General features: G+C 48.4%; 2 protein-coding genes across 2 annotated transcripts; both read right to left on the bottom strand.

Moving 5' to 3' along the window:
- Positions 1–1,397: 1,397 nt before the first annotated feature.
- LOC144179939 (uncharacterized) lies at positions 1,398–2,147 on the bottom strand. Its single transcript, XM_077708355.1, has one exon. The coding sequence runs from the start codon at positions 2,145–2,147 to the stop codon at positions 1,398–1,400; it is 750 nt and encodes a 249-aa protein (XP_077564481.1).
- Positions 2,148–23,828: 21,681 nt separating this feature from the next.
- On the bottom strand, positions 23,829–53,387 carry LOC144180500 (acetylcholinesterase-like). The gene is made up of 8 exons (XM_077708832.1): positions 53,262–53,387; positions 52,578–52,669; positions 40,257–40,416; positions 35,889–36,255; positions 34,252–34,544; positions 33,729–34,010; positions 25,669–25,955; positions 23,829–24,386 (listed from the first exon to the last, which is right to left on the bottom strand). Exons 3-8 carry the CDS (start codon positions 40,380–40,382, stop codon positions 24,269–24,271), a joined length of 1,473 nt encoding a protein of 490 aa, XP_077564958.1. The 5' UTR covers positions 40,383–40,416; positions 52,578–52,669; positions 53,262–53,387; the 3' UTR covers positions 23,829–24,268.
- Positions 53,388–71,683: the final 18,296 nt, after the last annotated feature.

Genomic DNA, 71,683 nt, shown 5'->3' with positions numbered 1-71,683 from the left:
ATCATCAACAATGATGCGATGTTTTGTAAGCGGAGTTTGACGCACGCCAGATGTCGAAGAGAAACAGTCCTTGAAGGTCGTCAGCAGCGCGAGGAGGGCTTGTTGTTCACTGAGAGGCAAGCCGGAGTTGACATCGATGATGGCATCGGAGCTGGTTTCACCACGTGCGGCGCCTTGTAACGCAAAGCAGTCTTCGCCATCAGCTATGTCTTCGAAATAGGCAACTGCCGTGCCTTTGGCGACATGTTGGCGTTCATTGCTGAAGTTAGTAAGCAGCAATGCGGCATGGCCATCGGTTACATGCAACACGCCTCGAGCAACTGCGATGCCATGACGGAACAAAAGTTCATCGATTCGCTCTGCTATGCCGTCAACATTGCTAAACATGTCGCAGTGAACTGAAACTAGCATGCATGACCGCGGTGGTATGTTCACGTCCTCGTCGATAACCCGCAACGGCGCTCGGCATGCTGCGAGTTCTGGTGGGCGGTGGCTCGACGAGAATGTAATTAGGCGTTCACCAACGTCGATCACAGCGTTGTATTCTCTTAAAAAGTCCATCCCCAAAATAAGGTCCTTGCAGCACTCCGCGAGGATCACGAAACTGCCGACAAAATCAGCGTTACCAATGGCGATTCTGGCGGTGCACTTCCCTATTGGACTCATTAAATGGCCTCCAGCAGATCGAATCTGAAGTCCACACCACGGCATCTTCACTTTTTTTAACCGATCGGCGAGGGTCTGACTAATTATAGAGTAGTCTGCACCGGTGTCAATAAGAGAAACCACTTCATGTCCATCTATACAAATTACGAGGTCGGCGCTTCCAGCTTCGGCGAAAGACATTCTTGTGGTATCCTTTTCCGTCGGAGACGTCGAGGGGTTTTGAAGGTCTTGCGTAGTTAGGCTACGAGCAACCCTGCCTCCAGAGGTTGCTGCTTTTAGTTTCCCTGCCTAGGGCTTGGGGATCTGCCTCGCAGTATCCCGCCGAAGTTTCGACGGTTAGGGGAGACGTCGTTCGCTGGGGACGGTGAACGTGGTCGACGGTTCGGCGAAAGGTCTCGTCTCGCAGCAAGGTATTCCTCGATAGCAGGGGGTCTTTGTCCAAAGCAAGGGCGTGGAGCCGTGGGAGCGAATCCGGAAAGCCTAATTTCGCGGTACGGACAGCGGCGGTAGATATGGCCTGCTTCGCCACAGTGAAAACACAGCGGCCGGTTGTCATTTGTGCGCCAGACGTCGGACTTCCGTACCTGTCGTCCAGCTGAAGTTTCCATTCGAGGCCTGGGATGCGGGTTGGTGTGCACTCCCTGATGCCAGAAATCGGTCTGGGGAGCCCGTTGAGGTGCTGGAATAGGCGGTACAGGTGGGTGACGACGGACAACCGACACATAGCTTGGTTAGAGCTGCTGCGGCTGGCTCTCCGGAATGGCGAAGGCTTCCCGGATCTCCTGACGCACGATGTCGGCGACAGAAGCATGCGAAGGCTGTGAAGAGCCTATCCCGTGCAGCTGTAGTTCCTCTCTAACTATCGATCGCACGAGCTCACGCAGGGACCTGTCACTGGAGGCCGTCGCTGCAGCAGTAGCGCTTGGAGAACCGCCGGTAACCCGGTCATATTGCCGGTATCTGTCCCGCAGGGCATGCTCGATGGCTGTGGCCTCCTTAATGAAATCCTTCACTGTGCGGGGTGGATTTCGTACGAGGCCGGCGAACAGTTGTTCCTTCACGCCATGCATTAGATGCCGTAGTTTCTTCGGCTCTGACATTTCAGGGTCGGCTCTACGGAAGAGGCGTGCCATGTCCTCTGCAAACATCGCCACCGTCTCGTTCGGTTTTTGGATGCGAGACTCCAAAAGGCGCTGAGCGTGGTCACGGCGATCGCTGCTGGCGAATGACTCCAGCAGCTCCTGGCGAAATTCCTCCCAAGTAGATAACCTCGCTTCGCGGTTCTCGAACCATGTCCTCGCACCATGTTCTAGCGAGTAATACACCTCACGCAGCTTTTGACGAGCGTCCCACTGGTTGAACGATGCGACCCGCTCAAACTGCTCCAGCCAATCCTCGACGTCCTCAAACACCTCACCGTGAAAAATGGCCGGCGTACGTGGCTGTTGGAGAGTTACCTGGCAGGGAAGTGGTTGCGTCATTACTTGGGGTGCTGGCGCTTGACGTCTAGGTGCAGTGAGGTCAAGGTAACCGCACACTGGAGACAGTCCGCGTTGGCGACGACTAGCCCGATGGACAGGTGTGTGGACAGGGTGAGGCCATTCCGGGCTGGCCGAAGGGGTCCTCTGCATGGGGTAGTCGTACCCCGCACCTCCACCAGTGTCGGTACAGCAAATACGCGTTGGGGGTGTTGGTGAGCTTTACTAAAACGCTAATAGAAGAAGCAGCGGAGAAGAACGCTCTTGACCGCGAAGCACTCGAGCTGCCAGAGCAAAACACTGAAGATGATGCGTTCCCGGTAGCGCTCGTTCGTCGTCGTCGTCGCCTCGGCTGGGATGTCACAAATTAAAAGTTCATTCAGATGCTTGTGGGTACGTGACAATACTATCCGGCGCCCGGTTTCGATCCCCCGACCCTGCGGGCGGAACGCAATGTACATGGTGCTCTACCCACTGCGCCACAAAGCCGACACAGAATGGGACGCTACGAACGCGCCTTATATCGTTGACTCATTCAAATTACTGCTGACGAGCGCTCTCTCGTCAGCAGTTGCCACAAGTGCAACAACATTAACGTAACGCAAACTACTTAACGTCGTGCGCCACCGGAAATGCTCTGCATTTGATCGTGCCCCTCTCGAGGGGGATGTTTCACTGCGTCTTCTCTCGGTCGCAGGACCCGTGGCGCCGTCTGGCGGAGGCGCGGCACAACTCGTAGCACTTTGAAAAGATGCGGCGCCAGCCAGTTGTGTGTGTGCGTGCCGCACTTGTACAAATGGCGAGTGCATTGGCTGTCAGGAGAAAAGCATTCGTGCAAGTAAGCCGTTGCAGTCAGTCAGTCATTTCATATTTTTCCAGTAGTGATCTGCGCATGCGCGGGCTGCCGGTCCGCCATTCTTGGCAGGCGCCTCGGACAAAATAAACAAAAGCGCGCCCCTCGATTTTCTGCTTAGGGAGCGGCTATAATTTGCACGTTTTTTTTTCGTATTTTTTGAGCTCTTCACATGGCGCGAGATCACGCGCAATCCCAGCTGACGCCGGGCTCTCCTCAAGAGGCGGACGCTGACGTGTTCTGGGTATTTTTTCTAGGAATATTTTTCTGGTAACGCTGGACGGCGAAACGAATAGATTAAAAAGCTGTGCTGTTTAAAAATTTCCTCGCGGAGCTTCAGCCAGCTCACGTGCTTCGACTGCGGAAGAATTCTGGCTCCGAATGGTGATACTTTACTTCTGCACGAATTGTGCGTCATGATGACTCAATAAAGGAGCTAAAGGAGGCGGGCTCGAATCCGGGCCGCGGTGGCTGCTTCTCTGATGGTGGCGCAAAGCGAAAACGTCCCTCTGTCGGGATTTCGGCGCACCTTCAAGATCCCCAGGTGGTGGAAATTAATCCGGAGCCCACCACTATGGCGCACCTCATAGCCCTGGTGTAGCTTAGCTTCGGTGCGTTAAGCCGCATAATATAATCTAACTCTATTCAGCTACCATCAGAAAAATTTGTTGCTTCTTTGTAAGGGGTTTCAATTGGTCTGCGCCATAGTAAGCAATGACGAGGAAGAAAGAAAACCAAGGAAGGAAGAGACGCAATCATGGTGCAGAAATAAGAAACGATTCAACAAGTATGGCTAGGGGAAAACCACAATGCTTTCTTATTGAAATCACGCAAGCAGATTTATACGCCCCAGGAATATTCGAATTGACACGATGACTGACAATTAGTTAGGATACACGCCGAGAAAAAAAAATCTTTCAACCGCTAAGTATTCGTTAGAGCAGTTCTCCATAGGATAATGTCTTTTGTAATAGTTGGAATAAAACACGAGTTTCAACCGTTCTCCAGAGTTATGCTTATCCGGTTGAATGACTGAAATCACAGCAGACGGTAATTCTGAAACGTCTGCAGCTCCATGTTAAACTATCGCTCCATAAGAAGGAAATAAAACTCTGCGTAATAAGAGAGTCATCTTATCGGGTAATCAATGAGTCATTTTTTAAAGCGTATCTACGTTCGATTTAGAGGAACAGACCAATCGCGAGAAAGTTGGCTTTGGCGGAAAGCGTTTTGGTGCGTGCACGCCGGACCTTATTGAGCGATTTAAAGTAATCATATATGGTGTTTTAGGAAAACAAACACGTACGCTTTGTTGTGACGGCTGCTTGGAGGATCGCCTTGGCCACGAAGCAGAGTAAACAAGAGCGCCGACTTAGTCACTCGGCAAACTATGGTGGCGGTGGTAACATCTAAGAACGCCCTCATCACCACCGCTTCAATTCGGACAGCTTCCTCCCTGGACGCTGAAGAATTAGCTATTGCGCTCGCCCTTACCCAAACCACCTCCAAGATTATATTGACGGATTCGCAAGCCGCCTGCCGCAGGCTCTTGTCGGGACGGGTGGCCCCTGCCGCACGCCGACTTTTGAATGAACATCCGCCTGCCCATCGGGTGGACATTTTGTGGACTCCCGCCCACTCTACACTGACGGGCAACAATTTTGCTCATCAACAGGCTCGAGACCTCACTCACCGAGCCGCTGAGACAGGGGCTGTTTCCGCACCTCTCCTAACCTACCAAGAAATCATGCAATACTACAGAACCACGAGGCAGACATTCCCCAGTCCTCACACATCTTTGAACAAAAGCCAAGAAACCACACTCAGACCAATTCAAGGAGGTACTTTTCCCCACCCCATCCGTATGCATTTGCTCTTTCCTACACAGTACTCTGATAAGTGTAAATTCTGCCATGAACCAGGAACTCTGACACACATATTATTCGACTGCACAAAAAACTCGGACCTTCTGCCCCTGAACCCGTCCCCTTCCCCTCAGCAGTGGGAGATACTGCTGTCCAGCTGTCGACCTGAGGACCTGCTCTTGCTTGCGACCCGGGTTACGGCAGCCTGGACAGCACATGGGCTCCTGGACTGAGGAACCACTCTCGCATTATTGCGTAATAAAGTTGTCTCTCTCTCTCTCTCTCTCTCTTCGCCCTTATTGCCATGTTGACTTCCCACGCGTGCCGTGTGAGCATCTTCAGCTGCTCTCTCTCTCTCTCTCTCTCTCTCTCTCTCTCTCTCTCTCTCTCTCTCTCTCTCTCTCTCTCTCTCTCTCTCTCTCTCTCTCTCTCTCTCTCTCTCTCTCATCTGCTTTTTCTCCCCATGACACGCCCTTGCTTGTGCTTTCCCCTATCCAGGTACTCCGGGCCGCCAGAGCTAGGGAGCCTACACGTGCGCGCCTCCTCCCTAGCCAGAGCGCCTGCGACGCGCCACCATGGGAATGAAATTAAAAACGGGGAAACCAAAAGTCTGCTCTTAGAATGAGCGTGTGATACACGAACGCATCCGAATTCGAGCTAAAGTACGCGCTAAGAATGTCGGCTACTGCGTCAATCAATGTATACAGCCACGATCAAAAGTTTTCGGTCCAGGAAAATGGCGATTTTAGGTTATTGCTCTTCCGGTAGCAGCCCGACAAACTGCCGTGTGTATATGAGATGTCGAAAAGTTACTGAAGTAATGAAAAATACGGCTACCCCGGGCTTCCGCGCGGCAGAGAAATAACCCAAAATTGCTGCTTTCGTGGTCGTTAAACTTTTGACTGTAGGTGTACAGTTCATTTGATCCCTATTAATGATCCCGGCGTAGAAATGTCGAGTGATAATGCAAGAGGTAGTAGATGATATATGCTGTAAAACGCCCTTAGAATTCTATAGGAACGATTGTAAGTCGACTAGAATGTAGGTCGACCCCCCAAAATTGCATCCACCCCCAATAAAAAAAAACACATATGCGAGCGCCGCCTAGAAAATCGTATCAGAAAGAGAAGCTCTTCCGTCAACTACCAATACCCCCCACACGGCGGCTCTTCCATCAATGATCGATGCTCCCACAAGAGCCGTGCGCTCGCGGTATGCGCGGTAGATGTTAAAAAAGAAAACCTTTTGTATAAGCACCCGGAATAACCATGCGGTGTGGGTTGAGCGGGAAGAACACATTCGCTGCGAGATGACAACCATCGAAGTAACCGGCAGCGGCCACTGTCGCGCAATACCAAAACAAACAACATGGCGGCTGACGGCAGCGGCCGCGCGCGCTTTACTTTTGAGCGACTAACCTCCCAACATCATGTTCGGAAGTGTGCTGAACAATGTGATATGATTGTGGCTACGTTAGCGCTGCGCATTGAATCAAGGGATTCGCTAATACTCACTTTGTTTATTAGAGAAGCTTCTTGACGCGTTTTAGCACGCGATTCGTGCGCGTCAACGTTGCGCGGGCGATTTTTAACGCCCGCGGTGACGATTCCGCGTGGGCGGGCTGCGGCAACTTCTACTGTATCTCGCGCACATGGACGACCTCGGTATGACGCGTGACGAGAGCGGCGGTGGGAGGAGCCTGACGACTTGCCCCAATGGGGAGGCGCGCTCTTCATGGCAGCAGTTTGAAAGCGCTCGGGACAGCCGGCTGGCGCCGCCGGAGATGTTTACGCTTATCACGGTAGCGGATATTTGATTGGCGCGGATGATGCTTTATATAAAGTGTCCTTTTAGGCCACATTATCAGCACCTTTCCTGCACAAACGTCTTCGTTTGTGCCTTCATTGATATCTTAAAAGAGCGGTTAGAAGCGGTCGCTGCAGCAACGCGCACCTCTGCGCGGCTGGTGACGCCGCTATGTTGCCGCCCCCGATCGCGTAGCGCGCAGCATGCAGGTGGTAGTCGCGGCAGCGTCAGCGCGGCTGGGTCATGCGCGGCGCGTTTTCGCGAGCAGAAAACACCCCATGCGGTTCACACTTTAGACCATAACCATGGGAACGAGGGTGCAAAGCTGTCCCCACCTCGTAGCACCCCCGATTTCTCGTTCGCAGTGTCTAGAGTGCCGTCCGACGGCACTCTAGCTGATCGTTGCAGGCATGGCTAGAGTGCCGTCCGACGGCATTAGAATATTTAACACTAGGTTAGCACCAGCCAAAGAGTCTGTCGTTGTAGTGTAGAGTCTCTGGCTGGTGCTAACCTGCCAAAGACTCTACACTACAAGTCTGTCGTTGTAGTGTAGAGCTAAAGCGATTTTGCGAGTTGTCTGCCAGTGCAGTTAACTGGAACAAGTGCATAGGATTTTGGCACGGTGACTGGTAAAGTAGGCCAGCGTTTTTCGAGAACATGCCTTGGACGACTGGGCATCCCGCTTAAAAACTATCAGGACGCTAGCGAGTACTGGGACAGAGAAACTGATAGAGTTAGAGAGAAATTAACATAATGGGGGGGGGGGATCTGTCAATGCTTGCCCGTGCATCAGTATGTAATGTGTTTGCCGTAGCCAAGGTATGGTACGTCCTTCAGGTGATTTGTATGTCAAGAAGGAACATACAAAAGCTGCACAGAGTGTCCGCGGTGTTTTTGTGGGGCTCAAGTTGGGAGCGCATGAGTCGAACTAATTTGTTTCGCTCGGTTAAAAGTGGTGGATTGGGAATGGCACATTTGTTTATCCGACAAATAGTTTCCCGGTTTATGTTTCTGAGAGAGCAGAGAGATTGCTTTCTACGTACTGTGGTGCAAGTCCGACTACGTGATGCTATTCCAGACTATGTAGTTTCAACTTCTGAAATCCGATGTGTACGCGGGCGTGGGTTCTTGCGCGAAGTCGTGGATGCTTTTAAGATTTTGAGGGTTAGGTTTTCCTCGGAGTATTTGAGTAGTGTACCACGGAAGAGTTTATACAAAGATATGATTGATGTGTGTCTACCTGTACCGGTTTATCGTCAATTGTATGCAGTAGGTTCAGGAAAAGATGTTCTAAAAAGAGTGAAACGAATGCCAGTATACGTTCATCCGTTAAATCTTTTTTCTTCAAACTTCATAGCGGCACGCTACCGGTAAAACCCTGGCTGCAGGAAAAAGGACTACATGTGCACCCATGGACACTTAACTGTCGATTATGCCAAAAGCTGGAAACAATTTAGCACATCTTTCTGGACTGTTGGGACGCGGTGTTCCACTGGGACATCCTCCAACAAACCTTGAAAAAAGACTTACCATTAATGCCTTATGGCATTCGCTTTTTGCCCGTAAACAATCATGGAGGCGTGCCCTATGATATGTTCATGGCACTTAGTCTGCATTCTATGTGGAAAACTCGCATGGCAGTTCAAAATGCTGAAGAGGATGCTCGCCCGGTGCGGGAGTACTTCATTGAAAGCGTTGTTTATATAAGAGAAGTGTATAAAGTCATGCCGGAAAAACCTTAGTGGTTACCCATTCTGGATGTTCTAGCGCAGTTTAAGATGTTTTAAACCACCCCCATTTGCCGACTAGTGGCTGGAGCTACTAATTTGTGTACTGTGCAGTGCGTTGTGTGTTGTCGCCAAGCAGGCAATAAAGAAAAAAAAAGTCCTTGTAGTGTAGAGGATCCGTCTTAGCTTCTTGATCCCAAAGTCGGTGGATCGAGACCGGCAGTTGCCTGGGTTGCGTTTTCTTTTCATTATTTAATTGAGGTGTAATTTTTATACCTTAGGTTAGCTTTGGTGTTTTAAATGATTTATTTGTGTGCGGTACACACAAAACACAAGTTAGCCTGAATGGGAGTTTTTTGGCTGGAATACGTCTTTTCAACTCCTCACGGCAGGCCGGCCTGCTCCCACGTGTGGTAGTATGATAGTGGAAAAACTGCCAGTTTACACCGGGGGCCACAAGCCGTCGTAAATAAGCGCATTTACCACGGTTGTACCTCTTCACAAAACGCAGTATCTGGCTGTGATTACTGCGTTTGTCCTAATGGGAGTATTAAAAACTCCCACGCCTCCTCCATTTCCTTCTCCTCCTCCTTCACCCCTTCCTCCTCTACGCGTCCTTACAAAATGGCTGCGATTCGGTGTCGTGTGTCGTGCGAGCTCCAGCGTCCCCGAAAATTTATTGCCAGTGTGAACTTGCGGCCGCACGAACGGATGTGAAGTGCTTCCCAACAACCGAAGCTCGTTGCGAACATTGTGGAACCAGCCTGGACTGACTTGCGACGAACTGCAACGTCGCCTCCGTGTCACCGACCTTCGAGCCGAATTCGTAAGTTCCGTAGATTGTGGCGCCGCTCAGCGGCCGCAGGCGATGGCGCCGCAGCGGTGATCAATGGCGAAGCCGCCGACGCGCCATCATAGTGCGACCAGGCGCGACTGTGGAGATGGTGGCGATACTGCATTTCCTTGGTGTTGTCGTTTCATGAATTAAGTGCGATGGCTCGTAAAGTTAGCAGCAATCGAATGTGTTCCGTGCCGCAGTGCAAGAACCGAGCGGTTGCTAACAAAATAAGCCTGCATTCGTTTCCGCGCGACGACCGACTCAAAAAAGCATGGACCCTAAAACTGCGGATCGGCAAACCTGTGACTCCGGCAATGGTTGTGTGCAGCGAACACTTCGTGAACAACGACTTCTGGAGCGGGACGGGTAAACAGTGATAAACATGTGATTTTTGTACGAATTGCAATGAGGCAAACGTGCATGGGCGAATAGCTGGCATTGTTCTCAGTGCGGGTGCCGGGCCTATTACACAGTATGTTACAGTGGGACTTCGATTGTCAGTCTCAGACCAGCGAGGAGGCTACGAAGTTTTATCGCTAGTTGAGAGATACAGAGAGAGCGAGCAAAACTACCTTTTCTTTGGTGGTTTTCTATTGTTACAAGCCGAGAGGTCTCACTAACCTCCCAGCGTCTAGCAGCGACGGCGCTCGTCGTGCCGTTCTTTTGTACACGCACGATGCCAAGGTATGCTAACGATATTCTACAGGCGCCAACGTAGCGCGGGCATCTAATGTTATTGCGGTGTTGCTTGGCAATTTAACCATAAACCCATATGCCCATTTTACTATTTCGACCGATAATAAAGAACGTCTACAGGATAATTACTGTTGCGTGACAAAGCGACGGGAATTCCGTCACTTCGTCGCGCGACGATGTGTTTTGTCCAATAGTAGGTACGAATTTTCGTCGCGCGACAGAATTCCTGTCGCTTTCGCTCGCTTTCATCGCAAGTGTGAACGGGCCTTAGGCCGTCAGCTCAGCTCGCGCAGCTCCGGACAGTGCGTTTCAATCTGCACGTGCAAGTCGTGCGCGCTGTGCGGCAAGGCAGCAGGATATTAAAAAAAAAAAAAAACAGTATCCCATCTGTTTCCTCTACCCATGAAGCAAACCGGCGCGCAGCAAAACGTCACTTCCAAATGCGGCAGAGCCTGTTTTCAAAGGCGCGAGGCTTTGTGTGCGGGCTCCAGTGCGTTCGCTCGTGTGGCTACTGACTAGAATCAGTGATACAACGACATTTACGTAACTTCAGTGAGCCGTCGTTCACTTCAGCTCGTGCGGCTTCCTTTTCAAGGCCGAAGTTTGAAGGCAAATGCCTTGGACTGTGACAGATGACACCTCCTGACATTTCACGCCACAACACACCAAGTGTCCCGCATCCAGCACCGCTTCGCCCTCGGTGTAGCACCGGATTCGTTTATCGGAGGTTCCTACGTGCCTCATTATTTCGCCCCACAACAATGAGCGCGTGAAGGGCAACATCGCCCAGAAAGGACGATAGATCGGATAATCGCAGATGATCGGGGTATACAGCCGGAGCACTACGATGAGCCTCCGATCACCGCTTGGTCCGCCATATTGGAATCGCCGGGTTGACGGCGCGCCCTCTATATGCCGCGGAACTTGCGATATGCCAGCGAGCCGACGCGAGGCCTAAATGCAGTGATCGCTGAGAGTGGCTCGTTAAAAACAACGCGGTTGTGCCTCTGCGAGGTGGTTGAAGGTAAGATTTTCACGTTTTTTATTGTACGCAACATTTTGGGAGACTTGTGCCCCTTCTAGCGTCAAATAAACTCAACGTGTTTCCCGCGCCACTGCACGGGCGATTCTCCGCCACTGGAGGTGAGCGTTGTGCGTGAAAGACGGCACCATGCCCGGAACGTCATTGGGGAGGCCGAACGGTGTGAAAGCAATGCGTATTTGCGCGGGTCTCGAGCAGAACACTCACTCATTCCCACTCGCAAGCAGAATGAAAACTGTCTGAACTCTGGACGGCTGTTAGGTGTTTTTGTTAGGCTGTGTCTGTGGCTTACTGTTCAGATGCCCAAAATGCTTATGTATTTGCTACCGCAGATTTAAAGCGTTTTGCTATCCCTCTACTGAATGTGCTGCTGTGGCTTCCAGGGGAACGTGCCAGGGGGTGCGGCAACGTCAGCGTTTGGGAGGCAGGTGCAAGCAAACAGCGCACCGACGACATGCTGACCTCATTGTTTGCAAATGGCTTAAATTTTTTCGTTGAGGAGTGTTGTAGTAGATAAAGTTCTTACCAAGATACCTTGTGTTCTCGATGTAGGTGTTTTGTTGATTCAGTGTTTTTATTGTCTTATTAACGTGTTCACACGTATATCGTATTCATGTAGTTTTTATGCAATAAATTGACTGCAGAAAACAAACTTTTCACGTTTCGCCATTCAACGTTTGAAGCGGAAAAAGACTAGAAATTACGTGATCCCCAAACGAAAAATAAAAATGCGGCTTGTGCCCTTATTAAGAACTCCCAAATGCAGTAATAAATTCCACTGCAGCGCATATATATGAAGCGCACAAAAACACACACAAAAAAAACCTCGAATGCAGGTCAACACTGCTCCCAATGCGCCCCCTGAAACTCCCAGTTGGAGGAAACAATACACTCCCAATGGTACCCCTGGAAACTCCCGTTGTAGTGGCAGTAAAATGAAACTCCCATATGCTACTGAAAAAACTGCCGAAATAATGGGAGTAAGGCGAAACTCCCATTGGAAGGAGTTTTGAAAACTCCGAATTGGTACTGAGTTATGACACAAGCAATTTACTCCCATTCCGGCTTATTTGTGTTCTGTGTGTAGGTTATTTATGTTATGTTTAGGTTAGGTTGCCTAGCTTTAGGTTATCTACAGCGATGGACTGCCAGACGCGGCAATTTTGCCACAAAACGCCGGTGGACGTCGATATAGTGGAGTGCTTATAATACCGTCGGACAGCACTCTAGACACGGCCTTTCTCGTTTCTCTTTCCGTTACTAGCGGTGGACGGTTCGATTTCGATTCTAAGTGGACCCCGAAACATTGGATTGTCAAATTTGGAAAAAAGGGTCGGCCTACAGTCGTGTAAATACGGTATTAAGCAGTAGGCATACAAGACAGTTAATCCTGCATCGTTCTCCTTGACACTCTAGGTTACGTGCGTTGACATGCGCCGAAATGTGAACACACAGGCGTTTTTGTTTTTCGCCTTCATCGCAGACCAGCCGCCACGGCCGACGTCAAACCCGCGTGTTTCGGATCGACAGCACAAAGCCTTAGTCAGTGCCGAACTTGTCATGATATCTGCTGCATTTATACGCCACATGTCACAGCATTAAACTCAGTTGAGAGACAGCGCCTGTGTGCCTTGTTCTCATTTCATCATTGTTCGCTGTGCTGTGAACTCAAAAATATATATAAAAAAAAAACTAGCCGAAGCTTACACGTCGACGAGAAAAAAAGCTGTGGGTGTAATTTATTGATTTCTGGAAACCAACGCGCTGTAAACGGTGCATTTACGGCTTGATCGTTCTTCTTGGAACAATGCTGACGTCTATTTCGTAGCGACTAAATTAAAACAACCCGCCTTGAGCATGTGGGTAAGTTGTGTAGCCCACGTTAAAGGATTTGCTGTCTTTTAGAGAGATTTATTTGCGGAGCCCTTCTTGTGGGGAATTCAGTGGACGCTCGTACAGCATCAGCGCGGGCACACCGAACTGCTAAAAAATAACCCGCCAATATGCAGCGAAAAAAATATTTTACAACTGAAGTTGAAGCACATTGGAGCCTCGATACTTTTTCTATAATTAAGCCAGAACTTCTTAATGAAAATTAGGCCGCTGCGCTCGACGTAATCTGAAATCCGCGCGCACTTCTCGCGCGTGCAGTACGTCTGAGCCACGCGCCATTCAGCCGAGTAATCAGGCGACGATAGAGCTGAGTGCCCGTACGGCAGAGCAAACCGTTCCCCGTGAGAACTGCCAGACGCATTCCCGCCAGAGGGGGCTTCCGAAGATGGGGTATTCAGAGACGTCAGCCAGGCGCAAGACGCGGACCAGCCGTAAGCAGGGGAAAGAGCTTAAGGAGATTTGGAGCGCATTAAGCACCGCTTCATTAGGAGCAGCTGGAATTAATTCAATGTAGTCGGGCTCGGCAGCTAGAAATATACGCCCAGTCGGTTTCAGGAACGCGGGCTCCGGCTCGTGACTTCTTTGAGGCGCAGCGGCATGCGGCTTTGCGTCGAGATGTAGGCGCCTTTAATATGCTCCCCACACACGCAACAACAACAACAAAAAAGTGCGGTGAGGTACAGTAGTCTGGATGATTAATTCCGGGTTTGAAGATGAAACGCTCGCCTGTCGTCGGAACTTTGAGATCTTCGAGCCATTTCTGGCTCCAATCTTGAAAGCTCTGACACAACGGCCCCGTTTGTAGATAGGTAGTCCAACGAGAGGAAAGCAGTTTTGAGGGGCCCGTTTTGCGTTTTTAGGCAAAGTTATGTATCGGAGTTCGCCAAGCCACTGCGTCCGGAATATTAAGCGTAGGATTCTTTCCTTAGTTGAGAGTCAGCCCCTGTGGTTCTAGTCGTCCCTTCATCGTTGTTTGTTGCGCTGTGAACTCAAGAATATGAAAAAGAACAACTATAGCCAAGAATCCACCTTGACAAAAAAATGTGTGTGTAATTAAAAGGAATTCCTTGAAGCCAGCGTGCTGTCGACGTTGCATTCTTGGCTGGATCGTTCTTGTTGAAAGAATATTACCATTCTTAGCGACTACATTAAACTTACCCGCCTTGCGAAGTGCATGTCGGTGAAATGTGTAGCACGAGTTAAAGGCTTTTCTTTGCTTGATAGATATTTATTAGAGGAGTCCAGCCTTAAAAGAGTTTGGCGCACGCTCTCAAAGCATCAGTGCATCGAAGATTTAACTAAACGATTGAAAAAGAAACTCAAAACCAAGCAAATATTACGTCTCAGGATGGCTAAACTAACGCAGGAAGCTGCTGATTATGCGAGAACTGTAGGTCAACAAAATTGGGCACAATGCCGTAAGCAATTGCAGGCTCGGAAATGGCGTTTTTGGATCGCGACACCACCGCAGATCTCACGTTAATGGATAGCATAAAAGATGCCATATGGGAATGTCTCTATGAAACGCTGGGAAGAGGCCATTATGCCATTCAGATAAAAATTCCGCATCATGGCACTCAATCGAAAAAGATTGGCAGTGCCCGAACAACTGGTAGGAAGAAATTCCGTGAATTGACAGCAACGAGTTTCATTAAATCAACCAAGGAATGTTAGGAACTGCCCAACGACAAACTAAAAAATCGCCTATCACGCAAGATCGCCCTGCTGTACATGCGCATCTTCTACACCTGTGGGGGGCCCTAAGAGTTTTAACTACACAATGAAAAAAAATGCAAAGTAAACCAAAAATCGCGTCTCAGGACAGCTAAGCAAACACAGCAAGCCGCTGATTATGGTATAACTCAGCTCAACATAGAAGTCAACAAAAGTTCTTACAATTCGGAGCGCAATTGCAGGGCGCCCTGGGTACCCGCCGCACGTGACACCTTCTGGTATACCTATTGGGAAATAGGTAGCCACATAAGCAGAGACCGCAATCAAGTCGACTTACTCATAATTATCCGGGAACAGAAGCAGAACCTCTCATGGTCTTCAATAACTGTGGAAAAAAAATTGCGCCCAATCCGTGCAGCTTTTCTCATCCTAAGATGGTGAGCCACCCCGCCTTGAATAAACCATTTACCGTCACCGAAATTCAAGCCGCAGCCGGAAATCTCACCTGGAACACTACACCGGGAAGTGACAGAATTGAAAAAATTTCATCCGGAATTATGAAACCGAAGCATTAGAAGCTCTACTTGATCCCATGAATAATACTTGGAGCAATGTGGAGACACCCCCTTAGTGTAGGCATGCCGATATAATACTGATTCCGAAACCCGGGAAGCCGTTAGCACCAGCAAACCTAAGACCCATTTTACTGGCGCCTTTTGTAGCAAAATATGGCTGACGCCATTACGAGCTATGCTGGTGGAGTCACGACCATATATTATTCTTTTTTCTCCGGTACTTCAAGTTCCAAACCTTTCATTTTTCTAATGCGCGCAAAGCGTCATCACCTACATTATGCAGCTGTAAAGTGTTTAATATGCCTTTGTACATGAGGTGTACCTTACAATTGAAGTGTATCTGAAACGCCTCGTGGCTTGCAATTGCCACTACACTGCACCCGTTCCACAGGGAACAGCCAATGCTGCCTTAGATTGAGTTCGTGGATTACAGGTCATGGCCTTAAAGGAGCCGTTAAGACAAAATACAAGTTGGGTTTATTGGAAAGACTGCTTAGTCCCAATAACAATGATACCAATATCATCGCAATCTTCGAACAAATAACGGAGATATTAAAGAAAACGTGTGAAGCAGTCGCGACCCCCTAGCCAATTTCCCGCAACTTTTCTATGACGTCACGGAACCTTGTTTGTGCGATTGGCGGCCGCCTAATTGACCTGTCGCGACGACACATGACTGGACGTCTGTAATGGGGCCTCTAGTTCCATTTGACCGCATCACTTGAATGCTAACGCGCAGTTAACGCACTGAAAATTATATTTTATTGTTGGTCCGTATGACGTCATTCTTGCTCATAACACGTCACTGTGGCGCAAAATTTGAAAGTTTTTAAATACTTCTTGCTTTTTTTCGTTAAAAAAACATCTTTTGTGGCTCTAATGGAGTTGAGTGAGATACTGAATCCTAGTTCTTTGAAATTAAACAAAGTAGTATTTTCTCTTCATGGCTCCTTTAAGTAACCCAGCGGCTCCATGCTGTATGGGGTGGGAAATTATCGGAAAATAATGGCAGTGATACATGACTCTTCCCGAGGGCTTCTTCAGTATGTTTGTCCAGAGTTGGGGCATCCGCTGCAGATCCTGCCCAGTGCGCTTTGTGCTCAGGCAATATATGCGTACGACTCGGAGGACCACCATGTCCAAGATTTGGTAAGCCCAGTCGGCACAGTTATTTGTTTGGAGAATCCAGTTTTTACAGGGTAGGCTATGAAAAAGATAGTGTAAGCTGGCCGCCACTGTGACAAAGACCCATTCGCCCACTGTCTACAGTGACGTCATCATTGCCATCTTCGTTGTTGCAATGGACTAAGAAGAAGGTAGAAGTAACCAGAAAATTTCTTTGTCGTGAGCTTTTGTCTACAAAAGGAGCTAAAAAAAATCAAGGACAAATTTCTCTGTCGCGGGAATTTTAAGGACATCAAATTGGACAAGAGATAACGAGAGCACACACGCATGCGAATACCCACACACTCTTCTGAATAACGTGGGAAGTGCATAGTTTTTTATACATACGCGGTGAATGTTAACCGAGCTTAACATACAAAAACTATTATTATAGGCGTCTATCTACATATTTCCTAACGGTCTATTTAATATCACACCCGCAGTTCCCCTGGAGAAGGAAACGCATGAACTTTACTCACTGCGCTGGCGACGCTCATTTAATAAATGCGCCCAGGTGTCATCTAGGGGCCCGGGAGCAAATGACCTGCAATAAGCACGATTGCGGAAAGCACCTGCGGAGAACATGTGCGGAGTTTCATGCATGTGTTACTCGAATTTTCTCCCTTCTTTTATAACATCAAGAAGCGAAAGCAAGGTGCAAAGCATCTGCGTTGCAGGGGTTGCCTAAACTTGTGTACATGTAGCGTTTGCGGGATGTCATGCGCAGTGCGTGTCAGTATCAGAGTTAAGCCGCAAGGATTCCCTAAATGCCACCGCAGGCAGCGCAGTTTGGCCCAGCCTGGGGAGTGGTCGTTAGGAAGTGAGCTCGATTCATTACTCAAAACGGAGCTTATCTGCGTTGGCGTGACGCGGCACGCGGGACCACTTCCCAGAAAGCTATTAACTCTCCCCCGCGCTGCTCGCCGTCATCCTCGGCTGTCATAAGCGCACCTAGTGACTTGTCCAGGCCACCTCCGTAAGCGGTACATCGTTACCACTCTCCATTAGCGGCAACCTCCTAATAGAAAACAAGCTTCCAAAGCAAGGTTTATTTTTGGCAGTATTAAAGACGTGCTTCTAGATAACAGTCGGTAAAGTAAGAGAACAAACATGCTGACTCGTCGTTCTTGCACATTATTAGGGTTCCCGAAAAAGCGCTGAGTACTTCATCTTGCTTAAAGCGCATTTGCAGTTTTATATGTTTACACTCGGTGCATAATGGCGTAGAGGTGTCGGGGTAACTACTATGAAAACATCGGAGAACGTGTCATCGAGTATTCGTTATGTCAAGGAAGACTGAACTTTAATCTCTTTCTCGTTTCAAGTAAATTTATTCTTCATTGCATGGCTAAAAAAAATATTTTATACCAGCATCCAGCGTGGAGCATGAGCCTGTTGACGGGAGTTCACCATTCAATACAAGAAGTAGTACCAAAATCTTGCTTTCAAGTGGAGTTCCAAATACTGCTGCAGAGAGGGGAATTAAAGAGAATAATTTAAAGTCCAGTTTGAATAGGCTACGGGTTTGAGGCCGAGGCTGGCACAAGCTACGCCCGACGTACGAGGCCGATTTAAAGCGTTATCATATAAAATACTACGATTCAATGCGAAAAAAGAATAGTTTTCAAAACATGCACCCGGAAGTTCGTAACAGTGTATGTTACAAAGTTTGTCATTCATAGGAATGCTAATTGTGGCATTGGGAATGTGCAGGAGTAGTATAGGACAGAAAAGTAAATGAGAGAAAGGCTATACAAATGCAGGCAGACATGCATAGACGTCTCCTTGGGAGACGGGCAAAAGGAACCCAGCAGGCTTGCTCCCTTGGCTGTCCTTTTGGTTTCTTGTAAGCTTTTGTAAAAGCCTACCTCTCTCCTTGTTCAAGGAGAGAGGTAGGTTCTATTCATGGTTCTGAAAGCATTACTTCAGTACTCGTTAAGCCTACCAGTTGTGCCTTCTCGTCGACGAGTGCGTGTTTAGCGCCATCTTGCCAATAAGAGGTGGAATGATCATCGCGTTTCTCGGTACACTTCTCATACCAGCGAACACTCATACGATGCTCAGCTCTCCTACACACAGAACCGCAACGTGTTGACGTTCTTACTGAGCTTCTCACAGCTGGAATAACACACAACTGTCACTCATGCGAAAGAGACGACCTTGTACGACGGTACAGCGTTTTCAAAGCAGGCGTTAACCGGATGAGAGGGAGGGAACAAACATAATCCACGAGGCTCTTTGTGCTTGGGCAAGTTTCATTCAGGAAATGCTTCAGAAGAAACACAATGAAAGACATGACTTTGAAAACGGTGAACATTCTTTACGTGATGGAACCAGTGTGTTATTTCATCTCTTCAGCATCCTCGGATAAATTTTCTCAAAACGCCTTCGTCTTGTTGTTTGTCACCGAAAAAATTGTCCCTTGCTAGGAGCCTAATGAAACATGGGATGATCTAAACTAAATTCGGATACGGAACTTTTCCGGATCCGGAAGCAAGCCTCTGTTGGTTCATTTGTTTCACTATGCGCGTACGCAAACATCTTGCTTGTTCTGTTCAACGAATGTGGAATACCGTATTTGCACGATTATAACGCGCACGTTTTTTGCTGGAAGTAGCTTCGAAATGTGTGTGCCCGTTACAATCGGACTCAAAAACTAAGTCGGGTTCAAAGCCGCCCGCATCATTGCCACGGACGAAGCATCATGTACACTGGGCGTCGCGGGGACAGCAGTGCGCTATTCACGTACACATAGCCTAGCCATATTGTCATGCAAGGCTTCACCGGTCCTGAGCACGGAGGCTTCCTAGAACTTGAAGACTTCCAGGTGGACTTTATGTATTCCGCGGTCCGTAACGGCTAAATTTATGGAGGTCAAGTAACCTGAAATTTACAGCACTTCCAATGTTCTCCCTAGAGTTATATTTAATGCTAGAAGGAGCAGGGTTGGCCGTTTATGCTTCACAAGGAATTACTGCTGCAGTTGCGTGCGTCTAATAAAATGTCTCTTGATCGTGAGTCGGTGTCATATCTTTTGCATATGCGCGGTAGAATCTCCGTGGTGGTGGTGGTGGTGGTAAAAACATTTATTTCAGCATGAAGGGAAAGGGAAGGTGAAGTGGTCAGCCTCTCATGTCCGGGATGCCGCGAGCCCGCGCCGATTACAGAGATCGTTTCAACAGGGCGAGTTAATGCTCCGGTGCCGAGCTGGTCAGAGCGGACTCCCACTGCTCAAGGGTGGGGGAGTGAAGGGAGCTTTGGGTGATGCGGGCAGGAGAAGACTAGGTGGTAGGGGGTAAGAGGACGGTCACACGCTTGGCAGTTATAGGGGAAGAGGGATGGGAGAGAATCGTGTTATAGAAAGTTTATCTGAAGCTGGCGATAGACATAGCCGTCAATTTTTTTTTAATTTTCCTACCTAAACTTACCTGTGGGTTACAATCGGGAGCGCGTTACAATCGTGCAAACGCGGTACCTTCAGCATAAATACCTGCTCGCCAGTCATTGTGCAATACACCTTTGGAGTATATGCTGCTTTGTGGGTAGTACACATTATGCTAGGTTTAAGAGTGCATTTCTCGCGATGGACACTCGCAGTGCCACCCACGAACTTTTTTCTTGGATTGATTGATTGATTGATTGATTGATTGATTGATTGATTGATTGATTGATTGATTGATTGATTGATTGATCGATTGAACAGCCGTTTTATAAAGTGTTGTAATGCACGTCAGTGGGCATGTATACTCTGAAGGTGTGTGACACTGCTGGGCTTCAGAGTTCGTAAACAGCATTGTTGTGGTTGGCCCTAGTGTGCAACGTTTGATGATTGTAGGGTTTAACGGGCCGACGCAACGCAGGCGATGAGGCGCGCCGTAGTGGAGGGCTCCGGATTAATTTCGACCACATGAAGATCTTTAACGTGCGCCGAAATGTCGTACACACGGGCGTTTTCGCTTTTCGCCTCCATCAGAAAAGCGGCCGCCGCGGCCGGGAATCGAACCCGCGACCTCGTGCTAAGCAGCGCAACGCCTTAGCCACTGAGCCACCGCGGCGGGTTTATGCCACGTTTAGGTCATCTTTATTCGTCGTCTTCATCCAGTGGCACACCCACCCCTAAATAAATGGCAATATTTTGCATGGCGCAGACGTCGTTTTAACACTTGCCCACACTCCCCCTGTACCCTCGCGTTTTTCCAGACATATACTCAGTACCTCGTAAATGGTGCGGAATTCCCTCGTCTTCTCTTACGCAGATGGATGGTGTCAGCTTGCTGAACAAAACCCTATACATTAACCAGGCAGCACTGCGCATTCTCCTCGGCAACCACGAGCAACTTCAAGAAGTCAAGCTGATGGAAGACGACGCTTTGGCTTAGGGGCTCCTACCCGCGTCTAACGACAAGGGGTCCGCAACACTTTCCCACGAATCTACCCATTTTAGTCAGCAATAAAATCATGTTTACCCGATCTGACTTCACGTGTTGTTGACCCACAAGGTGCGCTGGTACTAAACATTCTTCTTGTGCCCTCGCGTGAGCCCATAACATAACCATCATAACCACCATAAGCAGCTCCCTCCTAATCAGGGCGGAACCGCTCACCACCAGAGTGGAAAATGGGATAACCAATCAATGCACCTCTCTTAAAGACTGGGGTGAAATTTATCATTCCGCCCCCTACTCCCCGAGGAACGGGCTCTTGGATTATTTGGGTGACGGGACCCCGCTCCTCGAAAGACTGAGTGGTGGATGAGCAGAATAACACACCACTGTTCATGTTAACGGACAGGATCATTATAGTCTTCACCATGAGGGACAATCCCGTATATCCGAGGGGAGAATTCATGATCCCCGTGCTCAGTAAACACCACTTCCGTCTTGATTGAGCACCTGTGTTTGTGTTGTACTTCAACTCAACTGCCATCATATCCGGGGTTCTCGGCAATTCCGTAAAAACCACGAGGAGCACTGAATTGCATTGAAAAAAAAATTATAATAAAAATAAATTTAAATTAATTGATATCAGGAAGAGCCGGAAAAGGCAAGCCGCCAACTTAATGTTCTGACGCAGACTGCTATCGTGGTCTTTGAAAGTTTCGGGTGATCGGGAGGATATTAGGAAGCTGGGCAAACCACAATTGTTTTCTCTCCCGTCAGAAACCACGCCTAATACAGCGAACGTTTTTGCTTCTGCCTCTAGACCTCCCCGCCCTTCTGTGGTTGCTCAAGTTTTCGTTATGCCCATAAAAGTTTAAGACAATGTGTGCTGCAATGGACGTGGTTTAGGATTAGCGTAGAGTGCCCGTAAAAAATAACCAGGAGGGTTTACTTTGCTTTTTTGCGTCTCCGAGGGACGTTCAGCGGCTCTCAACAATCGTAGCCCAATACCACCCCATGCTCGTACAATTAGAGCTGGTAGATGGAGCGAGATTGATGGCGAGCCTGTTTATAGCCATGCACAGTACTTCGCCAGAACACCATAGGTAGTCCCCGAGCATTGCAACAGCGCGCATGCACGAGCGCCAAGCCATTAAAAAACAACGTGTGGCAATAATGGTGAAAGCCTTCGGTCCGGACCCATCAGAGTGGTAAGGAAAGCAAGATTCAGGTCCCTTTGTTAAAGCTTATTCTTTAGAGTATCCATACGAGTTTCCGGACAAAAATGCCGCCTGCAGTAGAGCACACAAACTTTTTTTTTTTTCTGATTTCCAGCCATATTTACAGAGAAGCGGTTTATTCTACGTTTTCGGCAGGTTACGCCGTATCTCGAAAGATAGGTGGGCTGGTGGCCCAATCACCGTCAACGACGTCTTCGTTGACGCCGGAGGTTGGCCAAAGATAAACAAGTCATATTCATCACTAACTGTTGGTGTAATAATCACAGTTGCCGATGCCGGAGTTCAGCCATAAAGACGACTACTGTATTGCCTATGATGATCGGGTAGCCTTCCTTGGTGCCCCGTGGGCACACAGCAGGAAAAAAAATTAGTAGTGGCTTAGCTCTGCTATGCCAAGATATACGTAGCGTGAGCTAAGGTTCAGTAATCCAGCCCGATCCAGCCCAGTCACTGCTCCTCGCGCATGCTCGGCATGGCTCTTCACGAGCCACGCGAAACGGCTATCAAGCGGCTCCGGTGTAGCGTCAGACTTGGCTACTGGGCAATTGAGGCGCACACCTGGGCACGCGCCGGCGCCAGTGCGTCTGCGGCGGCTATGACGCAACACAATCCAACACAATCCACTTTAGTCCAATCCAATCTAAATCCAAATCCAATTTAATCCAATCCAATCCAATCCAATTTAAGCCAAGCCAAGCCAAGCCAAGCAAATGTCCCTCGCGCTTGCGCAGAACGTCGCTTCACGGCACAGGCGCAACTGCTCAACCTCGGGCAGTGTAGCTTAAAGGAGTACTGACACGAAATTTCAAAGCTGAGATAACTATGTAAAACGCTTCCTTTTTATCAGGAGATATCTCCCAGCAAGTTTCAACAGCAACCGTTCAGCGAAACATATTTAAAATCCATTTTAATCTTCGCCCGCACGAGAAAGCCCAGAGCGGGCCGACGTGACATCATCTGCTACGTGCCCCAAACTTCCGACGTCGGGGCTCCCGTGACGAAGCCGACGCGCTGGCTGTGGTTGGCGCGCGCTGCTCGGGCTTGTGTACACGTCATGGTTTTGGGACTGACGTCATGCTGCCCGGGCCTGTGGGGACGGCGAAAACCTCGGCCGGTGTGGGCGCGCGCGTGCGCTCGCTCGCACGCGCTTCCAGAGAGGCAGCGATACGGCAAGAATGGTGACGTCATGTTATACATGCTGTCATGGCGGCCGCTCGGCGTTTTTCAGTCGAAACCGAAACTGGCACGAATAAACGACGCCGTAAATGAATGTTTACGCTGCGCTCGACCGTCTAATCTGTCATTCTATGATTAGTGGGCTGGTAGGCACGCATAGCAGCGAAAAAAACGTAACATACAAATTTCGTGTCAGTACTCCTTTAAGCTACAAAATAAAGCAACTGAAGTTGTCATCGAGAAGCGAAACGTCCAAATCAATATCGCCACCTATGTTTCCGTGTGTGGCGCTTGCGGCAAGTCACAACACAAGAGAACGTTGCACTTTTTGTGCGGCTACAATTGCAGGCAATGTCAGCGCAAAAGCCGCAAAATGGCGACCGTTGCACCAAAATCCCAACCATCCTAGAGTAATCGTCTGTTAAATGACGAAACCATCTTTTGATTAGAGAGGAGAGATATGTTGTGTTCGTGGTTTCCTTAACCTTGCCCAAACTGATAGACGGAATGCTTAAAAGATCGACCAAGCAGCACTCCTTGATACCCCTTTTTCAGAATCTAAAATGCTTTTAGAGAGCATAGTAATCAACCGCTTCCATTATCGAGAGAGTCAAAGTGACTCAGCCAAAAGACTGCTCTATGCGCACAAGATAACTCCAAAACTTGCTCAAAAGATCTTTCTCTTTCCGTTATTTTGCTGTTTGCGCGCTCGATATGCATCATTCAAGCCACGTCACGGATATTGACGGTCTTTTTATTCGCAGAAACGAGTGCGTTCAATGGCCACAGCACACAAAACCTCAACAAATGGAAAAAAAATCTAGCCCGTCTTCACACTCGAGTACGTTACTTATCCAAATTTCGGCTCTCCTACTAGCCGAATTCTTTGTCATTCGTAAATTAGGACGTACCTAGTTATTCTTGAAGGGGTGGTATAAAAAATGTATTTGTAGAAGAAAAACTAATCACATTGCCAAAACGTTTTCGTAAAAAGCTCTTATCAATTAAGGGTTCCGGGAACCCTCAAACGTTATACTAGGCATTCCATAGTTTTGCCTGACAAATTAGGCACACCAAGAGCAATGCTCACTTCAGAATTCACCGACACTTCATTACTAAAATTTGATGAAAGTACAAGTATATATGATAAAAAAAACGCAACACAAAATATGAGCCGGGGTGCCGTGCTCTTTCTTCAACCAGGAGGGCATCCGGCTTCGAGGTTGACGAAGGTTCCGTTGTCATAGTCGCGTGTGTAAGGTGAATCCCGGAAGGACGGCCACGTGCTTCCGTTGGCCAGATACGGTGGTGTGCTGGGATTTAAAACAGAACAACACGTAAGCTTTTTACGGATGTTAGTCTTTCTGGGGCTATTCAAACGCGGGAAGTTTGGTCGCTCTCTCTGTGTGTCTGTCTGTGTGTCCCTCGATTCAACGAACCGGCCTAAAGTTAAAATGAATTCTTGAGAAAGACGCTTATATAGGTAAAACATATCCAATTTAATCAATCTAGAAAGATGCTCCACCTATGTCAATATTGTCCAGCAAAAACATATCATTACGTTTATTTGATGAACCACGCCAATACATAACTGGTGTTTGCAGCGTTCTTTTAGTTAAAAGTATATGCCTTCGTGATTTCCGGAATAGCAAAATTTAAAAGAAAGAATACGCGTTGAAAACGTTGTTTTAACCACAAAATACAAACAAGGGTTTCCTAGCCTTGTGTTTGTGGTTGGAGCGCTAACAGATTTCGAGCCACCAGTTTGAACGTGGCAAAATTGAACGGCGCAAACATCCAATGGGTGGACCGAGACCGGATGCGGACAGTGTGTGGGAGGTGGTCAGATGAATCAGGCGAGGCAGTTACATGGCTGAAGGCTACCTTCTTTCGACGACATTTTCAGCGACACTAGCAGATTTTTTCTCCTCCTCATTTACTCATGCGGTTCCTTCGCATTTCTCATCCTCATCATCGTAAAGGTGTACTCCGCCTGAGTCGTCACCGCCACCCCAACATGATATGGACCATTATTCAGTTTTACATTGTCCCCGATAGCTGGTCACTGTCCTCTGTACGGCCAAATCCAACACGCAACCAGGGCATACTTAATACAGGCGGTTGTCTGGGAAAACTTCATACAGTCGTGCTATTTGCAGTGACGGGCCCTTGTGCGAGCCCGGACGCGAGTGGGAGGAAAAGAAGGCGCCATAAACACGCATGGAACGCCTGAACTGGAACGCCTCGCCAGCAGTTCGAGTGTCTTTCACTGTTTTTTGGAACAAAATGCCCTTCCAGAGATAAAGTCGTTTCAGTTTAAGAAAGTGGATTCCCTTCATCTCGAAGTGTTCACAATTGGTGGCCCGACCATCGCGGTCCGTTTATTTCGCATGAAACGACGTGAACGAAAAGGGACAATTTTTTCGTGACACTCACTGATCGTCAGAAAAAGCGGGCAAGTGCCGTATGGACAGTCGCGGTTCCACCGTGCTCCCCACCGCAGGACGGATGCCGGATAATCAACTGGCGGACCACATCAAGCAGTGTGCATTCGAAACATAGGCTGCTGATTGAGGTGCGGCACAGCCCGCTTACCCATGTAAAACAAACCGCGCTATGTCCTCGAGGCTCAATGGCGGCTGGAAGGACAGGCTGGAAGGGCTGGAGGCGCTGGCCGAGTAGTGGTAGCCCTCGTTGGCCGCCTTGGCCGCTGCGCGCGTCGGGCACACGGTCATCGCGTTCGCCAACTGCTCCGACATATTCAATGGGGCGTTACCACGCGGCTGCAGTTTGGCCTTGACCGCGGCCACGTCTTTTTCCCCGGCGAAGAGGCGGGCGGTGTAGTCCAGCACCGCCTCTGCCGTGGTCGCATTGGCGTCGTCCTGCAGCATAGTAATAATAAACAATCTTTTGGCAAAAATGATTGGTGTGATCGATGGGGCATGTTGCTCAACAATGAAAAAACTGCGTGTAACACGAAAGATGCATCCGAGTACATTTTCTTATACTCTTCGAAACAATGTCACCACCGAAGTTCTAACCCTATCTTCTAAACTCAATTGGTCTGAGCATGTATCCGATATCTGTATATTGCCTCTTCGTAAGCTCTGGTATCTAAGGCGAAAGCTCAAAAATCTCCCTGCAACCACTAAACTAACGGCGTACAATGCATGTGTTCGAGCGAAATTAGAATATGCGTTATTGGTTTGGGGTACGTTTACTAAAAAAGAAATTTGTCAGTTAGAGGAGGTGTGGAGAAAAGCCGTCCGCTTTATTTACTGCAAATACAGTAGGCATTACTCACCATCTCTTCTGATGATAGAAATATTCATAAGAGTGGTGAGCATAGACGGGTCAGTCAGCTGATATTTCTGCATAGTCGTTTGTCAGGCAAAAAAAAAAAACCTCTCCCCGGCTGCATTAAACCACCTGTATCTAGGGCTACCAGGCACACTCATGAATTCTTATTGACCTATTTACGCTCGAACAAATGCCTTAAAAAATAGCTTTTTCCGCAGGGCTGTTACACACTGGAATTCTGTTCCTCTTGGTGCTTTAAAAGCAAAAGATTTTGCAGAAGTGTTACAGTGTCATCTTTCCTCAAGTTAATGTGTTCTATCGTGTTGCTCTTTTATTATATGTGTACAAGATTCAGGGTGCCATGAACTGTTTCTGATATATTTGTTGCCTATGTTCTCTTTCGTACTCGTCTCGTTCCTAGGTTTTGTACAGTTCCTCCTGCTTGGGTCAAAGTTTTGACCTGCAGTATCGCTAAATAAATAAATAAATAAATAAATAAATAAATAAATAAATAAATAAATAAATAAATGAATAAATAAATAAATAAATAAATAAATAAATAAATAAATAAATAAATAAATAAATAAATAGTTTGCGCCCGTCCCCAAATTGCAACTATCCAGTTACTGCCCGTTGCAGCTCTGAAGCGCATCCGGGTGACTTGAACTTCGCGTGTGACGTTTTCGGATCTCCAGCCTTTGTACGTGGCTCTTGTTTTATTGCACATTCCAATGCAAGGACCTCCACGTGCGCCTGCTTCACTGGCTTACGCCGACACAAAAATCCGTTCTTCCGCTCACTTTCGTCTGAAACGCCTTTTTTTTCTGGCAAAATGCACGAACCCTGATGCAAAATACAAACAACATATAAATGGACCTTAAAATTGCTTTTTGTTTGTTTCGCAGCATATATCCACTGCTGTTGACATCTGCTGAGAAGTTTTTTGTCATTATAAATGTGGCTATTGTATTCTTCCATTAGATTTAGTGATGGTCTGCTCTGCATGGTACTCCTCGTGCACTCAGGAGAACACCTACAATTCTTGCATAACGCAAAAAGTTTGGTCTGTCTGCCGGTCCATTTGTGTTTCTCTCTCGAATCACCAAGAAATTTTACTGGTACGTCTGCATTGCATGCTGGTGCGCTATTGACCAACTGGGTACTGGAAGGTGAGTCAGTGAATCGGTAACTAGTCGCGACTGGTGAAGGGAAGAAAGGGCAGCATGGAGAAACGAAGGAGAACTGTAATACAGAATGACGGCAAAAAAAGAAGGGAACGGGAGGGCGGTAAAAAAAGTAGCAGGGAAGCAGTGTTGTACGGAACGGCATTCCAAGGAGCAGCGTTCCTGGAACTAGTTCCTTTTGGGAGGAACGGAGGAACGCCACCGTTCCATTAAGAGTGGGTGGAACTGTAGCGCTTAACTCGTTACGTTTACGAAGGAACGGCAGAGGGAACAGCGTTTCTTCTTGAAACGTGCCAACACTACGATTTGGCTGTTTTTGATGCCAAGGCTTTAGGGCGCAGATGATAGTACGAAAAGCCACAGGCCGTTACTGTGTTTATCCCTCTTTAAGCTGCCCGATTGCCCGCCCTTGCGGAGAACGTGCTTCCTCGACGGTCAAAGACAAAACAATAACCACGCAGCCGGGCGCAGCCTGTCGGACAGGTTGCACCGGGTGCGCACGGCCTGGTCGCTACGTCGGCTGCAAATGCGCCTGAGGCAGTTGCTTGCCGCCCTTTTGATTTGTCTTCGGCCTGAATCTCTTCTTTTGTGCATGAAAGTGGAACGCGAAAGCCGAGCCGGAGAAGACGTGACTGTACCATTTTCATTGCACAAGTGTTATCTACAGTACAGGTGGCCATGCCAGCCGAAGGGGCCGTACGACACTTTGTCGATGGGCAGCAGGGTCACCGGCGTTCCGCTCACCGCGTGTAAAAGCAAGGCGTCAAGTTCTCAGCGTCAGATTCTTGAAATATTGCCGCTGCTGGCCAAAGTGAGGCCAGAGCTATCTGGTCTCATGCGCAACAGCAACAATCCCCGAGAGCTGCAAACCGAATCAGACCTCGGACGTTCTACCGCGCTATACGGCACGGCCATGGCGCTCGAACGCGCGCCGTAAACTTTCTCACGCACCGAGCGGACCATCGGTTTCGTGATGTGTCCACTGGGAGGTCTGCTTTGACGATTGGTTTTGGAATTTGGCTGGGAATTATTGCGCCACCTTTGCTTCGCATCACAACAGTGCGATAACTTTGGTGTATTGTTACGGACCGGTTCCAACTAGTGCTTCAGCCGGGCACCGATGGCGAGCGGAGTAGTGTATGCTCACGTATGGTTACCAACCGTCTAGGATTTTGTTGGACTGTCCTGGCTTTTCATACAACGTCCCGAGTACCGCCTCGTCCCTTTCGGGACAGCTATATGACCCGGATTTGTTCCAGACCGTCGAGTGATTAGTTTTTTTTTTCGATCCAAAGCACGCTCACCAAGGCGGGTCATGTTCCGGAACCCAAAGTTAGCGCGAACTTGTCCAGGCAGAACTTTAGGTAAAGCTCAACTTCCACGTGAAGTGCGACAACATTTACCAATACATTCTCCAGCAAAGGCAAATGTTGCGAGCAGCATGTAGCCCGATGAAGTACCACTTCAAGAGGCCGCAACCATAAAGAAACAATTAATTTCTCAGAAAGATACCGCCACAAACTAATCTGAGTTCCTATAGGTTAGGCTACCTCCCTGCCCCCCTTCCCCAGTCCCGACTTCCTTCATTAAGAGTTTGAAACCCTAAGCTGTTGGCTCCTACCGTTCGCAGAGTTCCTCCGTTCCGACAACGATAAGCGGGAGGCCAAACTTAAAAACTGTTGCATAAAGTTACAGCAGACAAGGCTGCGGCAAAAAGGCGACATTGAACTCTCAATCCGGCAAAGTAACGCTCTGAAGCTCTGTTGTTGACGCTCTGGCTCCGATGCTCGCGCGTGCCAGAATTTAGGGAGCAATCCAGAACGGTCAAAGTTATACGCACGGCAACACAGAGTGTTTCAACGGCCATAAAACAAAATATACACAAAATAACCACTGTCCATGGTGAGCGCGAGTTGTGTGCTAGCACACACCTATGAGCGCATGCGGATGCAGTCTCCTGAGCCTGAGGAACTGAACAAACTTATCCTCAAATACAACACGGTAGTACCCTGAAATGCTTAGGTGCTACGGCTCGTCAACATTGCCAACGAAGTGTTCACGAAAAAAAAAAAAACAGGTTCGTCTGTCCGCCACCAACATCGAGATGCAACTCATGCTGAGTTCAAACAAAGGACTCTACTATGTTGAGAATATGTATTCTGGGCATTATTTTTTCATTCATACAGTAATATTGAATCAGCATTCATTAAACGCCTATATATTGTTCCCTTGGATGCGGTTTTTGTACAACACATTTATGTTCGTGCAGGTGAGTAACTTTCTTTTTGCACATCTGAAACGTAGTATCATGACTGCGCATTTGAAGACCCAAGTGGAAAGCGCCACATGTGTTGCACTTGTAACAGACGAGCGCCACACTTGCATTTAAGCATGTCTGGAATATGTCTGGTGCTCCCTGAGAAAATTCGCCTAGGAGCGTTTCGTTGAATTCCTTTTATCTCCAGATAATCTGCTGCCGGTGGCGTTCATATTCGTATATTATACGTGGTTCGACGTATGTATTAACTTGCTTAGTACGTTTCGCCTCAGGATTATCCAACACCCCATTTCAATTTAAAAAAATCAAATGTAACGTTAATGTAACGGTACGTTACAATGTTCGAAGTGTAACTAGAACGCGTTCCTATCGGAATATAGGAACTCGTAACGGGAACTCGCTTCACTAATGGGAAGGAACGAGGCACGAGCTTTCGTTCCTAGTTTAGAGGAACGTGTACAACACTGCAGGGAAGCAAAAGTGCGGGCAAGAGTCGGAAGGAAATCATGAAGTCGAGGGTGTGAGTGCCATTGGAGTGGTGTGATAGGGGAAGTGGAACGGGAACGGTCGAGAGAGAGAGAGGAGGGAGAAGGGGAAAAATTCTAGTAGAAGCGGTTGGGATGGGAAAGAGTGAAGTAGGAGGAGAACAGTGAGGGGAGGAAATGAAATTGGTATAACTTAAGTATGAGGAAAGGGGGAAGACGGCATCAGGAAATAGACGTTCTTGGAGGGGGACACCCGGAGGGACCAAGGAAAGGAGGACAGGTGAGTATGGTAGAATATAAAAAAAGAGAAAAAAAGGGGGGACACGATGGGAGAGGTAGTGGAAGGACACGAGGAAGGAAATGTGGATGAAAAACAGGAAACCGGGCAACGGGGATGCTAGGAGTTGAGAAGGTTGCGAAGGCAGGAGAAGTATGTGAAGAAGAGGGGAAAAGGAGTGTAGCGCGAGGGGAAGGGGAAATAGAGGAGGAACTGTTGGAAGAGGAGGATAATAGAAATGGGAAGACAGAGGGGAAAGGTAGGATTAAGCAACGGATGCTCAAGAGGGGAGGAGGATCGAGGGGAAGGTGCTATTACAAGAGAGAGGAGAAGAAGAGTGTGAGCTTGGAATATGGAGAGAGAAGGCGGTATTGTCAGGGGCGCTAAAACGCTAACTAGTTTCGACGTAATTTGCACTGACGCGCGCAGACAAGCGCCCAGTTTTCTACTGTGCTCTGTCATTCCTTCCTTATTGCGATAAACGTTTCCTTGCAGAAAACCTGTATCCGGAAGATAAAAATGAAACATTCAAGGCCGGTTGGATTGTGCCGGAAGAAAGCCCTCTGGGAATGGCCTAGAGCACTGCAGAGGCTCGAAGTTTTAGGCCCTGCCCGATCCGGACCGGTGGGGACACGACCCGGGCCTGGCCCGAGCCCGACAAAACATTGAGATAAAAGCCCAGGCCCGGGCCGATCCCGACAATTTTTAAAATATGGACCCGAGCTTTGAGCCATTTTATTTTGAGTGCCATACGGCACGCGTATTGTGGGAATACCTTACCGACAACGACAGGTTATCGACATACCGAGTTGACTAAAGTTTTCGCATTAATACCTTTCGAAAGACTCCGCAAAATGAACATTCCGCAGCAAGGGGTCACAAAGGGGCAAACTCTACTAAACCACCACACACAGTTATTTTAATGTGTAGCATTCTTTGTGCCGTACCACCGCGGCCACAACCGTGTAACGCCCTGCATTTGCACAAAAATGCCTACTCGGCAAATTTCGGACATTTAATCGTTTTAATAGAGCTTATGAAGGTAATTGGTAGAACGTAACATTAAAAAATTATAAATCATAAAAGGGAACTCATGGGAAAAACATTACGCATCTTACACACCTCGCCGAAAAAAAAAGGAAAACAAAGAATCACAAAAAGTAATGAGGGAAACCTGGATAAGAATCCTTAGAACATATTAACCATATAACGCCATGAATTTGTGCAAAGATGAATAATTGCTAATGTAGGCCAGACTGGTCGGTGTATAAATAATCACTTGCGGGAACATGGTTGTATTATGTCAAGACACCTAATAGCTATAGTAACGTAAATAGAGATTATCGGTCCACCGGAACTAGAACAAAGAGAAAACAGGAAATGCGAGAAATATAAGACATTGTAAAAGTGAACCAACAAAATAAAAAATTACCACCTTGTACATCTCCTCCACAAGACAAAAACAATATAAAAGCCCGTAGAACAACGACGGAAAAACGAATAAAAAATCGTCAAAGTGGACGAACCATGCATTACGCCCCGCATCTGCGAAAAAATACATAATTGGTGATGTAACGGCACTTACGTGATATAATTACGTAAATGTACACTCTTTGTCATAATTTTCTAGACCAATCCTAAGCCTTCTCGACCACAAAGAATTCAACGAATAAACTTTACCTTTAAATGTGTCAAAAATATTTTATGATAGTAAGAAAGAAACCTGTTTTCTCTAGCTTACCGGCACAAAACCTCACAGCCTCGTTCGGGACGTTAGCTTGTACATTGAATTTTTCGCTGCCTGCGCATTTCTGTCTTGGTTTAGAAAATTTTGACAAAGACTGTACATCATCGGCAAAAATTGAAAAGCAAGGGTAATGTTATAAGAATAAGATACCGCAACGTATTTGTCTATTTGGCTACTAAAACTCCCAAAAAGAAGTAGAGTACCATGGTAGTTCCAGGTAGCTCCACCACCTCGGCTAGTTTCCGTCCAATAAGACCCCAGATTTGAATTTTCAGTTTTACATTCTCGCTACATTGTCGAGTCACACGGCACATTTTCACTACATTCTCGAGTCACACCGTAAGTTATTGCACGCCAGTATTTCCTGAGAAGCGGGACCCTGCACAGACACACAGAAAGAAACTCTGGCAGATTCACAGAGTTTTAAAATAAGTGAGAGGCAAGCTGTGCAGAATGCTTGGGCTGAATTTTACCCCTGTTCAAGGTTTCACTGGTTTACATGGCTCTGGCGTGATTCTCTTCGGCTTCAATTTCCTCGGCCGCCGGAATACTTTTCTGTGTAAAGTGACGCGCACCCTAGTAAACAATCACTCTCAATGACGACTTCCCATATTTGGTTCAAGTAATTTCACAATGGCCACAAGGCCACTAACCCGCTTAAAGTTCAACATGAGCTCACCTTTTTGCATGCTTGCTCGCCGCGGTTTAGCATCTTATTATTCTAATGCCAACTTAAGTGCTGGCCTTCTCAATTCTCCCTCTGTGTACTAGGCAAAGAAACGACGATAAACACCAAACACTAGGGAAAACTCCCACCTGCCCTCGCGGGAACCCCTGTGCAGATGCGACACATAGGGGGTTCACGTTGCAGCGTTGGACAGCGGAAAAACGGCGCTGGAACGATGGAGCGGAGCGGCGCAGGCACCGCGTTTTATAGCGCGCATAACGGTGAGGGGACGCGCCGGCGCCAGTGCGTCTGCCGCGGCTATGACGCAACACAATCCAACACAGTCCACTTTAATCCAATGCAAACCGAATCCAATCCAACCCAATCCAATCCAAGCCAAGCCAATCCATTCGAATCCAATCCAATGCCCCTCTCTATAGTGCCTAAGGCACTCAACCCTCGCGAGAGAGTGTTCGCTATCGGAGAGGAGAGGGGGTGAGCGGCGGAGAGCGCAGCTCACGTGGCGAGGAGAATGGGGGAGGGGCGGACGCCGACAACAACGCCGACGCCGGATGCAGGGACAAGGCGAGTAAATGAGATGCAGTCGCATCTAAAAGAGCGCACGAAAGCTTCACTCTTTAACTGAGGAATGCGCTTATGGCGTTCCAATAAGCCCCCAAACGCCGTTCGTAGGGAGTGTCTAATCTTTAGCGTTACCTTTGCTAACGGCAGTATTCGATCGTTGAGCAGCGTGATCACGTCACGCCGATCTGCCCCGGCGAGCACTGTGTCCGGCCAGTTCCCGGTGGCTCCTCCACTGAGCGTGCCGACGTCCACCATGGGCGCAAAGCGTAGTGGGATCGTAATGTTGCCGGAAGCCCCGACGAGCTTCTCTATGGGCGCGGCCCGGAAACAGGGGATCCAGGAGGCCACGCTGCCGTTCTCGGTGTTGCTGCACCCAAGCGCCCGCGCCAGGGCTGCGAAGGTCTCCCTGCTCACCTGCGCGGCGAACCATGCGCTTTCAGACGCATTCACAACTGCAAAACCAGACGCCGAAATCTATAGACATTATACCTGAAGCTGAGTTACGGCTGCAGATTCAGAAATGCAAGACCATTTGGCAGTTAGGACAGCCATACACAGAAGATGACGGTAGACTGATTCCGATGTATTGATCATCAAGCTGAGAATCCTAGCGGGGCTAGCCTAGTAACCATGTGTCGTATTAACGACGACTCACCTGTCCTACAGGCAAGAGAGAGCCAACGACGAGCCCTTGGTACAGTGCCCGCATCACTGCGCCGCGGGGAAGGAGACGTGCTGCCGCCGATAACATGTAGGCCCCAGATCCGTGCCCGACAAAGACAAGCCTTTTCGGGTCGGCGTGGAAGGCGGCCGCATTGTCCATTGCCCACTGCACACCGGCGACCACGTCATCCACGGCCACGTTCTTAGGCAGTTCGTCCACGCCGGGTGGGTGCATGAAGCCCAGGACTCCCTGGCGGTGGTTGGGCGCGACGACTACGACGCCCCCTGCGGAGACACCCGTCCTCTAGATGGCCTGTCGATTTTCAAATGTCAAATGTCCTGTAATGGGTCAACCTGTTGTAGGCGAACTAAGTTGTCGCTCTAAGATGGTTATTGAGTCGAGGATTTCTACGACTGTTCCCATTACTCAACGACATGTCCGGCCTGCTTCTCGTTATTTATGACAGTCACCATACTCTGCACCCTGTACCCTGTAGGGCAAAGCTATATCGCATAGACACCCAGCGGCTGCCATCCTGCAGTGCTCAAATTCATTCTATCCCTCGAATTTTATTTTATCCCTCTCGGCCGGTTTTTCGGTGTTGTCTTTCAATTATCTTACCCGATGGTACTCACGTTAGTTCTTAGCCTTACATCCCCGAACTTAGTCGACTAAGTTCGCTTAATTGAGGCTATTATTCCTGTTGTCCCAGTTCGTTCCCTGGTATAAGGGGCTGATTTCTTATTCCTCAGCCTGATTACTATCTCACTTTATTCCGCTACCCGGTCGCCTCATGGGTTTAAATCGGTGTTTTCAGCAACAGGGGTAGCGTAGTGTTTATCACTTGACAGTGTTTACTGAATGCCGCACATCACGCAACAATTCAACGCCGCATTGTATAAGAACTGACAGACAAATTGATTAGCATATTAATCATCCTGTTTAAGTATGTCAGTTTCTGTGTCTTTTGATATGTGACAAACGTTCGATGTTTGTTGTTTTGCACGTTTATTAGCATTTTTTATATCGGGTGTGGGCAGGGAATTCCATAACTTTTGTGATTTTGTTCATGTTCAATATCTTACATTTTTCTGCTCTCTCCTATGAATAAAGTATATATATATATATATACATATATATATATATATATATATATATATATATATATATATATATATATATATATATATATATATATATATATATATATATAATGGTGACGAGCATACACCTTACCTTCACGCAATAATCATCTTGGCGGGATTACAAGACCTCCAATTTTTCGCGGCTGGGCTATTATTCAAAAGAACGAAGGCAAGCTGACGCGCGAGAAATACAAAGCCACTCTTAAATTTAAATCTATAGCCAAGAATCGTCCCGCAAACTCTTGCTCAGGGGCAAACCGCGAAGCAAAACTAAAATTCTTTGCCCTCGAATCACGCCAACGGTGTTATTCAACCGCGACGCGTCACTTGCACAACATGCAACGTATAGGCCTTGTTGCTCGAGCAGCCGTACGACAACGATACCCGTATGCTCCAGGCGTGTTGCTATATTGGGCATATAGCGTCAGGAATCAGTTCCTTTGCCAGTGTGGGAGCAGCCGTTTTCTGCGAAGCTCTCCTTACCCTTAGCGGCCAATTTGGACCAGTCTTCGTTGTCGTTTGAGCCGGTCTCGAACCAACTGCCCACGAGAGCGACCACCAGCACCCGCTTGGCGTCGCCTTCCGGGGGCGGCAACGCCGGGGCCCACACGCTCACATGCAGGCAGTCCTCCGAGCCCAGAAAGCTGCCGTTCTTCCACTGGGCGCACGAATGGCGCGCACTGATGGCCGGGCGCACCGTGCACGGGTCGGACACTTGCAGCGGCACGGGCTTGGCGAACCGACGCTCTCCCGCCGTGCTCTCGGCGAACCCGACTCCGCGGAAGCGCCACAGTTGCACGCCGTCGGTTTTGAGCGCACGCCCTTTCAGCCGCCCCACCTTGGTCTGCAGCTGCGGACAGTTTTACCGGTACACGGTTTAGAACGGGAACAGAGAACGGCACATGCCTTGAGATTAATTCGGGTGTTGCGTGAGTGGGTATATGTAAAGCAGCGCGGAAATGAATATTCAACGTATAGTATTACGTATGACAGACTGTACGCAAAATTTTGTCCGTACACTAGGAGGCATTCCTGTGGTTCAGCTCCCCCGCAATGCACTGGACTGAACAATGCATGGCACAACAAAGCGAATTGGCGAATGACAGCAACGGGCAGCAACTCACTCGCTGATGCACATCGCAATGCAGAGTGTCATGTTAGCACGCGAAATGCCGCAGCGCACAACAAAACTATTGAGTCCAATGGAGTAATCGGCATTGTCATTCGCCGAAAGGTTGTAGTTGGCTGCCTGGATTGGTCAATTGCGTGCATTCTGGCGAAGTTTAATCCCAGCATTGTCTAAGAGGGAACGTACGTGAGTAGGTACAGTCATGACGGATAGTCATCGTCGTGGTATGAAGCATAATTTTTACGTTAAGGAGGAATAGATGGCCGGGATTATCGCCGCTCTTCTTGAGAACACCAGGGGGTAGGGCCCGTCTCTGCGCTCTATAGATGTCAGGTGCACAACGACTGATGACGTTGAAGACTAGTGCGTGTGTTTTGGGCTTGTATGAATCCTGTCATGGATTCTTTCCCTTCGCCGATTCATTTGAAAGTGGAATTGAACTGTTCTAGCTCCGTTGAAACAGAAACAATGTCAATTTAGGAAATATCTGCTGCACGAGAAATCGAAATACGTCGTTCGAGCGGTATCTGAAATGACTTCAAAGAACTACCCGTTCGCCGGTGTTCCTCTTTTATAAGTAGCCCGTAGCCGCTTAATCGAGCGGGCAAATACAGAATCACGCACAACCACCCACCCCCTCCATGAACTGCTGGTGGCTGTCACTGCTAACAAAATTGGAGGAATACTGCTCCGGTAAAGCGGTGGTCCCAGGATCGAATCCTGCACCAGGACGAATTTTTCTTCAACTGCGAAGTTTCTGACGAAGCTGTATAGCTTTCCTGTGTAGCCGTAGGGCTGCATTCAGGTGGATGTCAAACTTTCTTTTGCAAGTTATAATGAAATCTGGGATGTTTCACGCTCGCGTCACGACCGGCTCGCCCATGCTTTGCAGCAAATGAACCATGTCCCTTCAGGTGGACGTGAAGCGTTCTTGTAGTTTCTTCCGTACATTCCAAAGCAATGCTTCACATTGCTCTGAAATCTCGTCAAACCGGGAGTATCGTACAGTATCATTTACGGGTCGTACGCTTTGCAGCTTTGCCAGTTTCCCTAGAAACAGCCATCATGAATTCAGTCGACAATTCTAACGACCCCCCTGTGCCTAAAGGTTGCGAGGGCCCCGTCTGTTGCGTCGCCCGTTGCCTTCTTTCCCCGGAGCCCTCGGGAAAGTGTGCAGCATGAAACACGGCATTGTTTGTGTGGACTAATTCGATATTTTGGCTTTCTATGGCTTCTTTTGGGGCCAAAGCCTTAAATGTCCCCCAGTGAGAAAAGGCGGTGTCGCAGTTGTTGCCACTGAGATGGTGTCCTAAAAAAGCGTCATTGAGCATGCGACACGCCTCAGGAATAAAATGCAAATAAAAAGCGCACGCCTCCGTTGCTAAGAAACGCCTGGCCATGGAGGGAGCCATGTAGAGGAAAGCGGATAGTGTGGTAGCGCCACCACCCGGCCGGGCTCCCCTCTCGATGGCAAGAAGCTATTCGGATGTCTCGATAACACCTCTGGTATAACAGTTGTCACCCAGCTCGTTTGGATTTGGAGATTGAACGTGTTTTATCTCTTCATCTGTAGACATGTGCCCCTTTCAAATGGCTTCCGTTAACACACGGGGACGTCCGGCAACATAGCAGTCGCAGCACGGAATAGCTACATCTGCACTTAATACGCAAACCATTTCTGACAGCCCTCGACCAATCCAATACTAGAAACCGTTTCTCACGTCAAAGCAGGCGCTACTCTGTACTTAAGTTAGTTAAGTTACTTAAGTTAGAAGGTGCATGAACACTCGTGAGCGAAGAACCGGAGATGTGACGCCATTCCGGTTCGCTCAACTTTGGTGTTGTAAGTACGCCTCCCATCGCCAAAATGGCCGTTTCATCAATAAATAAGACCTCTTCCCACCTTCTCAATCGCGCCCTCGGTCCGTCACGCCATCTCTCGCGACAGCGCCACGGATACAAATTTATCTTCCTGAATTATTTCAGAGCGCAGCGTCCTTGGTGTGCGGCAGTCTGGGAGACATTCATACGTTTTACACGAAGCATCTGCACAGCGGTTTGGTTAGTGATAAAAGAGTAGTAGAAAACAGCGGCGCCATAATCTACATTTCACATGATAGAAGTGCTTTTGACGTTTTGTTTCGTCATACAGGACTAGTGAAGGCATTAAAAAAACTCATCAAAGGTGCATTCGTTTTTATTACAGGGTAAGTTATTGCGAAGGGTCTGAAAACGTAATGTACGGAAGAACCGGCTATAGATTACATTAAGTGCAAAATCTTGACATTTAAAAACATAGGGCAAGAAGGGGTTTCTAAAGGCGCGTTCAGCAGCATAACACTTTCAGTATTTCTTACTTTTCGGACTTAACCGCGACTCGTTTCTTCGGCAATATATTGAGAGCGGTAAAATGGTGCAGGGACCTGATGCCACAAGTACTGCTGCGATACATTCAAATAGAACCATGGAGCGCGCGTATTTTAGTACATGATCTGCATGCCGGTGACGGCCGCGTATACGCAGTTGTAATAAGTTGCGAATGTTCGAGTCCAACCTTGGTGAGGATAGACCATCTTTATGTTTAAATCGCTTAAATTTGGCCCGCCTAGCGTTGGGCGCCCGTTGTGGTTACGTTTATTTAATTTTATCTGCTGCATATGACGAATACCTCGCCCGTCGTTGTACCTTTAATTAGAGTGAAAGCTCCACTATGCTACATTTTTCAATGTAAGTCATCGCCTCGCAATGGCCTTCCGCGGCCCTCATGCAAGCTGCGTCTCTTCGTTATGGCCTCGCTTACCCCGAGCTTCACCGCTGAGGTGCCACTGAATAGGTGAGGGTGCAACGACTGTTTCGCCTTCGCCTTATCGCCCAGCGGTGGCTGGGACGCCAGTGCAAGCTGTTTAGGGCAAGCCAACCACGTGGATAGGCAAAGTTTTACCGATTGAAATATGAAAACGCTGCGCTGAGTTTACAGGAACGACGACAAAAAAGACACGCCATTCAGGCAAGCGAAAGCGCTCTTGGCCGGCTGCATTGGTGGCGCTTGGTTGCTCAGTCTCGCCAATGCCGTGCCGGTTGGGCTGTCTGGGCGTCCCCCTCAGCGCAAGCGAAATCTCAAGCAAAGGCAAGATTTCACAAAACACTATGTTCATAATTTCTGCTTTTGCTCGTGATAATTAGGTTCACAAGTGTTAATTAAACCTGGGCCGTTTTTTTTTTGTTCCGAGCTGAGCGCCCGACAACAGAAAACGTGTGCCGGTCAGTTAACGAGTTCGCCAAGTGCAGACGACGCAGGTCAATGGCCTTGTGTCGGCGGCTAACTTAGGTAATAATAGCGTGAACGGTCGTCACACGTGCCAGTGGGAACGATTCTCACACGCCTAACGACTGTTTATTATTCCTATTGCACATGAAGGGCACGTCGCTAGCGTGTGCAGCTTGAATTGACAACAACGCACTCGGGTGTTCGTATTTGAATGTATCGTGACAGTACGCCTACACACCGACATATTTTTACAGGAGCCAGACGTACATATCCTAACACGGCAGAGTCCCAAGAGTTGGGAAAAACAAAGGTGACACCAATCATGACACTAATGTACATTATCTTGCTGGAGTTTTTGAGCACTCAATGGCGATTTCAACATATTGTCCCTACCGGTGAAAATGCACAAGCTATTATTAGGTAGGAGTATAAATGGACAGCCGTTGATACATACCAGAACGGTGTCACTCTCAAGTGGCGTGTCGGGCGGCGGACAGGCTGGCGGCTGCCTCGACACCGGCCCCTTGGAGACTTGGCTAAGCACGATGAGGCCCACTGCCATTGCAGCACCGATGAACATCACGACAGCTGCAGCGACAGACACCAGCGTAGTCCTGCGCGCGCAGAACGGCTGTCGAAAAAACTAGGCCGTAGATACTTCAAAGCCTCTATATTTGCGTTAATTCGTGATTGTCTTTAACGTTCTTCTTCGTTGTTCCTACCGTCCACTGCTCTTTCTCGTGATGATGATGCCTGCGGCGATTGTCCTGTATATCCTCGACGTTCGGCTTTCACATTTTCTAACAGTATGATGATGACGATAATAACTATTTTACCCAAAACCAAGAGCATACCATTCGTGTAAATTTTAAAGTCAAAGGTAGATTTTACGCTAAAACCTTTTCGAGTCTAAAATTCAGAGGGGGAGGGGGTGGGGTACCAATACCTGCAAGTTGCATTTCCCGCGAGGCATTTTTGGGGACATTATAAACAACGGGTTTGACGGATTAGACGCTGTTCCAAAATATCTGGCATCCTGTTCGGTAGTAAGTTCGCTAATTTTGAGGAACAGGTGTTCCAGCCGCCGCGACACACACAAAAAAAAAAGCAAGGCTACAATATCTTGACGTGTTGCCAGAGGAACATAAAGAATAAGGCGCTGCTCCTGATCTTTTGCACTTCCGTAATCTTCCCCATTATCAGCAATACGTAACCATATTGCCACCGCTATCCTGCTGTTATTCAAGCTTTCCGTCAACCTCGACTACTGATCCTTCCCTCGAGTTGTCGCTCTACGCCACCTTCTGCTTCAGTTTCCCCACCCTTTACGTAGCCATTCTTTCATTCGAATGGGCTACGTATTTTTTATTTTTCGCACCGAATTTATTGAAGCAGCCGCACTTTTTCGCAGAGTCTATTCAACCGAAAGCCGGTAAAAATGCCACAGGGAACTTATTCCGGCAGCCGCTTGTGATTGGCTAGGCACGCAACCTGGAGCATCGTTGAGGCGGAAATCAGTCCCGCTGGCTGCGTCTGTGGCACTTCGGTAGTGTGCCAGTTTTGCAATGAGAAGACCACGGTTTGAATCCCGAGGGGGTCATTTTTTTGTGGTTTTCAGAATTTACAAGTTTTCTTTCAGTAACATTTTGTTAACAAATTCGTTTGCAGTCGGGTTATTCCTACAGTTATCCCAAGCTCGACGCACAGGACTTCTACCGGACTGAGCATGTGTATAAAATAGGTTGCGTGTGGTGTAGGTGGGCTGAGTCAGGTTCGGTTATGTTGGGGTTGGTTAGCTTAGGGTAATATGTGATGTTTACGTAAGGTTAGGTAATGTCGTTTCTGTTGGGTAACCTTGCGTTAGGCGACGCCAGTATACATACGGTCCCCACTTTCGTCACTGCTGGAGATGTGCTGCGAGAATAAAAAAGCGGTAATTTTTATGGGAAATGTCCCGCGGTTTTACAGGCCAATGAGAGGCGACGACCGAGAGAAATTCTCTGCGGCATTTGTACCTGCTGCCGACAGAATAGATTCTTCAGGCACCAGGTAATGTTTTGTTTTAACCGAGGGGCTGTTTTTACGGGCCGTAAGTTCGGGGTTCGTGCCCGCCGAAAACTCCCCGCGAGGAACGCTATCGCGTAGGCGTCGCGCCGCAGTCGCAATACGCACTCTACAACGGAAAGACACGTGATAGGGCCCGCCGCAACAGTCGAGAGAAGGTTGCGGATGCGCTCAGTATCGTAGGCGAGCCCTTCGCGCGGGAGCTCGCGTCGTCGTCCGCATGCGCTCAGTATCGTACAAGAGACCTCATGCCCAGCGTCTGCAAAACGTCATGCCCAAATCGGCAAAGCACAACACCCAGGAATACCAGTCTTCGTTGAGCATCGAACAGAAAAAGATGTGGTTTGCAAAGCAGAACCGATGGTATAGATTTAGGGGTGGGCCACCGATCGAAGGAGTTCCGTTGAAAGGTAATGTGTATGACATGCAAGGGAAGGCATGTAACTGTTATGTGCGACCCTGAATATGCATGCAAAGTGAAGACAGACGAGGTGCACACTGACCCCATACTGCAGAGCCACGGTGCAGACGCAGGACGCCAAGTTAGCATCTACTGCTGTCACTAGCTACCCGTCGGGCGAGGACGTTCAAGTCCTGACCTTTCGGTTATGGATCATCGGTCCCAACAAGGCATGTTACATACGAGGCATTTCGGACGGTGGCAGCAAGCGAACGTTCATTAAGGAAGAGCTCGTGGCGAAATTGCCACTCAAAGTCGCTGGAGAGACAAGCCTCGCCGTCGATACCTTTGCATCGTCATTCACTTTTCAAGTGGGAAGAAGAATAGTTGAGGTTCGACTGCGCAGCCAGATTGACGACGTACAGCATGTAGTTCATGCAGTCACAGTTCCCACGATCTGTCTAAACGTCGCAAATACGAAGATGAACAGCGATTTTTTGGAGCATCTATGGAAGTTTGGCTACAAACATGCTGATGAACGAACCGTTCACCAAGAATGTAAGGATCAAGATATCGACGTGCTGATAGAATCTGACCAGCTGTGGACGATTGTGAAAGGAGACCTCATCGAAACAAATCCGGGGATTACTCGGTCTAAAGACCTCGCTCGGATGGATGCTTCAAGGCCCTGTCCGGCAACCGTGTCCCGCGAATCTGACAATGGCGGGAGTGTCTTGCGTGCTGAGTACGCAAGTGCCATGCAACGACAAATCAAAAGGGGACCCTGCCTGGAGTCTCCACAGCAGCCTTGTTGCCCCATCTCCAGGTGCTGCATCCATCACACAGCACACCACAGAAAGTGAGAAACCAAAGCCACTAGAAAAAATTCACAGCATATCCACGGGGTGAATGATGATGAGTGGGCGAAGCTCCTGAGGGGAAATCATCGGTAAAACCGTGACTCTTCAGTGAAAGTTTGCCCACTACATCTGTGTCCGAACGTAACGTCTAGAAAGTCTCGCTTAAACCGCGCGTCGGCACCTTGGGGCTGAGCTCGCCTGATGCGTTTTGCAGACGCCTCACGAGCTCTCACTGCATCGGGGTCTGCCTGCCGATACGCGCGCTTTCTCGCCGCTTCCCGTTCTCTGACGTTTTGGAGATCCTCTTCGCGCCGCAGCCGGGCCGCTTCGCGTACGGCAGGGTCCTCGCGCCGTTGCCGTGACGCTTGGGCCTCTCGTTCTCGAACGCTGGGATCTTGGCGGCGTCGTCGCGCAGACAGACGACACGCTTCGGCCTCCCGCTCTCGTACGGCAGGATCTTGGCGGCGGCGTCGCGCAGCTTCACGGAGCGCTTCTGCCTCGCGGGCTCGCACATCTGCAGCCTTATCCATCGGGCGACTCCGAGCGCGCGCCAACAGCGAACGGATTTTATTACAACGCTCCCCGCCATCTAGTAAACAATCCAAGAAATAAACTAGAGGTAGCCACGCCATCTAGTAAACAATCCAAGCGCATCTTTTCATCATATACAAGTACCGCCATCTAGTAAACAATCCAAGAACTAAACTAGAGGTAGCCACGCCATCTAGTAAACAATCCAAGAACTAAACTAGAGGTGGCTACATACATACGTCGAGGATGGACATACCCACGCCTTAAGGAGCTTCGCCCCTAAAACACGAAGTGAATTTACAGAGAGAGAGAATAAACGTTTATTTAAATCAACAGGGGGGGATTGTACTGAAGCTTGAAGGAGGCGTCCTCAGTCCAGGATGCCTTGAGCGCGGGCAGCATCGACAGCCCTTTGAGCCAGCCGAAGCTGATCGTCCAGGCTAGTGCTCGCCAAGGCGCTCTCCCAAAGCTCGACAGTGACAACCCAATCCTGTACGAACCCAACTTGCCCGGAAACCGATATGAAATATTGGATACAAGATTGAATTTAGTTCGATAAATTGAATCAGTTTCCAACATCGCCCCACGCTTTACAGGTCGCAGACCATAGGGCGAGGGGCCCCTGATCCTTGTCCATCTGGCTGGGCCCTGGGCCTTCTTGCCGCGTTGCTGAATTGCTAGGGGTGAGAGAGTCTGGCGGCATGTGCTCACTGTGCTCAAGCCAATGGACCATACGCATTCTATGCCAACCTTAGGAGAAGCTTCGCAACATGATGCAGCAGTGGAGCATACTTGAACAGCTACAGGCATCGTCAGCACAGCAGCCACTGTGTGCATGATAATCATCTGAACACGTCGGAGGCAACGTGGTTCCAACCCTGGATGCACGGGAAGATAGCAAGTAACCGGAAGCAAAGGTGGAAGAAAAAGACTAGGCTCAACTGGCCCGAACGTTAGCCTTTCACCAGGAACTGTGGTGCTATGTTTCACCAGGAGCCTTTTGCAAGATGGTAATGTTTTTTCCACGTATGTTTTGTGGTCGGGAGTGCAGAAATTGTGCAAATTGCAAATTGTGCAGAAAGAAGATGAGGCTCCAGGAACATACGAAATCAGTATCATTGCCATTGTCATTGTACATTTGTCAGTAATCGCCATTAAAGGGGTTCGATAGGAGGTCTCACGGCTCCATTGCCTGGCGGCTCAACCGCAACGAGTCGGTCGCTCTGTAACACTGGAATTGCCATTTTAGTGATCGTTGATCAAGATTAAAAAGTAAAGCGGCATTGGTAAAGCGGCATTGTTCGTATATACCAAGCATTTGAACAGCACGGCGCAGAAGAGTGACTGGACAGGGCGTTGACTCTATATTTATCTATTGCTTTATCTTTTACGTTTTTCTTTCTTTGCGGGTAAGGATATTAGGTTTTCTACCCTCGAAGAAAGAAAAACGTAAGAGCGGAAGAAGCCTACAAGTTTTCTCTGGGTTTACCCCTCACTGCTTCTACGGACAAATTATTGCAATTAGGCCTGCACAACACTAAGGGGGAATTGGCTGAATCCCACGAAAATATCCAATTGGAACGCCCAACTCACCAAGACGGAAAGACACATCCTACGAAAACTGGATTACGATGTCCTGTAAGGCAATAACGCTAAACAACGCATTCCTCAACATGCTAGAAAGAACGTCACTGTCGCCCCGGTACCAAGAAATACGCATCCGATACACAACAAAGCACAATGCAAGCAAGAGTTCAAGCTATTCGAACTGCATACGGGAAGCGGCCTGATGTTAGGTACGCAGACGCATCACTATACACCAGTCGAAGGCTAGGAATTTAGCTTAGCGATCTTTGTAGCACTCAATATGGAGTTTTAAAATAGGCGGCCCTAACGCTCTGGGGCGCCCACGTGTCTTGGGGCGTCGTACTGCGCATGCGCAGAACTAAAGCCGTCATTGGGGTTTTGTGTTTGCGTCTAGCGCGAATGCTATTTTGCAGAAATAGCTGGCGCCCCAAAGCTGGAGCTTGCGTTCTTGCGTCGCTCTCGCAGCAAGCGAGACTGCGCGTGACCGCGGCTGATGCGAAACCTGAGGCTCGTTTCTCGATCCACCCGATCAACTACGACGATCGATGAGGTGAATTTGTTGATTCAGCGCGTCGTTCGCGATTAATGGATAAAGCAGGCAATCGTGAAGCGTTTTCTGCCTTCGGAAATAGTCCGCACACACGCCGGCCGCGCCTGCGAGCTCGGAACACTCAGGCTCAGCAGCTCGAACCGGTGCAGACCATGGTAGCAACCGCTTGTCGCTGCATTTCCGAATCCATCTGATCGCTAAAAAGAAGTTTCACATGCGAGAAAGTAGGTGTTAGTTTGGTGAAAAATTGTGCTAGCGATTGTTGTCAGTGCTTGTTTTAAAAGTGGCAATCAGATATCTGCCGTGATGCTAAGCCTACGCTGACCAGCCAAGGAGGTTCGGCAGTCCGACGGGTCGCCGCGGCGCGCAGTGCGCCGAGCAGCCGAAAGATGGCGCTACCTGTGCGGAAGCATCGAAACAGGCTGCGCAGATGTCTTGGTCACCGATCGCTCAAACGGAAATTATAGCTGAAATAAAGTTCCACATGCGAGACAGGGGATGATAGTGTGGTGGAAAGTTGTGTTACGGACTGTCATTCGCAGTTGCACAGATAGCGGTGATCAAATATCCGCCAGGATGCTAAGCCTAAAGTTCCCACCACCCAAGCAGACCCGAGCAATGGAAGCCGTTTGCGGGCTGTTGGGAACGCCCCTCTTCTAAAACTCCCCGCGCACGAGCGCCTTGCGTTTGGGTTCCCCTAATTCTTGGGGCCCCCCAACGCCGCCTTCCCTTTTCTAAAACTGCCTAATATTTATGCGGAAAACGATCCTCAGCTTTCCCTTACTCCCCGTTTGGTCGCACACGTCATGCATACACCACAATGCTCAAGCTGTTTGCAGGCAGCCTACCAAGGTTGATACGGTGACATAGTCCCCAGGTGGTTAAAGAACGCTTCACAAACGTTAAGTATTGACATGGAAACACACTTTGAAAGCGCCTATTGAACGAAACGTCACTCGCTTTAAACCAACCTCGAAACAAGGTGGCAACGGGGATCCCATAAGTGACGTGAAAACGATTGCAGCGCCAGCCTCTACAGTGGTGGTCCTCGCGGCCAATACAATGTAGACAGGAGTAAAAGGCTAGGTGCTTCTTTATCCCCTGAGGGATGAAGAAGCACCTACCGCAGAGATGGCTCAGAGGTACAGCACTCGCTTCGTATGTGGGAGGTACCACGTTCCAATCCGCGCACCTCCCTGCACCTACCAGTTTTTTACTGGGTACAGGCGTCCCTCTTCGTGTGCGGACCCTGCAAGGCGAATTGACGCCTGGAAAGCTGATTTTACCGTTGCGAGGGGCCCCTGATCCTTGTCCATCTGGCTGGGCCCTGGGCCTTCTTGCCGCGTTGCTGAATTGCTAGGGGTGAGAGAGTCTGGCGGCATGTTCTGCCACAGGTGGTTACCGAATTGAGCGTCCACTGTGGCTGTGTGAGTCACCAAGTGCATTCATGTGGCTTGCTGGCGCGGGACACATACTAGTAAAATAGGTACAAGCGGCTTCCCAGCCTGAGCTTGGCCCTTTTGTGTGACTACAACGCTTGGAAAGTTGACATGGCTCATACGGGAAATCGCCCCTATGGAAATGGGACAGCTGGAAAAGGGAATTTTTGACCGACGTCGATGGCCGAGCGGTAGAACACCCGCCTCGTAAGCGGGAAATAACAGGTTTGAATCCTGGGCCGCGGATACCCACCGGTTGCTTTAAATGGTACAAGCTTCCCGGTAGCGTAGCTTGTCTGGACATGGGAATGAACTTATGGAGCCTGACCACAAGCAGCCATGGTAAGCTGTGTGGAAGGTTCATAAAAGCCCTTCGGCGGGGTCTCCGGCCGCTGCGAAGCCCCCAGTCAAAAGGGTACAAGCACCCCTTGTCTCGGTAGGCGATAAAGGGCTTGGACACACCCTGCCGCTGCGGAAGACGTGCTAGGTTCCTATGGAGCCACTGGCTACCCACCAGAATAATAGAATGGGGACAGGCACACCCGAACGGGTGATCCAATGTACTGGCAACCGTTTCGCCACGTTGGTTTGCACTATGGGGTACGAGAATGTGGGAGGCGATTGGTTTTCGGGGGGCACCAACCAGTAAAATCGCACAAGCACGCCGGAAGCGGAGTCTCGGGCTGGGCAAGTTAGCGGGCCTCGTCGGTAAATGCCCTAATGGAAGGGGTCGTAACTTTTTATGTCGCAGTGCAGCCAACTGTAGGCTCTACGTCACCACTCTGAGGGAACCACACCTGCGCTAGTTCACAACCGGTCTCTGTTCACAACCGGACACACCTGTTGGTGTGCAGGCACGGCCTGTTTCGACACGGCCGGTTTCAAGGCAACGACATGGCCTGTTTCAGGGCAAACCATTTCTCAGACAGAGGAGCGCCCCCCTGATCCGTCTGAATGTCGCCCACCGACTGGGAAATAAATTGTACTGTGCTTCCTCAATGCCCCCTATCCCTAAGGCTACCTTCTATCTTGTCGGTGGGGTCCCCACCGAGAAAATAGTAACATTAAAGAGACCCTGCCACACTTTTTTCAACTATTTTTAATATATGTAATGCTTGCAGAACGTAGTCACCGAATACATCCAATGCTTAGATTAGGGGGTCGCAAAGTACCTCAGCCACAAATTACTGCTCTATGCCCATAATATAACTTGTAAACTCGCCCAAAAGATTTTTCTCTGCTTCCCGGTCTTGACGTTATTCGACGGCCCGAATTACGTCACTGAGGCTATGTAGTGGCTGTGGACCGGTTTTCCTTCAGTTGCAGCAATCAACGCTTCTCGATAGCAACTTTCAATATAAAGCCACAAAAACAAAGCAGAAACTTAAGGCGTATCTGGTGCAACGAGCAAATCACGCAGTGTGGCTCCGTTCTGGGGATAACTGTAGCTTTCGCAGTGCTTTCAGACGTGAAGGAAAGAGTAAAAGCGTTTCTCGAAAGTGTTGCAGGGTCGCTTTAATCACCGGGAGAATAACGTTATCAATATACTGAATCTCAGTTTGGCTGTTTTTTTTTTGTGAGAGATTGCCCTAAGCCATAAAAAAAAGTTTTGATATGTACAATGCTGCACCAGTAACGCGCCGAAATCCTAGAAGAGACCTGCGCTGGGGCCCCCATATCAAGTGCTTGAGATCTGGGGATCTCCCAGGATGGAGACCTGCGCACCAGATGTGTTGCATTCGGGCGTCTATGGTGCAGGAAGCACACTTCCTGATGCAGGAAGCACACAGAAGGGGCAGATGTCCGCAAACGGCGTGTTATAATGGGCTGGCCAAAAGTGGGTAACTGCTAGGTGTGATGCCACGCAAACCCGAAGCCTCCGCAGCACGACCTCTGACGAACGTCTTTATCCTTTTCTTTTATTACCAAGCCTCATCATGTGCACATTGCTGCAAATATTCATATTTATTTTTGCGCCATGGCAGCCTGAAAAATAAAGAAAAGTTTTGCTGCCCTTAAAATCCTTTTTTTAAGAAAACGTCCTGTCGTACGGAGAAAGTTTTCTGTTCTATACTAATCGATGATATGTAACATGCGACCAATTTCTCAGAAAGCAAAGAAGTACTTGAAATATAATGTTGACATAAAGAAAAAAATTTTCACCGCTGGAACTAGTGGTGCAAGCCTGTAGATACGGCAGAGCTGGCGGCCCCCCTCTTTTCTTCGGATACCCGACTGTTCCACCTTGCATTTATTTCTGAACTTTCCGCTGAAAGTTTTCTATGACTGGCAGGCCAGGATTGTTTTGTCCGCAGGCTTTCACATCTCTCCCAATAGTGGGCCGCGTTAGCACGCCCTAGAACCCGCGACCAACTCCAAAACCAACGCCCGCGCTACTAACCCAAAGGAAGTGCTGTCTGCGCAAAATGCGACAATGGCTCAACCGTATTGACACCGGTTTAATAACCCCAGGGACCCAGGTTCGATTGCGACTACGGGAAGCACTTTTTTTTTAATGGGCTGCGCATGTTATTTTGTCCCGCCGCTGCTTACCCTGTAGCCATCGGTCGTTTGGGTTGTCCCCGTGGTTAGGTTGACGGTTTCAAGCTTTAAAGGTCCCGGGTTCGATACCCCGGGGCCTCGCGAGCCACACTTTTTTAAGCTACGAGGTTTTTTGGTGTGATGGACGAACAAAGCTCGGCCTAAATGGCTCTGCTGTTAAAGGAGCCATGAAGAGAATATACAACTTTGTTTAATTTGAAAGAACGAGGATTCAGTATCTCACTCAGCTCCGTAGAGCCACAAAAGATGTTTTTTAACGAAAAAAAAAAGCAAGAAGTATTTAAAAACTTTCAAATTTTGCGCCACAGTGACGTGTTATGAGCAAGAATGACGTCATACGGGCCAACAATAAAACATAATTTTCAGTGCGTTAACTGCACGTTAGCATTGAAATGATGCGGACAAATGGAAGTTGAGGCCCCATTACAGACGTCCAGTCATGTGTCGTCGCGACAGGTCAGCTAGGCGGCCGCCAATTGCACAAACAAGGTTCCGTGACGTCATGGAAAAGTTGCGGGAAATTGGCTAGGGGGTCGCGACTGCTTCGAACGTTTTCTTGAATATCTCCGGTATTTGTTCGAAGATTGCGATGATATTGGTATCATTGTTATCGGGACTAAGCAGTCTTTCTAATAAACCCAACTTGTATTTTGTCTTCATGGCTCCTTTAAAAGTGGCCGCTATGCCGCCCTTCGACAGTGAATTTCCAGCGAAGCTGCTGTAAAGCACTGCACAAGAAGAAGCCTGACGCATAAGCTCGGCGTCTTGGGCGTGAGCTGCTCGGTTTCGCCTACGACGTTGTTGAGCAAGACGATGTTGCTCCTTTGGTCGCTCGTTGTGTTCGCGCTGCTCCGCTCCTCGGGATGCTTTGCCTTACGTGTCCTACCCATGAAAGTATTGGAATGAACTGAAATGAACATCACTAGAAAACACTGTTGGGAAAGTTGGTGCCTATTTGGTAAAACTTAGAGCGCGATTCAACGAGGACGACAGAAAGACGATAAACAGAAGCGATGTTTTTGTTTGTCGTCTTTCTGTCGTCCTTGTGGAATCGCGCTCGTTTTACCGAACTGAAATGAGTTACTAGTTGCACGTGACACGAGGGCTTCGAATGACGTCAACCCCCCTCCCATTTCGACAGAAGCTGCAAACCTAATCCTTACAAGGAACGCATGGGGAGGAAGGGTGTTTCAATTTTAAAGGCGATAGACTTTCTTGGGCTACTTAAACCCAGAAATTTTGGTCTGTCTGTCTGTCTGTCTGTCTGTCTGTCTGTCTGTCTGTCTGTCTGTCTGTCTGTCTGTCTGTCTGTCTGTCTGTCTGTCTGTCTGTCTGTCTGTCTGTCTGTCTGTCTGTCTGTCCGTCCGTCCGTCCGTCCGTCCGTCCGTCTGTCTGTCTGTAACTCGATTCAGCCACCTGGCCAAAGAAAAATGCTTACTGCCCAATAGTCTTATATACTCCCAGCCAAACGGAAACATCTAAGCCCGGTTTATATGTTCCTACTTGTCGACTTTGTTAAACTAGAACAGGACATTACGCAAATATAAGAGAGAAAATCAATGTATGAGTGATATTTGCAGTGTTCTTTATTGAAAAATTCCTGGATGCTTGGTTTTTTTATAGCAAATGATATTCTACATCTACTGCAGAAAACCGCCGCCTGCTGTTCGGTTGCCCGCACCACCTCCTGGCGGCATATGAGAAATCACGCGGCAACAGAAAAGAAAGGTTCCACTAGCTAGATTTCACGTTCTGCTTGGAACGCAGGTGGAGCACGGCAACGCGGTTTTATAAACCTTAAAGTCGGCCGCCTCGATTCACGCGCGTCTCGTCCGTGCTGCAGCGCTGGCATCGAGGAACCCCGCCTGTAGCAGTGGAACGCGGTAAATTTAAATCGCCTCGAGAAAACCTTTAGTGTGTTTACCTTGGGATGAGCGCTACGGAACAGAAACAGCATGAGAGGTGAGCGGGAAAGCAAAGGAGGGCATTTCCTTGGCAAATGTGTACAAAGACTATCGTCTTTTGACGACCTTTGCAACGAAAGGAGCAGATACGCGGCCAATTCTTTTCACAGGTGTCTTATCCGTCTGTGGTTTCGATGCTTGTTTTGTGTTTTTTAACAAATACTGAGCTGTATGCTGTATGCCTGATTGCAAAGAATATACGTATGCCGTTCGCCTTCAATAGTTGGTCTGGTGTTCCTTACTTACAACAACGACACAATTTTTTTCCGACCAAGGAGAGGCTAACGGCTTCGCTGTAGAAAGCAAAAGCAAGTGTCTTGATTTACCCGCCGCGGTGGCTCAGTGGCTAAGGCGTTGCGCTGCTGAGCACGAGGTCGCGGGTTCGATTCCAGGCCGCGGCGGCCGCTTTTCTGATGGAGGCGAAAAGCAAAAACGCCCGTGTGTACGAGATTTCGGCGCACGATAAAGATCCCCAGGTGGTCAAAATTAATCCGGAGCCCTCCACTACGGCGCGCCTCATCGTCTGCGTTGCGTCGGCGCGTTAAACCCCACAATCAATCAATCAAGTGTCTTGATTTCCTCAAGCAATAACGAATCGAGAGATTCTTCTGCACCATTCAGTGCTCCGCTTTTGCTGCGTGGCTTGGGGTTGAGTAGCTTGGCCCGACGTCTTTAAGGTTACAATCCCTAACAAAATTTCGCAGTTGTTGCGTGACAGGTGTGGGAGGATATATACTGGCGAATTCAGGCTAACCTGGACTATTGTGGCGTTTAGTGTTACCTGGTGCTGCCGTGAGGCAATTGGCCAATCAACTTACTTCGGCTGACCGCTTCCATTGGGTGGACGGTCATCAGGGGGCTGAGGTTGAACGGCTTTGACCGCCTCCTGTTGGGCAGGTGCCGCCGCAGCCTTGAAATAAAGAGGCACGCGCAAATTCTTTTTAACGCGAGTTCCACTTTTACGATTACAGGCTCTGACAAACTGTTTTGCAGCACTCCCAAAAGTTTGCTTACACATACATTTTCCAATACTTGCGCACGTATGTTTTAAATTTCAAGCAGTAATTTTCTACAATCATCAGGGAAACCCCGGAAGATCAAGCATGGGGTCACAGTCTAGAATGAGATAAACGGCATGCTGTATACATTTCCGAAGAAACTTCGGGGGGGGGGGGGGAGCGGGAGAGGGGGAGGGAGGTATGATTTGAGGCTGCGCGTTGTCTGTGGGTAGTGCCGTAGTGGTGGGCTGCGGAATAGTGAACACGACCTGCAGAATGTTCTACGGGGGTGGCAATCACCATACCCCGTCGTATAGCCTTTAAAAATGGCCCCTGTGGCCAGAATCGAGTGTTGGTCACTGCGTCCCTGCACGGGGTACACAGTTAGGCTCCTTAACTGACCCTAGAGTTGCGCTCATAAAATGACGAATGACATGAGAATAAACCTGTACGAGCAACTATTACGCCATGCCTGAGCGCTAGACGAGATGGAAAAGTTCTTACTGCCGCACGAGCTGTCCGAGAGGAATCAGAGCCTTGGACACTCCTTTTGCGCTCACGGCGCTTCTTTGGCTCCTGCGAGGCTTTGGCAGCAGCCGCCGTGAGTTCGGAACGCGGCTCGTACTCAGAAGCCGGGGCAGCCGGGGCAGCCGGGGCAACCGGTGGCGGAGCCGGCGCGCTTTCTTGGTCCTCCTTCCGCGAGGAGTGCTGGTGCTTGGGAGTTTTCGTTTCGCTCTCAGAGCGGGCCGAACCAGCAGGAGGTGTCCTGTGAACAAAGCGAAGCACCTGCGGCAAAACACTCAGTAGGCGCGGAAAAGTTTGTTGCGCACTTCAGCCGGTTATTCCTAGGTTTCCTGGTTGTCTAGGATTAGCTGATTATCATGCTTACTGCTGCTAAAGCGATTTCTAATCCAATGCAATCCAATCCAATCCAATCCAATCACGCCGGCGACGGCTCCGGCGCACCAGCTGTGCGCCGTGAGACGTCACTGCTCCTCGCGCATGCGCAGCACAGCTCTCTAGGAACCACGCGAAACTGCTCAACTTCGACAAGTGTAGCAAATGCTACAAAGAGAACGCAGTGAGTATCGTTTGGAAGCACTTGCCTGAAGACGACCAAGATTTTTTTTAGCGCAGCTGTATCGTTTGGAGTTGCTGCAGGGGGTCCCATGTCGAGATCTACTTTTCCTTCAAACCCAGGATTAAGTCTACACGCCATGGTGGCGTATATTTCGAATCATTTTATCTGCCCGTTTAAAAAATTTGGAGTTCAATTTCTAGTAAGATGCCTGCCTCTTTGATAGTAGTTAAATGCAGAAGTGCCCCAGCGTTAAGATATTTGGACGAAGGTATTAAATAATGGTAAGGTTAGCTCATTGGGCAGTGCGCTCTGTACCCTAGATGAGTAAAATATTTTGTGTGGGTGGAATACTAGATTTTCTTTCTTTCTAAACGTCCAATCAGCTTAGGGAAAGTGGTTTAACGGACACACACGAAGGGAGAGTGCTTATAACTTCAAAGGGACAAGCTCAGAAAATATTAAACCTACAGAACGTGTGAAGCGCGCTTCACTCGTTCTGTGTGTTGAATTTGTTCTCTTTTTTTCCCCTAAAAGCGCCCTCCTTTCGTGTATATACTGATACGAACCAGGCAAACACCAAGGCTTACTGTCGGAACACGGACGCAGCAAAGAATTCCGATAAGTTATACTGCAGTTACATAACCACCGTGATGCTGCTGAACCGGTTGTACGCCCCACAACAACGAATCGTCGGTAGGAAGATTGGGAACGCAGAATGGTCCACATTTTACCAACTCTGATTTAGCTCTGACTTGGGCTGTTCCTCGCGTGATCGTATTTCGCGAATTATTGGTTGGTGTGTTTTGCGGGATTGCTTAAATGATACGTTTGTTTCTTCAGAGGAGCATTAATTCTCTTCTGGGGATGCATACAAATTCCCTTACGCTGTAACGATGGCAGACGTTTTTCATCGTATAAATATATCGTAGGTGTCGGAGCACACTGCACACGATTCCCTGTTTACATTAGCGAGAAAAAGTTCATTAACTTGCCCTTTCGTGGGCAGTGCATGCCTTCTGTCAGTTTCACTTGGGAACGAAATTAAATTGCAACTTTGTCGCTCATTTTCAACGCACGTGGTGCGCTCTTAGATACGGCGACAGGAATAAAGCCGGCCAGAAATGAGGACGCAAGAAATTGTTAGGGGATGAGTATAGCTGCATTCAGCGAAGAGTAGAAACCTGCGCGCATTATACAGCCCCAGAAGTGCCGTTGGGTGCTATCGGTTAGACGAACACTAGACACAATCACGAAGTGGCGACAAAGTGACACTTAGCTCGCTATGTAGTTCCGTCTGCGAGGCTTCCGCAGGGAGCCACACTTTACCAGTCCAAGCCTTCCCTTGCCAACTAGGCTTCGCGCCATGCCATTTCATAAATTATTCCACAAGTACCGTGGGCTCAACGTCTCCAACTCTGTCATCTCTGAGCTTTTCCTGTATAGCCGGCGGGCCCGCAACAGCCGCGTACGTACACTACTCGGATAAACAGCTGGCTCAACGACCGCTCGTCGGGCAACTCGCTGAACTGACGGTTCAGCGCACGTAGCGAAAGTTCCGCGTCGACTGTGACTTTGCGCGGGGAATCACTTTTACGGCGAAGGTATAAGAGTACAACACGCCTAAAAAGCGCACAAATTTCTTTTAAAACGGTTTGTAAAATGGTGCCTCAATTACGATGGCAGCATGTGTCGCCGTCAAATGCGTTACGTACAGTCACGGACAATTGAAATACGAATCGCGGAACGCACGGCCAAAGGTACCGGTGCCGTCACCTGGCAGCGACCGTGGAAAAGAGACGGACATGCGCAGTAGAGGTTTCGGGAGCGAGGGTGCGTGTCCCACTGCGATATGGTGCCCTCTTTTCGCTCCCACACTTGAGTTGTCGCTAAGCTCCGCATTGCTTTACGAGGCTTGCGGTAGCGCCGTCACGTGGTATGTTTCATATTTCGAGGGTTTTTTAATCAGTCAGAATAAATGAGTACGCAATTAGTTCGTTGCTGTAAATACCCCGGTTAGATACCTCTCGTTCGTACCCACAAACGCTTCATTGACACTTTTATCATTATGAGAATATTTCTCGAGATAGATAATTATTTACGATTAATTAATGAAGTCTCATTAACGAAACAAATACTGTCCGCTTCTTCACAGTACTGCAAACATTATGCACTAGGTTTTCTTCGAGTAACGCCGTTGCTCTTTTTAAAAATATTGGTGCGTGGTAGCGGGACACCCTGTATGTGCCTTTTATAATGACACTCTTGAAGCCAGGTGCGTATAGCCGCAACCCTTATGAACTGCTACCATTGATGGTACTGTCCATAAATGTGGACAATGCTTAGCACACTGGTCGTTTGGGGCAAGTATAAGTCGTCACACGTGGGCCTCAGCTTAAATCAGTGTTCTTTTGAAAAATCTCGACAGGTTGATTTTTACCATAATAATAAAAAAAAAACCTTTGTTGCGAGTTCAGCGCAACAAAGGCAAGTTAAAAACATAGGAAAAACAAAATGCAAGATACAGCGTGTCCCCTACTGTCTCTCGTTGCTGGAAACAAAAACAAAAAGACAAAGATGTCTGTTTAAAACGGTGGCGAACTCAGACAAGATAAAAGAAGGACAAAGAAAAGCACGGTGAATCACTGTAAGGATAAATGCGTAACAATGTAATTATTGAAAATTGTCGCACTTTTTTAACACTGCAGCCTAATGGTTGTAACACCTGAGTGTGTTTAAGTACGCCAACCATATCGTTTCAGTGGCCGAAAAGAGAATTCATGACAATATGTTCAGCAGCAGACTCCGTCCATGACGTAATTATCATGGCGAGACTAAAAAGAATCACCGTAGGCCGGCAGTGCTTAACCGAGAAACTATTAAAGCCAAGCTCTTCCAGCCTCTCACCGATGTCTTTTGTAATCCACGCAAAGCGCACTGCGGAAAAGCCAAGTCTCTCTGATGATGATGATGATAGTGGGTAAAGTGAAGAAAATATAAAACGCTTCCCGAGGTCGGAATCTAACCTGACCTTCTCACGTTATGAAGCCGACGTCTACCTGATTGCGCGAACCCAATGGTGTTACGTCACACCAAGTTACCGTACACCTAAGGCAGGGAGCGCGTTACCACCGTCATCATAAACTAAATAGAGCCCACCCGTTTCTGGGTTAGTTCCTTTGGGGTCGATTTAGGAAAGCTTCGCCTTCCCCCCATCGTTTTCGTTTCGACAGAGGAATAGTTGATTTCGATTATTCGCGACTAGAAAGGTGTGATCTTGTCCTACGGGCGTAGCGTAATTGCGCGCGAAGCGCAGCATGTAGTTCTTGTTACACGGCTGGGCCACTCACGTGGGCACGGGTTCATCGCCGCCCACCGAAGAGCTTCTCCCGCGCTTGCCTTCTTTGTGCTTCTTTCGCTTCTTGCGGCCTTCGGTGGTGCCGGTTGCTTGGCCGCTGAACGATTCGACGAGTTCCGATGACTCCTTGCGGACCGATGGCGGATCACGATCCTGCTTCGCGGTAGGGGTGGCTTCTTGTAGTGACGCTTTCCGCTGCTCGATTGCGAGAGAGAAAAATTATCCCTTTTTCGATAACTGCGCCGACTGACTTGGGCCGTATTTCGTAATTCAATCTGATTTAAAGGGCTTTGTTTCGGAAACCTAAACACATAACAGTACAGTACACTCCACCGGTAATGGGAACAGAACAATTCGTTTTCTACGCTCGTAAAATGCACCTGAAAGCACATATGCCTGCGTACTGAGGGCTTCCAGTCGTTCTGAAGACCACATTAATTGCGCACACCCTCCGGCTGTGCGAACGCCTGCGTGTGCAAGCGTTATCTGACGTTACGAAGCACGCTGTGTTGTTCCCTTTAAAAGTGGACCGCACTGTACATTAAACAAGTAAATGAAGAAACACGACGAAAAGATTTCCAAATTAACGTTTTTTTAGACAAGGCGGAAAAGAACACCGGAAATACGCGTGCAAACTGCGCGTGCCCATTTTTGATTAAATTTCTTTCATCTACAAGTGTTTTACAATTTCCTATAACCTGTTGCACCTTCGAATATACCTCGAAAAACACGGAACTTCTCTATAAATCGACTGTACCTGCTCCATGAAATAAGCTGCAAATACGGACAGGAATATTTTCATTTTTATTGAACGTTCAAGGGGCGAAGGCCTCACCGGAGAAAGTCGAACCGAGCCCAGAACATTTACACACAATAGGTTGTCAAAAATAGCAAAATAAATAGATAAATAAATGTTTAGATAAAAACAAAGGGTTATTCTTCAATAGCAGTTGTGGCTTAGGAAGAGTTGATACTTTCACTGGATATAATAAAAGGGGCTCTAAGCAGACGAAGACGAAGTGGAAAGCTACACCACATACAGGCGCCTGTATGTGGTGTGTGTTTCTACTTCGTCTTCGTCTACTTAGCGCCCCTTTTATTATTTCCAATAAGCACGAGCCAACTAGCTCAACAAGTTTTGTTAAGTGATACTTTTACACTGGAATACAAAAGTGTGACTGCCGTTCGCAACTAATAAAATTATTCCACGACGCCACTACCTGAGCGATAGCTGAGCGTGCCGACAGGGCATACAATACACAACCACAATGTACATCTAATGCCCCATCCCGGCAAACCGCTTCTAGTCGGCGGCAGACCATGCTGACCAACAGGCTGCAGCAGTAACAATAAAGGAGTACCCGTAAACCAATGTCCGTGCAATAAATGGCACGCGCGCCACGTGTAACTTCGCGAAAACAGACCCCTCACAACCCCTCCTCCTTGACTATTTGCCTCCATGCCCAGCGTCTATAATGCCCAGGGCTCAATGTTACCGTGCCAACTCCCCCCAACCCCCCCCACCCCGTTTTACCCTCAGGCGTTGTGGCTAAGGCGTTGTGCTGCTGAGCTCAAGGATGCGGGTTCGGTCCCTACCGCGGAGGCCGCTTTTCTAGTGAGGTGAAAAGAGAAAACAGCCGTGTATCCAGATTTCAGCTAACGTTGAAGATCCCCAGGTTGCCAAAATTGACCCGGGGCCGTCCAAAAAGGCGCGCCTCACAGCCCAGGGCAGTTTCGGCGCGCAAAGCTCCGTAATTTAAGCTGCAGCGCTCAACCAAGAGACCCACCATCCCGGCACAGGACGCCCCCACAGTCTCTTCTGGTGCACTGCTATCAGCTTTCCCACCGATGCTAGAGATAAGAGCGGAAGATAAGTTCGCAGTCGTCCAACTTACACTCATTGCAGCAAAAACTCAGCTGCAGGGACGCCAGTGCAAGTGTGGACACTTTTCGGGCAGCTCTTCTAGGAAATCCTATAGGGGGATTCAGACGAAATACAACTTCGCTCAGTTTGGAGGAACTAGCTATTGGTAACTCACTAAGCCCCATCCCAGCCACGGAAGACGTTTTTTAAACGCAGAGCATTTCTTTAACTCACGATGTCACCCGTTCTTGGCGTCCGTAGTTGTCCGCATCGCTCGCAGGTGCGCCCTGTCGGCGCGATCATGGCGTGATAAAGGCGGTTGTCGGCGAGGCTGGAACGCGCTCATCGCCGCGCTCTCTCGTCAGCAGTTGCCACAAGTGCAACAACATTAACGTAACGCAAACTACTTAACGTCGTGCGACCCCCGGAAATGCTCTGCATTTGATTGTGCCCCTCGCGAGGGGGATGTTTTATTCCATCAGGAAAACGGCTACCGCTGGCGGGAATCGAACCCGCGTCCTCGGGCACAGCATTTCTTCCACCCTTCGTCTTGTCATAATTCACTCAGTTAGGACGGTGACGCTGCTGAGCCCAGAAACGGCCGCCAGAGGGCTTTTTTTTTTTTTTTGTAACCGAGCGACGCAAGAAATGTTGAAAACTTTCAAATTTCGCGCTGAAGTGACAGGGTGTGGGCGGGGTAACGTCACACGGGCCAGCACTAAAACACAGTTAATAGCATGTTAACCGCACTTTAGAAGCCTAGTAATACAGTCAAACGAAACTAGAGGCCCCCCTACAACCGCCAAGTCATGCTTTTCGGGGTGGCTTACGTCGGCAGCCGCCATTAGCGCGAAGAAGTTTCTGTGACGTCATAGAAGAGTTGCCCGAAACTGGCTAAAGAGTCGCCACTGCTTCATATTTTTTCCTCAATATGCATTCATTATTTCTTTGAACTTCGCGATAAAATTAGCGTCATTGTTATCGGGACTAACAGTCTAATTAATGAGCCAACATGGATTTTGTCTTCACGGCCTCTTTAAAACTCGCAACCCTCTACCGGAAGACACGGTGTCTGCAGACCCCATAGGACCTGGGGGCGCAGAATGGAGTCGTTGGAATAAAGTTTTCGTCCTTCGCTCTCTCCACTTCCCCCCGCCTCCTTCTTTGGGCAAAAGAAAGAGGTTCCACCCGTAGTCTACCCAATGCGTTTAATTTTGTGGTCACTTCTGGGACGGTATTCTCGTGTTTGTCCGTTTTGAAAATGTCCGTTTTGCATACTTTTTATTGTGACGTACTTCCAGTTGCGGGAGGGCTTCGGGTTGACTTCTACGCAACTGTTCCTGTTAACACATTTTAAACGAGTAAACGCATTTTAAACGATCTTATATATGTTTATTGTTCCGCCAGCGAACCAACAAGAAAGCCACGAAAAATGGTCTGCTCCGAGAGGCCGCCGCTCATACCTCCGACGTGCATGATTGCATGGTGTCGCATCCGGGTTTTCGCTTTTAGCCAATCAGGGCTTGCTCAAAACGGACACTTTTGAACCGGACACAAAACGGACGAAACACGAGAATACCGCCCCTGGACATGCTTCCAAGTGCTGCCGATCACCGGCCAAGGCGTAAAAGTGCCTTTGGAATATATCTCGCATCGAGAACAGCGAGCCCGTCTGTGGTCCGCGTGAAATAGCTTAGTCCGCGTGAAGTAGGCCTACGGACCTTTAACAACAAAGGAGTGATTTTGAGTGTTTCCTGAGTAATGTCTTTGCAGTTGCTGGCTTTGTTTCATATACCACTGCCGAGGTTAGGTGAAGCACCAAATAGTGGTTTATGCCGGCACAGTCTACTTACACAATACCGTGGAGCACTAGTGGCTTTATTTTATGAGCACAGGGTACCATTTCACAGGCTAGAACAGCTGGTGTAAAAACCACTATTTACTAAATGTTTCTGAAACAATAAAATTAAAGCCGTCCCACGCAACGTGAAAACTGTGGGTAGTGCAGAGCAGTGATTCGCCATACTGGGCTGTAGCGCCGTTATACGCTCACTGCTCCCACCCACTGCAATTCGAATTTCCAGCCTCCGCAGTGCTTTCGCGCCCTCTTCCTGAAACTGCGCCAGCAGGGGTTCTGTTCTTTCAAGTGCAGAACACTTCAGGGGCAGCTCGCTGTAACGGTCTATGTGAAACGACTGCCGGAATCAGCAGGTGCCGCAGCCCGCCGTTCTGTCGTAGGGCGTCCAGAAGAGGCTTCGAAAACCACGCGGTTCAAATAGTCGTAACCGTTCGAAACTCGTAAAGCGCTGGTGCTTGTCATACTGGCGCTTGTACCCGTTTAGTGAAAAAAAAAAAAACTGCAGGTGCATTTGACAAAAAATATATGTAACCGGCAGCACCCTCGTTCATTTAGTTTGGAACGCTCGTTGGGTTGGTTTTTGCGATAGTAAGAGAAGAAAAGTAGCAGTGCAACGCCAGCACGTGCGGGAGAAAAAGCAAGCACAAGAAGGACAGAACTCCCGCTGGCGCTGTTTCAGGCAGGAGGCGCGCGAGCACTACGGAGGCGGGAAATTTGAATTGGTTTGGGTGGTAGCAGTGAGCGGATAACGGCGCTACCGCCCATTATGGCGAATCACTTTCTATGCACTTCCGTCAGCTTTCACGTTGAGTGCAACAGGTTTAATTTTTGTGCTTGCTTTTCCTCCCGCACGTGCCGGCGTTGCACTGCCGCTTTTTTCGCTTATTATCGTAAAAAATAACTCAACGGGCGCTCCGAACGAAATGAACGCGGGTTTTGCTGGCTAATTTCATATGTTTTACGTCGAGCAGTTTTCTTTGCGCTGAAAAACGGGGAGATGTACGACAAGCGCCGGCGGTTTACGAGTTTCGAACGCTTATGACTATATAAACCGCTTGGTTTTTGAAGCCTCTGCGGGACGCCCTGCGACGGTCCTCCGGGCTCTACCTGAGTCCGTTATGTCGCTGCACAGCCTGATTCCGGCAGTCGCTTGACATCTATCGTTACAGCGAACTACGACGATAAGGCGAGCCCCTAAGGTGCTGTGCACTTAAAAGCTCCCGTTTGTTTATTTCACGTAAGCGCCTCTCTATGCAAGGTCATGCTTTTTGTATTTCTGCACTGTAGGTGGCGATTGTAGCAGGCTCTTAATTATTCATTGACCAAACACTCAAACCTATTGCAAAGTTTCTTTCAAGCCACTTATAGTCACGACGCAACTGTACTAGACCAGAACTGCTTGTGCGTACTCAGGGGGCATTGGTAGATGGTTTACTGCTTGCTCCATCATTTGTGCGCTCAACATTGGTATGCGACCACTTACTCCTTCGGCAGTTCCAGAACCTCTTCGCTGCTCATGTGTGTCGTCGGAACTCAGGGCGGGCAAAGGGGGCAGTCCCTCGGAGGACGTGGAAGCTTTTCGCTTTTTGCGTTGACGTTTAGAAGGCTTTGATGGGCTTGTAGAACCCGTGAAGGCCGAGTCCGGGCTCCTACGATCACGAACAGCATGATGAGAGACGAGCTATGAAGTGCAGTAACTCTTTCTTCAAAGGACCTGATGGACAAAGCAGTGCGAATGTCCGTGATGTGGCTCCGTGGGGCCAGACACATTGTACCTGCATAGCTGAACCGTTTGGGTGGCAGGTTGCGTCCGGCAATCAGACATGTCAGACACCTTAGGTGGGTTTTTGAGCCTCAGCGGATGTGCTTTCAAGTTTTTGCGACACTAGACAGCTTCACACGGAGAAAAGTTGAAACGGGGCTTTACGGTACGAAGTTACAACTGGGCTACGCGTGGCGCTGTAGCGTAAGGCTACGGATTATTTTGAATTACCTCAGAATCTTGAACAAGAGCCGAAATCTAGAGACACGGGCGTTTCCCTTCTTCGCCTCCGCAGGAAAGCCCGCCTCATTTTTGCACGTATTAATTGTTGTGAATAAGGCAGCATGACTATCCAGTTAAGAGGCTGGGACGCCTTGCTTTAGCCTCGCCTTAGCCTCGCCTTTAGCCTCGCCTTTGTAATCTCCCCGCTTATGACACTTTGCTTTGTGATTCGTCTTAACGCTTTCGAATGAATTCGACCTGCCTTGTACGTGATGTGCTGCGGCTCGTTCCTCCCGCTGTGCCATCGGAGAGTTGACGACGATGGTGAATTTCGCTGCTTGTCTGTTCGCTAGTTGGGCTGCTATCTTCCGCCCTTTCCGTCTGCGGTGTACTATCTTGTGCTATCTCGTTTCTCTCATCATGTTTTCACTCTGGAAATCATTACATCTGAAGAGTTAGAATTTCCAAGCTCGATCGCCCTCAGAATCACACTCGTGCTTCCCTCCATAAGTGGTAAGGCTACATATGGCTACAGAGAATTTTGTCTAATGTTGCCCAACCGAACTACGGCTCCCGCATAATTACTAACGTTCGCGTCTCTTTTTGCTTTTTAGATGGGGCTCCGCTTTTCTTTTGTTTGGCTCGTCCCACGTATCTGTACACCGAAAACCCCTACACTAAATTTTTTTCTCCAATCTTTCACGTCACTTTTGGTTTGATCATGTCCCAAACTCGACATGATTACCGAGAAATTATGTTCAATATATGCCGATGACATCACGTTTGGAATTTGGTAAGTTGCAGAAACCGATACAAGGGAAGTTGAATGTAAAAAAGGCGTAATTCAATTAGTTGTCCCCCTCTCTCCGCTAAATAAGCGTTGGCGGTAGTCAGTAACAAACGTTACGCGGCGCAGAAATGCTCCTACCCCAGTTACAGAGTGACGACCTCCGATTTTCATTGTCAGCGCCTTCAAAGTCCCTCTGTTCGCTACATTTCCACTATGCTAGAAGTCCGATACCGACCCTGTGCCCTCCTTACAATCCCATCCCTGCTGCAGCTTATCCCCTTTCCTGAGTTGAAAATTACAACGCAGGCCTTCTCAAGCCTCTCACTCTTATTGGAGGATACATCACGTCTCGCATTCTTTACTAGGTCCCTTACAAGCGTCTCATTTGAACCTTTTGCGGTCGACTTGCCTAATTGCTATTTGCTCTCCCTCGGTGTTATTCCCTCTGCTTCGCCTCGAGTATCCACGACTTGGCACTGCTGAGCAAACGCGAAGAGTTTGTAGCCTTCTAACGGTGGCGTACAGTTCAATGACCCAAGCAACTCACGGTCGACGAGCCTTATTTACGCACTGAACAACATTTCCATAACTATTCCACTGATCATGAAGCCCCATCTATGGGAGGTCTTCAAAGCTTTTCCGTTGAACTCATCCCACTTAGCATGAGCTCGCGAAGTGTAGGTATTTTCCTCAAACAGCATGTTGCCTTAACACTTTACTGATCCCATCTTTGGCGTCCGAAGAAAAAACAGGCTTCGCTTATCTCCTCCTAGCTCTACATAAATTTTTGTTCAGTCTTGTCTCCTGCCTGCCTCCCCTTTAGGAATATCTCGCAGCTCCGGCAACCAAGCATGCCTCTCGCGCCGGCACTCGCTCCCCACCATTTTACATGATTGATTTTCAGTCCACACTCTGTGACTTAACCTACCACGTAACATGTACCATCATTGTTATTTTTAAAGCGAAGCCTACTGTGCCTCTCCGATTGCGTACGATGTCACTCCTTATCTCAGTGAAGAAAAGCCAGCTTTACACAATGGGTTTTACAAAACGCTGTTGGTTATAAGCGAAGCCACATCAAGCACGTCAAGATAAAAAAAATTCTTCCCGCGGGCGAATGCGGACGTGGACCTCTCGCATTATGAAGCCGACGTCTATCCGATTGCACCTTTGGACAGGATCGAAGCAGTTTCGATTTCGGACTTTGACTCGGGTTGCAAGAGAGAAAGCTTAGAGTTTTAACCACGTTCTCTTAAGACTGATTCTTTTTAGGACCTGGGTATTGAACGCTTGCTTTATCATTTCGTTTTATCGGCAGTGCGATTGACTGGGTGCCCATGCACTTGCGACACCTCGGCAATAAGAGGGCTCGGTTGATGGCTATTGTAAATCTCTTGTGTAAATCCCCCCTCCGCCTCCCTCCAATGGTTATTTCATCGAGGCCTCGAGGCCCGATCTCAATTGCAAACAAAGTGATCTATAGAAGTTCCCGCCATTCGGAACCTGTGCGTGTGGCCCGATGCCGCATAAGTACCGTCAATTGAGCCTTTAAGCAGTTTGGAGAGTTGTTTGCCTGTATATACATCGTTGCCGTGAAGGTAGTTCTGGATGCAGGGTTCTGCGCAACGGTACGTTCCTCGGGGGTCGCTTTAACGCATGAATGTGGTGTGTCGATTTCTGTTGAAAAAACATCGCTCTAAAGCCTTACGCACCTAAGCTGCACCTCAGCCTTTAAAGGGTGCCGTACCGGTGACTTATAAATTTCGTACATCTGGGTATCAGTTCACCAGTTCGAAAAAAAACGTGTAACGTTGGCTCGTGTTTTTATTCCGCCGCCACCAAGACTAGCGTGGAGCAGCTACACACGGCAACAACAACGCACTCAAGCCACATGAGTACCGCAAGTATGCGTTAAAGCTTTTCGAACAAGACGACGATGACGAACACAATTGACCTCCCCCATTCTTCACTGGTTCCGCGGACAGTATCATCCTTCGCCCGTGTGTCTTGTTCACACAAGTTCACCTTATTCGCCGTTTACATGCCGTCACGGACTGTTTACTTCGTGGAATCGGAACCGAGTCGTCTCAGTCTCACCCTGCCTCCCTCTAAGAACCCGCCGCGGTGGCTCAGTGGCTAAGACGATGTGCAGATGATCCCGCGCACGAGCGCTGCTCTTCTGATGGAGGCGAGAATCGAAAACGCCAGGGTAGTGAGACTTGGGCACACGTTAAAGACCCCGAGTGACGGAATTAATCCGGAGCCCTGCACTGCGGAGCACCTCATCAGCTTGGTGCAGCTTCGGCGCCTTAAACCCCAGCCTACTGTCACCCTCCCTAAAAGGCATGACTACACGTGGCAACTCACCTGACGGTTTCATCGTCGCCCTGGGTGCCGGGGTGCCGACGCTTCGAGTCCTTGCGCTTCTTGTGCTTCCTGCGGGACTGGCCGCCACCGCTCGTCTGCCCCAACGTCGATTCAGCTATTTCCGGAGATTCCGCGCCAATCGACATCTTCTCTGAGGTCTCCATTGAAAGCGGTAGTGGGTAGATGCGTTCCCAAAATGCGAGGAGAAAACAGCCAACGTATGCCTTTCCGCTGCTCTAGGCGCTGAAGAAGCTGCGTGCCGTCGCGCGCAAAGCTCGTGCACACTCTTAATCGTCGTTTTCCTCAAAGTGGTGGGCGTTATTGCACTACTTGGCATATCATATATTCACGCTCAAAACAAAAAAAGAGGTGAAATTTGCATAGGTACCGAAACAAAGCAATAAATACGCAACAAATGAGATAGTTGTGACAAGCGGAGTTGATGAACAAAGCGGAATATCAGAAGATTACCCTTCTTCTGTGTTGGGAACCCTTTCCCCGGCAATTGCAGAGCCTGCTACTGATGTTAGCTCCAGCTTCCCGAGGAATCCGTGACAGCTGGCAACCTTTCATTGATAGCGGATGCTACAAAGTGTTTATCTAGGTAGTTGGCCAGTACAATGCCGACAAAGACGATCATGCCGGCAATGATGACGACCGTCATAACCTCCCGCGAGACTCTTTATCTTGAGTCCCTCTACAAGCGGCTGCGAAACTATCTTGATCTTGACACTTTGACTAGATGGCTTGAAACGCTTAACTTAGCTCGTAACGCAATAAATGCTATCAGTTAGTTTTTCCTCTGCAACACGACGTGCCAATATATCTTACATACCTAAATCATACCCATAAACAAGTGATTACACTGAAATGCCTTGCCATTATGTGTGATCCTGTCTTGAGTTGGTGCCCCCACATTTAATCCGAACTTGTAGAAGGTGAACGGGCTGTAGGTGGACTCATAAGCTTGGGTCACCGCAATTCAGGAAGGCGCTGAAAAACATTGTTAATCTTGTACAAAGTGTGCGTTCACCTCCTACAGATGCTCGGCTGTTCACTCTTCTCTGGTGTAGCTGGTGCTGCTGCTTATAAATTACGGCTTCTTTATGTATCTACAGGGAAGTGGAGAAGAACATGTTGCTCATTTTCCTTCTCACAATATGAAGCTAATTCAGCGGATTGCATATGTTATTATGTTCTAGCACAGAGCTTTTTGCCTAGATTGGCCGATCGGACTCCCACAATTGAGGCAAAGCTTCCGGTCATGGCTGTGGTCATAAAAAAATTCCGTCCGCCGTAGAGAATGCAATTTTCATAACAGATTCTCTCTAGCTTTGCAATTCGTTTGACAAATCTGATTATTCTAGTCATCTAAAAATATTTTGGCACTTTTTAAACCGAAGCTCTCCAGCCTCTTCGATGGACTCGAAAAGCGGAAATTTAGGGCAGGAAAGACAACTTTATTTAGTGGTTCAGCAAGGCTTGGGAGTGGGCTAGTTGGTGTTTTAACATCTTAAGTGCAGAGTTGCGCTGCCTGAGACGAAAACGTAGAACAGGGTGAATAACACAAAAACAGACAAGGTGGGGCGCAAACTATCAACTGTTTATTATCTTGTGAAGGGGGGCGGTTATATATGACGTAAAGGAAAAACATACACAAAAAAACCAATAAAACGCTACACATGACATGATATCTATTCCTCACTTAGTAAACCTATTTCATACACCGAAAGCCGGATTGAAGGGCGCTAACGCAACCTCCCTCCACTCCTGACAACATTGCATATGCTTCGAATATCTCGCGGGTAATCTTGTCTTTGGAGCGGAGCAAGATGGTTGTCCCCTCAAAATCGGGCGAACATCTCTTGTCGCAACTCTTAACATACGCGGCCAAATTTCCATTTGCTGCCAGTTGCGCGCATGCATTCTGATGTTCCCGTAATCTGTCGTTGAGACAGCGGCCTGATTGCCCCACGTACGACCTACCACAGGAGAGGGGGATCTTGTATACAATTCCCTCTGCGCAGTTGACGAACTGGCGCCTGTGCCGTGTGCGACATTCGAAACCTTTTTTCGTCTTTTGATTTGCAGCCTTGCACAGTCCCTTTAGTTTCAACGGGCAGAAAATACCACCGGAATATTATGTTTGGCGCCCACTTTCTTTATCCGGGGCGAAACCCTGTGAATGTAGTTCATGACAACTGGTCGAGTCTCAGGTCTTTCCTTGTTCTTCTCTGGGCTGTTCGCGTTTTTCACCTCCTTCAGCACTTCCTCTGCAACCGATACAAGGACATGGGTAGGGTAACCACCCTTTTTCAGCCTTGTGCATTCGCGGTCTAGGCTGTCCGTCACAGTGTGCGAGCACTATTTCGTGATTGCCTGCGTGATGCAGGAAGTTGCAATTCCACGCTTAATCAGTTTGGTGTGGGACAAGTCATAAGGCAGCAGTCCCTTTTCCCCTCTCGTGGGGTAGGCCCAACATGTGTGAAATTTTTCTTCTTTTAAAAACAGGTCAAGAAATTGTAGGCACTTGTTTTCCGGCTTTGCGTGTGTTAAATCTAACCCCACATGCAACCGGCTGAACTGTTCCATAATTTCGACGTTTTCGTGTCAGGAAGCGCACCTCTGCACTTCAAGATGTTATTTAGTGGATTTATCACAAATATGATGATGATAAACAACAAAGGCACACCAGGCTACTCGAGAAAAAAAATTTGCTCCGATCCACGCTGTGACGGTGGTTAGAAAACAAAGCCGTGAACGACCCCCACAAAAATTCCACATGAGACGTCACTTGAATTCACACACGTGACTGTAGAAAGTGTGAAATCAGAGATTCTGCCAGCCGTTGGACGTGGACGTTAGTGAAAAGCGCCTTCCGCCTTTACAGCCGCGTTGGGAGTTTCTTGTCCGGCACGCCACGAAAGAACCTTTGGCTGGTAGAGGTAGAAAGCTTTGCTTTAAAACGCCTCCTGTTGTCGGAGTCGTACCTGGGTCCCTCGCGTCACAAAACCTACGTCTATCCGGTTGAGCCATTCCGACACCTTAGAAGAAGTTTGGATTTAGGATTTTGACTTCGACTCTTGTTGCATGAAGAAATCCTCGCGTTTGAACCATCGTTCTCTTGCGAAAGGGGCCTTATTATTTTTCCAAAATTCGTTTCTGTGCAGGTGTTGTGTGGGTGCTCGGTGTTTTGTACACTGCTCAATGATAAGGCTAATTCTTTGGAGTCTCTCCAAAATAGGAGCCCGGCACATCACCAGTGTGCCATCTCCGAACATTCCCATCGGTAGAACCAACGTCGCTGTCGCTGTTGTTCCTTTCCACGTGGCACATACCCTCTTAAGCGATTGGCTAGGAATTGGAAGGTTTAAGTGGCTAATGGGCACGCTTCACACAATTCCCAATTTTACGAGTTGGAAACGGGAAATTTTCACTATAGCGGGTGCCGCGTGACAACTGAACGTGATGGCACGCCAGTAGCACAGACGCACACCAGCCGCACACAACCTGATTCTAGGGAAACTTTGGCGTGTGCTAGCCTGCTTGCTAAATGTAATTCGCGCCGTAACACCAGGAAACCCAAGCGAAATAACAGACGGAAAGACGGTGTAGTAACAAAGAAGGCGACCCATATAATTTACGCCAACAGCCAAGAAAATGAATACGAAGAAATATACGTAAATACGATGTTGCAATAAAGTATTTGTTGATTAGTTTCACCAGGCTTTCTCTTTGAGAGCAGGTAGGCAGAATTAAGTGCCCCCGAGGAATTTTTGAACTCCTGCGTATCTACGTATTCGGTTTATGGCGTCAACACCCCTTATAAATGCCTTAGGTCTCGAGGGGCCCTGAGGACAAAATGCAAACTTGATCAATTTGAGAGAAACTGCCTTTCGTATCTCACTGAGCTCTCTTCCAGCCATGGAAGACGTTTTTCACCACCCGCCTAAAAAAACGCAAGATATGTTAAAAAAAATATTTCGAATTTCGCGTAACACCGCGTCAACAGTGACGCATAGCGGCAGTAGAGGTAGTGTAAAGAGAAACGTTAAAAAAGTAGTTATCATTGTGTTAACTGCAGGTTTGCTATCAAGTGATACGGTGAGAGAAAGACAGGGAGAGACAAATAATGATTTATTGGAGAGTTTAGCCCTAATCTAAAAAATAGCTGACTACTCGGAGCTTTGGAGTAATTAGAAGGCTGAATGGTTGTCCTAATGAACCTCTAAATTAGAACTACATTGAAAGGCTAATCGAACTGGAGACCCACTACGATCACCCGGTCATGACTTTTGGCAGTGACCCGGGTGGGCGACCGCCTATCGTAGCACTAACAAGATTTTGTGACGTCATAAAAACATCCGCACAAATCGGCTCTGTAATCAACAATGCCTCATCTGTGTTTATTTATATCTACATTAATCGTGAGAAGTATGTCCGAAAATTCCTGTTGTGTTTGGGATAAAACCGTCTCTTACAATGGAGTTGTTATAGGCTAACTCTCCCGTTTTGTTGCGTCGGTAGCAAGAGGAAAGTTGCTCCCCTTCTTCTCAGCACACCGCCTATCTTTGGTTACCTGTTCGCCTCCGGCTCTTCGTATTTGATATAAGACGGCGTATGTTAGCCCTGAAATAATTTATTCCCAGCAATGCGTTTGTGATCGGAAGTGAAGTCAAGTTTAAGGAGATCCACGTAGGCTCGCTATTTGTAAGCTGGTTTTCCGACTTTGAGTTAGGCAGGGAAGCCAACTTCGGCACACCCTCGTGTTTCAGCCATCTGTATGCCTAAGGAGCTTCATATTTTGATACAAAATGGCGGACATTCCCCCTGAAAAAATGGCGTCCCGGCAATCTATTTTTTGTTGAGAAATGACGCCGACTTTAAGGAGATCGTCGGAAGCTTGTTTTTTTGTAAGCTGGCTTTCCACATTGTTTTTTACACATTGAAGACTACTTACAATCCCGCTAAAGGCTTCACCGGCGTGAGGGCGCGGTTTTAGCAGGAGTTTGTGGAAAAGAAACAACTTTGTGGAAAAGAAATAACCCACAAATAGCTCCGCTAGTCATCTATTTTCTCAGAGTGTAAGATCAATGACCAGCGAAGTTTTAATCAACCAGACTTTTATTTTGCTTAATGGTCCCTTCAATGGTGCGATAAAAAATGATGTCTTTGCAAAAGATATCGTTTAATTGCCTTATGTCCTGCGCTTGCAAACGGAAAAAAAACCGCGCAACTTGAATTTCACCGAATTATTGTAATCCTGCGAGGCTTTAACTCGCCAAGAACCTAGTAAAGAACAATTTAAATATTCAAGGCTTCATGTTTTCATTGTCTGTCGGAGCCATCCAGCAGAATTTATTTTAATTATTTTTTACACAATACTGTCAATGTCTTTTGGGAGGGAATTATTTCAGAAGTAGGCATATGCCTTCGAAGCTACAGAAAAGACACGCTGGTACGCAGACACAGTGTTAAAATATTGTAGTAATGCAGGTACACATTCAGAGTATGCATAATCAAACAATACAGACACCAAGATGCATGCAGCAAAACATAGTTCAAGCTTGTCAGGCACTTCACGCTGCATTAGCGGACAGCGCCTAGGTACGAATAAATATAAACAG

The sequence above is a fragment of the Haemaphysalis longicornis genome, unplaced genomic scaffold (genome assembly GCF_048455015.1).
Source record: "Haemaphysalis longicornis isolate Haplotype H1 unplaced genomic scaffold, Haemaphysalis longicornis Haplotype H1 scaffold_4, whole genome shotgun sequence".
NCBI classification, from domain to species: Eukaryota; Metazoa; Arthropoda; class Arachnida; order Ixodida; family Ixodidae; genus Haemaphysalis; species Haemaphysalis longicornis.
This window is presented reverse-complemented; position numbering and strand designations above follow the sequence as displayed.

Bases quoted from the DNA above. Each gene is read 5' to 3' on its own strand.
- LOC144179939 (XM_077708355.1), bottom strand. From the start codon at position 2,147: ATGACGCAACCACTTCCCTGCCAGGTAACTCTCCAACAGCCACGTACG.
- LOC144180500 (XM_077708832.1), bottom strand. From the start codon at position 40,382: ATGTTCATCGGTGCTGCAATGGCAGTGGGCCTCATCGTGCTTAGCCAA. The intron at 36,256-40,256 runs GTATGTATCAAC...AACTGTCCGCAG, and splicing joins TTGAGAGTGACACCGTTCTG to CTGCAGACCAAGGTGGGGCG. The intron at 34,011-34,251 runs GTGAGTCGTCGT...TTCGCCGCGCAG, and splicing joins CTCTCTTGCCTGTAGGACAG to GTGAGCAGGGAGACCTTCGC.